Here is a 72,089-nt window from a genome sequence, read left to right as displayed (position 1 = left end):
GAAGAAGGTCATGGAGGAATTGGCAATAAGAGGAATATATGTCTTTATGATGAAGAAAACAACTGTGTGATATCTCAAGGAATGTCTTGAGCATAGGCATTTTTGCATGTTCTTCCTGACTATTATTCTTCATAGTATTTTTCTTCCAACTGCCAGATCAGTGCATGTAATCACATTTTAACTGTGACATGTTCTGCTGGGATTTCTGAGTTGTCTTCTGCCAAATGTAGCTGAGAAGCAGCCACTTTAATCTTAAAATGTGGATTGTAAAATTGCACAAGGGGGTAGTCATTGTTATTTTTCATAAAGGCTATCTGTGTATCCACAAGCAAGACAGCAAGTACAACCCCCACCCATGATGTTGTATCTTCCTCACCATCCATATTATTGCCCCAAGTCCTACATAGTATTTTAAGATAGTTTAAGTTCTAGCAGATACAAAGACACAGAGCCTCACTGAGTGATGCAGTGTTTTGGCTAAGACTTTTGGTGGAGTACTCAAAAGGTCATAGCACACAACAAACACACACAGCAGTTGTCACTGTCTAGGATGACAGTGGAGAGAAGATCACCCACTGGTCACCACGTCCATGGTGAAGGACAATGTATGGCTTTATTGGGCTTGTCCCATTGAATAAAAAGGATTTTTTCTGCAAATCCATTACACCTTGTGTGAAAAGTAACATTGACGGAATTTCCAGCTGTGATTGTTTTTACTCATAAACCTATAAAAAACATATTTTTCTTTAAAACAACACATCAAGAGGCATACACACAACATTATAATTTAAGCACAGTGCCAGGGCACTCTGTCCTGTGACTTATGATAATTGGCAGGTGCAAATGGATAATTACTGTGTGAAGTAGAGCTGGCAGCTCACCATGTGTAACAATGTTGCTACGGCATAAAATGTCTTTGGGTCATAGTGAGTCCTGGGAATGGTTCACACAGCGAGCAGATTCAGCAATGAGAATCCATTGGAAAAGCTGATCATCAAACAGTTATCATTTGGTAACCTCTCTGAGAATGTACTTGCCGAAACTGAACAGTCAGTTCACTCGAAGGGCCTATGGCACTTAAGTCTCAATATTTACATTGGAAGAACAATGAACAAAGAGCTACCACAACTAATGATGGCACAAAGCAATACTTAAACTGAACACCACATATGTTCAGAATCAATAACTTCAAAGCTGCATTGAGCGTCTCAGAAAATGCATATGATCATACTAAATAAACAACACAAAACTAAACATATACTTACCACCCAAGAGAGAAGGGTAATATGACAACAAAAAACAAACAAGGTCATTGCAATAAATTCACCTGACAAAGGGGGGGATAGGTCATGGGTACACAGAAATACAAATATGAATGCATAAGCTTTTTTGGAATTTCTGAAATGTATTATTACCATGCACAAAGGGATGACCCTACAATAGCATTCAATGGGCCTCATTACAAGGTAGGTGGTAAGGGTTTACCGGTACCGGTATTTTACCGGTACCGGTAAACCCTTACTGCCTTACTACGAGGTCCCTTTGCGGGTTGGTACATTAACGCCTGCTTTTAGGGAACCCGCAAAGGGACCGGGGTGCTGATTACGGTACCGCAATTTGCGGTACCGTAATTAGCGCCTTCCCCATTCCCATTATGCCCTATGGGGCAAAAATGGGAATGGGGAAGGACAATGGAGGAAGGAGGAATTACTGCCTTCCCAACCTTGGAATAGGGAGGTAATTCCCCTTTCCTCCAAGGCGGTACCGGTAAATTACCGGCATGAACCATGGCGCTAATAGCGCCATGGTTTACCGCCTACCGTGTAATGAGGCCCAATATCTGTAGAACAAATCATCAATTCTATTCCAAGCAATATTGCAGAACACCCTCAACAGCTGCATTATTAGCTCTCAAAGATCAACAACCTGGAGGATCTGGTCTGTGCAAACATCTCTGAAGTGCATAAATCATTGGAAGCTATATCCTGTTATGCATCTATATCCTAGCATGTCTGGAGATAGACACAGAAAGCTTTGTTCAGAACATAACACATTTCCCCAGGAAGGGTTAGAAGATAGAATGTATATCGCAAATTGCTTTCCTGGCCATGCAGGAAATCACATCATTTTTCCCCAAACGTTCAAATGAACATGGAATAGCTGTATTCCTTTAAAATTAGTTCACAAAGACAAACATCCCAATCAGGGGCAGTTAAGACCTCATGCGATTCATACTCAAATAGAAAAAACTTTTGTTTCAATGAAGGACCCTTCTAACTTTTATGTGGATGCCATCAAACAACAACATTCTTATAACAGCAATGCCAGAATTCCAATAGATAGTGACCATTCTATTGAACAATTCCACGAATCACCAAATGGCTTCCACAATTCAAGTAAGCCCACCATGGGATTCTCCAAGCAAAGCATTTGCTTACTGGATAACACGATTCCTGTTGCAAAGAATGGGCACCAGGACACAGCAATATACAAGAACCACACAAACAGGGCAGACAGCTGTAGATGAAAACGTTTTCATTTAAGTCACACACACCTTTCTTTGCAAAGTCATTGACAAGCTATGTCACATGTGTATGTCATTTAAAATGATCACAGGGATTCCCTCACACCCGGAACTAGCAGGCAAAAGATGTCACAAGTGGTGCACAATCGACACACAATCCATTGCTCAATGTTACATAATGCAAAAAGGGATCAAACCCAATAACGTCATTTTTGGTGCCTGCTGCTGGTTATGTCGCCCTTGTTGAAAGGCTAGGAAAGGGTAAACTAGATAGACAGTGGGCTAAACAAATGATAAAGAGGTGAAACACTGTAGTCACCAACATGTGAATGGTCTCTCCATAGTTTAATTATCACCTATATGCCCCACACTATTGAAGAAGAGGAAAATCCAGACAAGTCGATGTAAGCAATTTTGACACATCTTGTCACATTATCTGAAACACATTTGAGGGGCCCTGAAACTGACAAATGTTGGTGATCACTAAGAGGCATAACAACTTAGTATATATACATAGTATGTGTTCCGTATGCAGAAAGATGCAGCTTGTCACCACATGAGAAAATAACTATGAAGGAAAACTTTATGAGGATGCGTTGGAGTGCCTGAGGAGCAAAATGTAAGGATTACAAAACTAATTCAGTAGTTTCTACGTGGGTCATAAAGAAAGTGGCAAGAGGTGATAGGACAAGCTGCTGAAACCTGTTTACCATCCATTTGGGAATATAAGTAGAGATCCATATATCCCCAGTTAACTAGTTAAGAAAATCTCCCTGTTTCTTAGTCTAAGAGGCCATTACCCTGACCCCCCTTTTGGGACAGATGAGAGGGAGTAATAAAGTGATGAAACTCTCCCCATGTCCCGCCTCGCACCTGTGGTAGAAGGTTGTTAGCATTTTCTGTACTTCAAAATAAGTTGGGTGTGCTAAATCCTGCACGCACCCTGACTAGGGTGTATGCTGAACCCCATTATGCTACAGGCTACATTGAAGAGTAGTGCTAGCCATTCTCTCACTTTCCTCTTTTACTAGATAGGCAGAACACCTCCACTCACTAAGGATAGACATCCAAGTATGGAAAGCTAGCTGCTCCGGAAAAAGCGATGCACACATAGGTAAACCCACTGAATATCTCCCCTACCTCCAATCTGTTTTGTTTTCTCATTGTTACTACAAAAAGAAGGCTTCATGAGCCAGTGCTAATAATAGGCCAATTATATTCTGAACCCTGAATAAGATTTAACGATAGCAATATATAGAAAATAACAACGGTAGGTGATAGATTAGATTGATGAAACAATATTTAATGTAAACATAATGCTCGGTCAATATGCCCTTGAACCACCATGCCTAAACCACTGTATTCTGACCATACAGTCTTTTTCAAGGTATTGAATAGTATATTAACTCATGTGTTTTACATCAACAAAAATGTATCTCATTGTATACTTACACCCAGGTCTCTCCTGCACGCCCCCTTCTTAATGTAGACCCTAACCCCAACCCCCATCGATAATTTCAGTTACATTCAATGTTAAAAAGTCACAGTTAAATGTTTCAATGTTTTGGTATGATGCCCACTAAAGCACAAGTCTTGATTGCCCTGTGCTACTGTGGTGGTGACTTGGTGCAGTACAACATCTTTGTTTTTAGCATAACATAAACCTGTCACAACAAACAACTACAAAAGGCAATTTTGCAAATTCTTCAGCAACATGTGGGCATAGTAGAATGTGCATTCCTGACATACATTCACCCACATTTTGTTATTAAAAGAATTTCACAGTCTATAAGATGGCCAGATCACAATTTTGCGTGCCTTTGAGTCCATTTTGTGGCCGATTCACTTTTGCTTCAAGCCCATTTTCTCGACTTTGGTTGGCTGAGGTGCCCCTCAGTGCTGATCTATGGTCACTCTGGTGCTCAGATTATTTGGCCTGTGACCTGAAAGCTTCCTGCTCCTTAGTCCACCAAGGTAGCCTACTGTGAGAACATTTTCTGAAGAGAGCATGTTATAGACTCATGGTGACATTCAAAGCATACTTAAATATCATGAGAGAAGTTTCCAGTCTGTCACAGCATACACAAGGGAAAACATATGGACATTTCTCCCTACCTACACTGTTTGGTTGCACCTCCTCTTTTCACATAGTTTAATGAACATAGCCTGCCTAGAGGCTATAATCTTGAAACACATGTGTATAGTCACGTTATAAATGCCATATCATATCACTACATAAGGCTAGCCAACTTCCATGTAAGCCACCAAACTTTCTCCACATGAACTACATCAAATCTAGCATGACATGACATGAAGAGTCTTAATAATAACATTTTTGACATCTATCTGCTAGACCTTATTAACGTGACCACTCTATTCCCTTCCCTTCTTTTACCAACAACATTAGCTTTTATTCAGTCTTTCCGTTACTGGGCAACTCAGGCTTGGCAGTCACAAACTTGACATTCTGGAGTTTGGCTTGGGGAACAAATTGTAGAGAGGCCCAAAGAAATAGAACACCAAACTTCCAGAATTTCTGAAGCAGACTCTCAAGCATCTCATGCATCCAACATAACATCATATACCAACTTACAATTCTCCAAATCTGCCATGGAAACAGTAAATCATCATAACACTTTAGGACATTTTGGCCTCCTTCTTTTTGCAGAACCATTGTCCACCTAACAGGAATGACTTACACCCATGCTATCACAAAGCATTCTTCCGACATTGCATTCCTTCCTGCGTTCCTAGCATTCATATCCCACTTTCACATTCTCATGTCTTCCCCTCTCTCATTTACTTTGTTCCAGCAGACTAAGGTCTGGACATCACTTGCAGGGGCACAGTTCCTACCTCCTCAATGATGTCTGACTGTAGCGGGCGTGGAGTCCCTATGTAGCCACCTGGAATGTGTTAATCTGGCGGCGGGTGGGGCAGCTGAGTGGCAGGGCTTAGTCATGTGACCAGCAGCCTCTTCAATGTCTGACTGGAGTTATGCTGCTGGGAAATCTAAGAAGATATATAGTGTTTTACTAAATGTGATGGCATTGTTATTGAAATTATTGCAAAATGTAGTGACATTTTTATTGCCAGCAGTAGTACAGATTTTTTTTTTAATGTAGCCAGTATAGTATAGCCTTAGTGGCAGTATGCAAAGTACAGAATTTACAACACAGCCATGACCAACTTGAAACTGCAGAGAATGAAATGCACAAATAGAAACACTTAGTTCTGCCAGGCCAAATATTGAAGTGCACCTTTTATTGGTGATGCCTTATAAATGGAGACTACATTAATCATATAACTGACTAACTGACTAACTCAATTAACATTGATAAATACTAATTCTAACCTCCATAACATTATAACGTAGTCTCATGTGCAAAATGAGGTGAAAATACATGTTTTGGTGGCACTGCTGTAATTCGTTGTTTAAATGCACACTGGCATTTTTTTTTTCTTTCTTCTGTGTTAGCTTGTGGAGAGCAGAGGGAAAGAGGCAGCAGGAAACCAAAGAGATACAATAATTCTGTTCTGAAGCTCTCATTGTTTGGAACATGAGGGTTGATACAGTATGCATTTTTGGTAACCTGAATGTGGGAGAATTATAGGTAGACATGCCACGTAAAAAGTGGGAAGGATCCGAGTTTTGCTAATGGCAAAACTTGCGGAGAGGAATTAGTTCGGGCTGACCTGTGAAGGCTGAAGGAGTTCAAAAAGGGTCAGAGCGCTAGCTGGGAGAATTATCTCGCCGTTCTCCCCACTCAAGATTTACAGAAGCATTTTGCATGGACTGGAGCTGCCTTTGCGAGTGGAGCAAGCTTGTGCTGAGAACTTCAAAGAAGTGCTAATCTTGGTAAGATTGTGCCAAGTGAGGATCATTTGAACGTTGTATGTTTGGCTACAATTTATATAGTGTAGAAAGGTTAGAAAATCTGTGTGTTATTTTTGTCAAATTCATAATGTGAGAACATTAATCCACGTTTCATTAATCCTGCTTATTCTGTTTTACATTTTTCTGTATTCCAGAGGCTGCTGTAAAAAAGTTTGTTTTATGATGGGGTTATAGTATAAGGAAGAAAACCATGCTCACCACTAAATACCGCAAACCAAAATACCACTAAATACCCCCAATATAAGATAACAAGGTATGGTCACTAAAATAATATGAGGCCAAACCCAATCTAAATGCAAAACAAAATTTACCACCAAATTACCACCAATATTTTACAGTATGAACATACTGCAAAATCCCAAATTTACCCCAATAAGAATACGTATCTTACAGAAGGCAGAAAAGTGGTGGTGGGTGAGACAGCTGAGTGGCAAGGTCAGGTTATGCTCCCATCAGCCTCAACTAGGACTGCCTGGAGCGGGTATGGCGTCCATATGTAGCGTTAGTAATACAAAGGTTGTGATGGCTGGAAGGTTTATAATTAATCTTAAACTCTGGCAACCCTACAGACCATCGTTCTTCATCTGCCAGGCCAGTACAAAAGGGCAAAGGCCATATGCAAATGAGGCTTGGTGCCATCCCAAAAGAGGCATTCTAGCCCAAATTGCTAGGTCACATCCCTTCTGCACAAGACCACACGCAAACCCCCAGACATGTGTTGGTGATGTTGGGTCTCATCACTGAGGAGTAGCTTGGGTCTCTAGGCCTAGCAGGCATGGGACCCACATCTGGGCATAGCTGTCAACTCAGTGGGGGCCTATAACAAAACACAAGAGGTGATGGCTTAAAGGTTCTGAATTAATCATAAACTCTGGCATCACTTTGGGCAACCCTCAAGACCATCATTCTTCACCTGCCAAGTCATCACAGAATGGGAAAGAACATATGCAAATCAGGCTTTGTTCCACCTCAAAGGGGCCAGTCCAGCAGGAACTGCTAGGTCACAAGCTTTATTTGCATATGTTGATGCCCCCTATCTGTAATGGCTTGGCAGGCGATGAACAATGGTCTGGACAGTTGCCCAGAGCAATTACCAGATGTTTAAGATAAATTCTAAACCTTCCAGCTATCATCGTTTTGTTTTGCTTCATCCATATGTAGCTGTCAGGAAGCCGGGAAACTGTTGGTAGGCGGGGAAGGGTAGTGGATCTATTGCTTGTGTTTCTCCATTGTATTTGCATGAACTTTAACACCAAAATGAAGATGGTATGTTAGGGTGAGGCAATATTGGTGGAGGTGCGGCAGTGTTGAAGTGGGCCTCTCCTCACAATCTGTGGTAAAAAATATGACGTTGAGTGGCGGGGCCTGGTCACGAGGTCAGGAGCCTCCTCAATGCTAGTAGGTTTTTATCTTTATATCTTCACTTGAGACAGTTTGTTTGCATGCATGGTCAGGTATTAGGGGTCCAGTAGGTCTCGTAATAGATAAGCTACCAATAGTACTTCAAAAATAAGTGCACACCAGGCAAGAAGGAACACTGTGTGTGCGGGGCACGCACAAATCAAATAACACAGTGGAACAGAACTGAATGATGAGAGCTGACAATCTGGATCACAGTGGACTGCACTTTTATACCGCTAATATACATTGCAAATACAGTTAGTAACTGTTGCACTTCAAACTCCCCGTCTTCTGCGTTCACATGAAGCTGACTGTTTGGACTATGTCAAACCACTATAGCTAGACATATGTTAGTTAGATGGAATTGGAGAAAAAAGACCTGCCTTCTCCCGACTTATCCCCCCAGTGTGGCGCCACATTGATTCTCGTTCCACAAACAAAAAAATTGCAATTAGTAATAACATAATTGTGCTGACCACCAGATATTTATTCATCTACCATTTGTCAGCACCAGAAAGGAAGGAACATGAGACACCCTGCACTTGTGGGAAGGGAGACATTCACATGGCACCTGTCTGATGTTAACCATTGCAAACACTATTGTGGTCATTTTGTGAGTGTGTTACGTTCCAGGGAAACCAGAATGTACTGTCTGATTGACTCAGTGCAGTGGCCCTTCATTCCACATCCTCATTTCCATGCCCACTGGCCAAAGGGGATGATTTCAGTGTGCCTTAGTTCCATGCAAGCGTATCTCTGAGTTAGGTCATTTTCCTCTCAGGAATTGCAGTGGGACTGGTTCGCCAACCTTGATTGTATCGCTCACTGCTGTTCCCAATGACTGGAGTCTTCTGTAGAAGAGCAGCCCGAATTCAGCTTCCCTCTCCTTACGCCGCAGTGCATGGACCATATGTTCAGAGCTGACATAGAGGGTTAGGCCTACCTGCGGCGCCCCCATGCAGTGTTTTTTACCTGTGGTCTTGCCTCCCTCCTGTTTAGGTGTCAAGTTCCCCTGTGCCCATATTGTGTTATATACTGAGTGTCTCCCCCTTGCTCTCCTCCATGCTATGTTCCAGGGGCTGGATACAACTCCCAGCGACCCGCTCTTTCACCCTTGGGGGTGTCCCATCCCATCTCCCTTAATCCCACAATTGGTAGGTGTGCCTCACTGTCTGGCGCTGAATCAGCACCTTCATTACATTCCCCCCTTCGATCAATCTGTTGATCTATACTTTCTTCTCTCTAATTTCCTTACTCCACCCCTTGGATATCCATTTCTGTGTCACCATATCCAGGCCCCCCCTCTTACATGTATTCATGCAGTGTGTCCCCTATTATTAGGAATTCCCCTCCATCTAGAGAGCACACTTCCCAAAAAGCATCATAGTCTTCTATGTTTGGTGGGGGTGCTGCAAAACTCTCATGCACTCCATCCTCAATCCTGCCAGGCTGTCTTTCTAACCTGCTACCTTCACCACTAATTTTATTAGCAGACATTATACATTGTACTTTTCCCTTGCAACAATCACAACGCCGGATGATCCACTGTCCGACACAGAAGGTGATGAACATCACAATGAGCACGGGGACAGACATTTTGAATATCGATGCTAGCCACGCTGGTACCCAGGCAAATAGCATGTCCAGCAGACTTTCCTGGGTGGTACTGTGTGTCTCTTTTATCATTTTTTCATGTAATGTACATATCTTATCGACAGCTTCCATAAGTGTTCCATTGGCAGCATCATTGGCTCGTGCTGCTGTGAAGCAACTGTTCCCTATTTTGTGACAGACCCGTCCTCCATTGCAGTAATTAAATCAATAAATAATCTATTCTCTATGGCTACCAGGCGCAGGGCACAGAGGTCTTCCCTTACTGCATTCAGTCCTTTTTCGGTCACATTCGCCAGTTGTAGTACCTCATAGCGGGTAATCTGCAGCCATTTGATGTTTGTGGCTGCTTGTACCCCGGGAAGTAGTTGGGATGTAAAGGAAATGGATGCCTTGTTAAAAAGTCGTATGTGCTGCGTATTGCATCCAAACTCTGAGCTAATTCAGCTGAGATATAATTCTGCTCTTTTTCCTGCTTCTTCTGCCATGATGTAGTTTATTCATTGTAAGTTAACAGGTTCTCCTGGGATATGACCAATGCAGTATTGCGGAGGGACACAAGTGTGCATTCCACTCCCCATTCTGGAGGCGCTGGGCATAAGCTTTGGGCCTGCATGCCCACAAGTAGTCCATCTCTGCCACCGTCCCTTTCTACAATGCCGGGATGCTCATCATCCTCCCATAGCAAGTGTCCACCCCCAGTATGGTCATCCCTGTTGCTCCAAAACACAAGGAATGCTGTGCGATTGGCTTTATGTATACTGGTCAGTGTTTCTCATCTATCCATGTCAAAGCCTGTACATTGACATTCATTATTCCCCTGCATTCATTGTTTATTTTCTTTACCACCTCTTCTTCATACCACACTTCTTTGCGGCATTGCATCATCCCCTTTTCCCACTTTCCATCATGAAACACCAAACCCCCTATTCACATCAGAGGACTGGTGTGGCACCATGGAATATCATGCCCTGTTGAGATTTTACTATATATTCTCCTGTAGCTAATGGCCAATTGTTCCCCCCGTTGTGCCTCTCCAAACTATATTCCAATATTACATACTTTGTTGCCTCCTCCCAGGACTTGCTTTCAAGTTGTATATAATTGTCTGCATATACCTATTCCGCTTCATTTATCCATTGCACTTCCCCTGTATGCACCTGAAACAGACCCCAAGTTCTACATAAGGACAAGAGCATCAGACAACCCCCTTCCTGCTCCGCTGCTACTTCTTTTGGCAAGAATTGTTTGGTGTCCCTTTAATGTGCAGTATTATTGAACACAAATAACAACTTTCATTATCGCTTTCTCGTCGTACCATACGTTTTCAGATGCCGTGTCTCTCCACTCCCCAATGGAGTCATAGAATTTCTCAGTGTTAAATATACTTCTCTTAGTACGTGCTGCCTTTTCATTGTCGGTGGTCATACTCCTACTTTCTTTGTACGAAAGAAACCAGAAGAAGAAAAGATAAATAAGAGACCAAACAATCCTATCCCTAAAGTTATCACATTGTGTTTGTACTTTCTCCCAATCCCCACACTTGTACCATGCCCACCTCCTTCTCCCCTTGTGGGCTTTCTGTACAGTCTTAATGCTGTAAAACATGCGAATATTAATTGGGTAGCGCTTCTCATCACGTTGCTTTTCTATCTTCTCTTTCCATGATGCTAATGTGGGCCTTGCGGATGTTGGAAACATGTGTCCATGCCCTCCTTTCTTTTATCTTCACTCCTTTGGGCGCCGCATACACAACTTCGTAGGGGCTAGTGAACCTTGGTTCTTGCCACCTCTGTACGATGTAAAGGAGGAGTCCCTTCTCCACCGGATAGAGGAGCTGTGCTTGTTGGAATTCTTCATCTCTTTGTGCACTTCTTCCTTCTTCAACTTTGGTCTTTCGACATCTGGATCGTTGAACCTGGTGGGAAAGTGTTTGAGGGTATTTGTAATTTCAGTTATGTGTGTTTGCAGCTCTTTTCCAAAAACATGTGCTGTGGTTTTAGCATCTGCAAATGAATGTGCAGGAGGAACAGGTGCATGCATCCTCCTGCCAGTTATAATTTTGTGCAGATTCAAATGTCAAAGAGTGAAAAGCACCAAAGGGAGGCAATACAGTCAGTTGTTGCACAATAACATTGTTAGCTTTGCAAAGCGTTCTTTTGGCAAGCCATTTAGACTCTCAAAATTCCCTTTGCTTGTGGCTGATATACCGTGCATAACTTGTGCTTTATTCCAAAGAGGTGCATTATCTTTTGAAAAAGGTAATTGGCGAAATGTTGGCCATTATCACATCTTATCTCGTCACATACCCCCATCTTGAGAATACCTCCCGCACTAGGAATTTTGCACCCTAATTTGCATCATTTTTAGCACAGAGGGCAGACTCAACCCAACGTGAAACGGGCCAGACAATTACAAGCATGTACCTATCGGAGGTAAATCTATCTTGCATATCAACATAGTCAACATGCAAGTGCTGGAAGGGCCCGGTCATTGCAATGTCCCTCTTAAAGTCTTCAACATGTGACCAGAGAGAAACTGCTATGACACCACACAATTCCTTGTGTATTATGCCACTCACTCATGTAACTTCAAAACATACCACCCCTCACTCATTTCTGCTACTTTGTGCTCTTTGGATACATGGGCGGGAATCTGCAGCTGTTCTAACGCTAGGCTTAACAACTTCCATGACATCACTGGTTTAACTGTGCTATTTTGTCTCCATATTAGATCTTTCGGTGAAAGGCAACACCCCCTTTGTACCCCTACATCTTTTTCCCCCTGTGGAGCTTCCCCCTAAGCTCTTTTATTTGCACAATGGGTATTGTGTTAAAGCTTTCATGTCTTTCTTGTTCCTGGCCCTTCCGTACCCCTGCCACCATTATCTTTTTTTCTTTTACTCCTGGGTATAACAGGGTTGTCCTTCATGTAAGTAGGCCGCCTCTTTGGCTGCTTTGTCGGCCATATCGTTCCCCAGTGATATTAGTGATATTAAGTCCTGCTCATCAGAATGTATGGCACATTTTATTATAGCTGCCTCCACTGGCACTTTCAATGCTTCTATCTTTTTCCCAAGCAACTCAGCATGATGTACTGGGGACCCATCACTTCTCTTGAACACTCTCCTTTCCCATCACGCTAATCCTGAGTGTATCATGATCATTACATAAGCAAAGTCTGAAAATATATTAGATGCATGTCCTTCCATCATATTCAGCATAATAATCATGGCCATTAGCTCTGCTGCATCTGCTGAATAATGTGATGGTAACCTCTGCTTTGATGCAAACACATACTCCCCATTCCTATGGCACACACCTGCCGCCCAAGTGTGCCTTTCTCCAGTACGGGGAGCTGTACTTAAGGACCCATCAATGAAGACCATGGGCCTCATTACGACTCAGGCGGTAAGGGGTTTACGGCGGCGTAAACAGCGCCGACCCTTACCGCCTGATTCCGAGGTCCCTTAGCGCCATGGAGGCGCTAAACGTAGTTTACGCCATGGTGGTAAAGGTACGACCCAGGCGGTAACTTACCGCCTGGGTCGTAATGAGGCCCCATATCTGTTCCCTCTATTTCTTCCTCCTTTACTCTGAGGTTACCTTACATACTGTCCATATGGGCTGCACAATCATGCATGCAATCCTCTTCCTCGGCTATGAAGGTTGCTGGATTTACCAAACGACACCTAACTACCTCTATGGCTAGGTTTATCTGAATTATTTCATAGTCTGACGCCCTCTGTGTTGTTAGCGTACTCTTTCATTTTTTCAGAATGGCAAATAATGAGTACCTCACGTACAGAACCATTGGGCTTCCATTGGTAATTGTTTCTGTCTTTCCTATTGCAAACACTGCAGCCACAATCCCTTGTTTGCATGGGAAATGTCCCTGCACAACTGGGACTAGAACACTACTGTAGTAGGTTAATGGTTTGGGCCCCTCCCTGTGGCTTGTTTTGCCTGAGGACCGCCGTCATCACTGAGCCATCTGTATAGGAGAACAAGTAAAACTTCTCTTTGTAATTAGGGGTGGCCAACGCTGGCACATGGGCCGATGCTTCTTTTAGGGATGTATACGATTTGACCATGGCACAATTGTTCACGGCCAAATGGACAGCGGTCAATTCGACCGTGAAGACAATTTTGTTGTGGACAAATCGGGCATATGTAAACCCCCCACAACCCCCAAAATACTCTCCCACACACCCCCTACTTTCCCTTTTTCACGTCCGCTTTGTTTCTGACCCTTCAACGTCAGATCCGTCCCTCTAACGTGGGTCGAATATGATACTGCAGGGTTCGCTTTTTTTTCGTCCCCTGCCTCCAAACTTTCAGAAGCGGGGTACACCCCCACTACTCCCAAAGGCCATCACTAACCCTCGCTCCCCATGTTTGGTAGTGATTACCCAAACTGATCGTTTACAAACGGTCAAATGGTGCTGGCTGAATTTGGAAAGATTTATCATACAATCGTTTGTAAACCATCAATTTGGGTACTACCTCTTTTAGCTCTTTGAAGTTCTGTCCAGATGTCCACTTTATTTCATTTTTCTCCTTCTGTGCCTCCTTAAGGGCCTGCAGTAAGTGTTTTGTGAATGTAGAGTAATTGAAAACCCATGCCCTGCAGTAATTACATAACTCCAGGAACTTCTGCATCTCCTTTACTGTGCATGGGCATGCAGTCAGGTGAATTGCCTATACCCTTTCCTGTGTGACCTTGCGTTCTTCAATAGATATTATCTTCCCCAAGCACACAACCTCCTCCTGGCAGTATTGCAATTTTTCCTTATTCACCTTGTACCGTTTGTCTGCTAACAGTGTCAAGAAGTGCACCTAGTCGGCCCTACAGTGTTCCTCTGTCTCGCTGCAAAACAGCAAATCGTCAACATTCTATAATACTGTGCTCGACATTTGTAAGTTGGTTAGGTCCATTTGTATTACTGTGTTAAAAATGCTGGGTAATTCAGAGTACACTTGGGGAAACCTAGAGTGTTCAAATCGGGTTCCCTGAGACGTAAAGCTTGTCGAATATCGTGAGTCTGGGTGTAGTGGGATGGAGACGAATGCATTTGTCAGGTTGATGACCATGAAGTACCTTGCCTTTGTTGGAATATTGCACAGTATTGTAGCATAGTTCGGCCCCAAGGGAAACTCTGTTTCAACTACATTGTTGAGAGGATGAAATCTTGTATACATTTCCATAACCCCCCCCTTTGATTTCTTTATCGGGTAAATAGCCATGTTGCATGGTAATGGGGATGCCTGTATTATGCCCTGCTGCCATATTGCATTTAATGTTGAATATATCCCCTGAGTGCTTCTCTGGACAATGGGTGTTGTTTTGCTAATGGAAGCAGCACCCTTTCCTTTAACTTTCCCCTAACTCTGACCCCTTTTAATACTCCTACATCATGGGGTCCTTTAGTCCATAGCTTTTCTGGAACTCTTTTGAGACCTTCACCTATGTTTTTGCTTCCCCTCTTTACCAGTTGTGTAAGTAGCGGCACCAGCTGCTCTACTACCTATACTGGGCAGGGTATTTTTAATTGGAATACCATCTCTACCTTCTACTCCCTGTAGGAGAACAGCTGTTCATCCATTACTCCTGTTAATGTCAGTGTTGGGTTGATGCATAACACTATATGCCATTCCATGTTGTCATCATCTGACACGCATAAAATCACCTTGTCTTTGCATACAACTACCTCTTCAAGCTGACACACAACTGTTGTCCCTTTCATGTCTTCCTTCTGGCACTGTGGTCAGAATAAGAATTCTGATACCAATCAAAAGACACCTCCGCTCTAATCCCCCACCCATCCTAGCAGATTCTCGACCCCATACGGAAACATGCAGGGGTACATGGGTTGGCCTTCTAGTGTGCTCTGTGAGTGTGCTGCTGGGACAAGAGCAGCCAGTTGCGCGTAATAGATGCCTGGTGATGAACAAACTATCCCCTTTTCTGTGAATGATATTGTGGTTTTCAGTTTGCTGAGCAAGTCTCTCACAAGTATGTTGATATGGGTGTCTTTGGAATACAACAGGGGTGATACAATGTGCTGTGTCCCTATTGTTAGCGGTAAGTCTTTTGTTATTGGAACTGTCACAACTGCCCCAAATAAGCCATCACTTTGTTGAATAGCGGGAATCCCCCCTCCCTTGTACAAGATATGGTTGCTCCTGTATGTATGAGGAATGAAAACTCTTTTGGTGCTATTTTCACCGCTACCTCTGGTTCCTCTTCGGGGCCATCAGTTACTGCTAGGACAGGACACATTTGTGCTCTCTGCGGGCCACCCTATTGTTTTGTGCTGCTCTGCGGGAAAGAGAAAGGGTTTCCTCCAAAAACGCTGACCTACGTGTAGTGAGGTACCATGTTTTGTCCTAACACCACATTAAACAACAAGATAGGAATCCATACTGGAGACAACACAGTTTGTTTTGGTTTTTCATTTGAATTCATCTAGGAAACTTCTATGCTCAAAGACTCACAAGGAAATAAAAAAACGTAAAGAAGTGTCTAGGTACATCAACATTTTTAATAATTCAGTAGATAATAACTCCCATATACTTAGTGACAATACCTTAAACCTAAAGCCAATATTTTAGTGAACATTTTTTAAAAAAATTGGAATCCATATAAAGTATAAAAAACAATTTTTGAAAGAAAAAAGAAAAGAAGGTTAAGAACAGAAAGACACATAAACTTAAATCAGACAATCATTTATGCTCATTTATGCTCCTATACAGTAGGCTTGATACTACTTGGAAAAGAGACCAGGATACCCGTTAGTATACTCCTGAATTGTTGTTATTGTTTTTCTGTGTTTTGGAGGCACAATCAATAAACAATCTGCCTACGTGTGTGGAACTAATCTAAATAATTTTAGACAGTGCTCATACATATTTCTTTAAACAGACGAGCGCTGGTACACATTTCGGTGTGCCGGTATTCGCTGCATCTATCTATGTCGAGCCTTCCTCAGGGTGGACAAACCTCATGACCCCTGTACATTAGACAGGGGTATGTAGAATATGTGACCTCATTTCCAGACATGGAAATACCTGTGTGTCGGGTGGACTGACACTTGTTGTGGACAAGTGATTTGTCTGATGGAGGACCCAGGCATTTGCTCGTGTTTCTATGGACCCCAGATTTGTAGGATAGACATCTCTTTTCGTTTGTCACAGTACAGGATGGACAACAGATTATGGATACTCAAATCCCAGCTCTCTGCAGAGTTCAGGTTGGAATCTTTTCTGCCTTCTTAGGTCATAACCTTAGATGTGTCAGAATTTATGATGGGGGTTATAATGTGATCCCAATGCTAAAACTGCATTTTAGGGCAAAGCCTGCCACATCCATCTCCCTTGCTGCTCTCCTGCACAATGGTCGCCTATTAACATGGAGTTTGTCCTAACACCACTGCACTTCCTGCAGCTAATGTTGGCATTTCCGTCATACTGGGAGTTGCCATTCCACCATCCGTCAGACCCCCTTGGGCCTGCTGCGGCCCCTGCAAGAGGGGCGTCTGGCCCTGTGGTGGTTTGCTGGGTGAGGCTGCACCTGCAGCCACTGCAGCTGGTTGCCCCAGTTGTATCACTTGTGCCAGAGCTTGTTGCCCAAAAGGGCACGTGCATGCAAAATGTCCCATGTTCCCGCACATAAAACATGGCCCAAAACCCATATATCATAATCCCTTCTATTTTCACCTCTTCCTCATTGTGGGTACCATCTTCCCATTGGAAACAAGCCCCCTGTATATAACTCCCTTGCTGTGGTGCTCTCCATTGTGGGATATACTGTGGCAGCACATAACAACTGTTGGGCTGGTGCCACGGCAGCAGCATCAGGTACGAACATTGACCCTTCCATTGTATACCATGCCAATTTCTTTTGCACCAGCGTTTTATCTGCCTTTTCAGTGTTTTCTGATGCCTGCCTTTCACTCTCTTGCTTGTATTTACACTGGTGTACTATCTTTGCCTGTATTTCTGGCCATCCGTTCGCTTCTATTCCTACAATCTTATTTAGTTATGCCTATACGTCTGTCAGCAATCCCCAACCAGTATGTGGTAGAATAAGGGTATGCACTCATCAAAGCTCTGTCATATTTTCTGTTTTCAGAGATCCTGGACCTGTTTTATATATCTTCTGGGGTCCTCCTCAGGCTTTGTCTTATGTGTCATTACTGTCCCTAAATTGTAACTATCTGGGTACATGCTCCTCAAGACCTCCCATACGTGAGCTCTGCAATTGTTTAATGGAGACCCGCTAGGTGCATTAGTGCTTAGTTTCACTCCCTTGTACCCCACCTGCTCCCACATTTTGTCCCCTCGCTCCCATATTATGGTCGTGAATAAGCTTTTCATATCCCCTATTGCCAGTGTCAAACCTGCTGTCTTTTTCTTGAGTGCCTGTATCCATTTACTGGTCCCTGCAACAAGGGAGGGCAGGCTACACATTAGGTTGTTTTTGTATATTGTTTGCCAAGGTACGTAATGTGCGTCCTCGCTCCCCTTCTGTAACAGTGGCATCTGCTTCGCTCTGGGTCATGTCCCTCCTCCCCTTTTTGTTGCTTGGGTCGGTCCCATTTTCACCTTCCCCTTCCTACTATGGATGGAAGTTGACCAGTCCTTCCTGGGCTCCTCATATTCCTGTCATCTCCTTTGCTTTCCCCCTTCTACTTTCTTTGTTAGGGTCTATTTGTCACCCTCTCCATCACTAAAATCCTCCCCCACTTCTTCCTCATCGAAAATAGTACTACTCTTGTTCCCTCCTTCGGTCTCTTTCTCTCCCTGCTCTTTTTCCTCTTTGTCCAATCTAAATTGTATCCTTCCTGGCATCCATTCTCCTCCATCCTCATTGTCCCCCCTCTCTTTGTTCTTTCTCCGTATCTCCTGTTTGATCACACTCTCCGCTTCATTAAACAATCCCATCCACCTGTTGTCGTTTGCTATTCTCTATGTCTGCTAAATATTTCCTCACCCCTGTTTGTGTTCCTCATCCTATTGAATGTCGGTATCCTTCTTTTTCCCTGTCATCACTCTTTCCACATCTGTGCTCTCCCGCTGCGGGTTTGTATACCCAGCCGTGGGTCGTAATACCAGATAGACCTAATAGGGTGGCGGCGGAGCGTTTGTCCCACGATATTGGGATAATTTATCACACATGTGGTCAAGGGGGCTATTTCGATGGGCCATCCCCTGTCTTGTTGCTGCCCCTCCCCAATATCCTAATTTCCCTGGGCACCCCTCCTACTTCTCTTTTCTTTCCCTTTCTATACCCTCTTCCTACAATGCCCACACTCGCCCTCAGTCACTCGTCCCCCCTTTAGTTCCCCCTTTTGCTCTGGCCCTCTCCAAAGGCCAACTCATACACTCTCATTCAACACACTAGCCTTCTCCTCAGGTCCATCCACTCACTCTATATTAGTAAGGCCCTCTCCAAGGGCACACCATCCTTTATTTTAATAAATGTAGGCACTGAGTCACCTCTACTCCTCTTGCTCACGCCTACCACTACAATGCCATCCGTGCTATTATACACCAGCTACCTGTCAGTGATGACCCTTCCAGCCTGATCAACCCCACAAAAACAAATATGAACAAAACCTGCTACCATGCGCACGTCCCTAGTGCACTTCAAAACACTATTTTAACAACTTCAGGATAAAATAACACCTGTCACACCGAAATGACACAAGTATAAAATCAATGGTGCTAAGCGCAACTTCCGTCTACTGTGGAACACCTCCCACTACGCACCGCTCCTGCTGTATGCACACACATACGTCCACTCCCTATGGAGTAGTGTGTACTAAAATGTACAACTGCCACTGCTGATTGTCCTCCCACCTTGGGGATGTGTCCTAGACACCATAGAAAGCAGTCCCTCTCGACCCCCTGGGCATGCAACCATGTGACAGTGCTTTCTTGCATGTTTACACTCACGTGTCCCAGAGGGTTTATAGTCATAATGTCGACAGTCAAAATGTCGACAGTCAAAATGTCGACAGTCAAAATGTCGAAAAAAAAATGTCGAAAAATAAAATGTCGACTTTTTTTTTCAATGCATTTTTTTTTTATATGGGGGGGTTCCCCCCCCAACCCCCCTTTTTTAATTTTTTTTTTAATTTTTCCCTTTTTTTTAGCTCCCAAACCCCTAAAATAAATATATAATTAAAAAAAGAGAAAGTCGACATTTTTTTTTTCGACATTTTGACTGTCGACATTTTGACTGTCGACATTTTTTTTTCGACATTATGACTGGCCACCGTCCCAGAGATCAGCAAATCCCCTTGGCACAGAGCCTCCCGTGCAGGCTCGTTCCTCCCCCCATGTGCGGGCAGTGCTCGGGACCGGCAGACCTTCATGAACTCAGCATGCTGCAGGGCCTCCTCTGTGTTGCACTTAGAACAGGTCTGCTGTAACCGGACCCGCGCCCCCAGGGAGGGCAGCCGGAATACCCTCAATTGACCGAGAGAACTGAGGATCTTGCTTGGGCCTCCAAAAATGTATTAGGGGTCCACTAGGTCTCGAAATAGATAAGTTACTAGTAGTAGTCTGAAAAAGGAGAACACAACAGCCAGAGTTAATGCTGTTTACTACAGCCAGGCAAGTACAATCGAACAGCACAGCAGATCAGAACTGATTGATCAGAGCTGACAATCTAGCTCACGACTGTCCACACTTTAATACCGCTAATACATTGTTACGACAGTTAGTAACAGTTGCCCTTCAAACTCCCAGTCTTCTCTGTTCATATGAAGCTAACATCAAACCCCTATAGCTAGATGTATGTTAGTTAGATGGGAATGGAGCAAACAGAGCTGCCTTCTGCCGTCTCATCCCCTCCCAGTGTGGTGCCACATTGCATCTCTCTTCACCCGCAAACAATTTGTAATTACTAATAACATAAAATAGTTCTGACCACTGGCTCTTTATTTGTCTGCCATTCGTTAGAACCAGAAAGGAACAGACACAAGACACCACAAACTCGTGGGAAGGAAGACATTCACATAACACTTGTCTGATGTTAACCTTCGCAAACACTATTGTGGTCATTCTGTGAGTTTGTTCCATTCCAAGGATAGCACAACTTACTGTCTGGCTATTTGTAGAGAGCCCCTTCATTCCACATCCTCTTTCCCATGCCCACTGGCCAAAGGGGGTGATTTGAGTGTGCCTTAGTACCATGGAAGTGCATCTTTAAGTTAGGTCATTTTCCACAGCTCTCAGAAATTGCTGTGGGACTGGCTTGCAGGCCTTGATTGTATTGCTTGGTGCTGTTTGCAGCGACTGCAGTCTGCTGGAGATGAGCAGCCTGAATTCAGCTCCCCCTCCCCCCTCCAGCTGCAGTGCATGGACTGTGTGTTCAGAGCTGGCCTACCCTACAGGGTGAGGCCTACTGAGGTGCCCTCTTGGAGTGTGCTTTACCTGTGGTTTCACTTCCCTCTCATTTAGATTTCATGTCCTCCTGTGTCCCTATTGTGTTATATACTGAGCGGATTCCCCTTGATCTCCTCCATGCTAGGTTCCTGGGGCTGGCTATAGCTCCCAGAGACCCTGTGTCTCCCCCCTTGCGGGGGTCCTGGGCCAAACCCCTTATTCCTGCAGTTGCAGTCACACACTACAAGCACTTGTAGATTATGTAGTTGCTAGAGCAGGTTGCTCAGAAGGACCCACTAAGTCAAGGGAAAAGGGAACACCCACCAGATTTCTGCCTGGGACAGAGGCTGAGTCATTAATTGGCCATATAAGATTATACCCAAGTGATCAGCTTTGTTCGTGGCTATGTGGGCAAACAGACCTGCATAAGTACAACATCCTGGAGAACAAAACAGGGTAGTTGGTATCCTCTAAGATGCTTATGTTTTCTTGGTGGCACAAAAAAAGCATTTGCAACCTTGATGATGCATTTGATCTCACCCACAGATATACACTGATTCAGTGAGACTTTAGTCTGAGTTCTGACTCGTGAGCCACATACAAAAGAAGAACATGGAGTGGGATTTACACGTATTCAGTGAGACGGTATTCCATGGGGTGACACACATCAAATACAATTGTGTGCAAGGCTTAAGAATTGCCCACAGTGACATGTGATATGAACACATAATAATTGAAACAGTGCTTTCAGGTGTAGTGCTCTTCACAGTGTGAGACTCAGAATTAATGAGTGAGGATATTTTGAGACTTGCTCAAAGTAGTGTGACTGGCATTGTAGAAATAAGAAGCACACTACATTATTGATATATATCCAGCAGAAGTGAAGCTCACTCATTCATTATGACTGTGCTCTTTGGAGTGAGACTAATATGCAACAAAAGAGACTGTGCTTCAAGTTGGTAGACTGCATACCAATGAGGGAAACTGTCCTCGGAAGCCCACTATGGAAATAAAATGATTCAGACATGTCTCCTTGCATCACATGAAGGAGATGTGTCTCCCTTGTGAGAGTCTCTCCCAATGAAGAAGACTACTCTCAGATGTATGATTTACGCAAAGTGATCCAAAACATTTGCTGAGTAGTACATACTACACTTGAACTGTTTGAAAATGTGAGACACACCATTACTGTTGTGAAAGGTGTAGAATTCACAACCTATTTGTGAGAGTGGGCTCCCGGGTGTTAAGTTTACAGATACTTTTACAAGGTGTGAGATGCAGGCCCAATAAACACAGCTGTGCTTTAAAGTATGAGACTCCAACGAGTGTGATACTCAAATACAGTGATTTAGAATGTTCTCCCAAGAGTAAGACTCACACACAATGAATGGGAATGTCTTCAAGGTGTGTGATTAATCCCAATGAGTGAAACTGTACTTTTAGGTGTAAGACATACAAAGAATCATTCACATAGTTTGTCCAATAATAAGATTCACTCCCAATGGATGAGGCTTTTCTTACAGTATCATATTCACGTTGGATGAGTGAGACTGGAATGAGTTGTGAAACTCACAATGATTCAGACTGTCCAAAGCTATGGGACCTACACAAAACTAGTGGGAATGTGTGTTTGCATTTGAAACTTAAATTGATTTCTACAGCATGAGACTTTCACACAAGTGACACACTGCTAAATTTAGGCAAACTTGCATCCAATGAGACTGTCCTCCCAGGAGCCAGACTTATGTCAAATGAATGAGCCAGTTCTCCCATGTGTAAGATGGGACCGAGTTACTTTACCACAGAAATCTTTCTGGGGTAAATTATTTTTCTGCATCCAGACAAAAGGGGATCATGTTGGTGTCCCCATACAATTAATAGCACAGAAACCCCACACAGCAGCTCAGCCAATAAGTAATGGGGACAAGATTGAAGGGAAGCGTTAACTGAGGAATGCAGATTCACAAAATGATTGCCAGCGGTAAAAGGCACCATGATCCAAGTCTCCCACCTGCCCAATCACCAGCACAAGCTTTGAAGCTGTTATGTTTGATGGAGGACAGGGAAGTGGACAGTGGAGTGCAATGGTGGTGAAAGGGGAATGGAGGTGTGACACACCTTTAGAAGAAATGTTTTTGTGCAAGGACATTTTAAATGGAGATGGCACCCACAAGTAACAAGAGCCTCTTGATCCAGTCTAACATGCTTAAATAAACCTACCCCATCCTTGTAGTACTTCTAGATTGCTTGAATGTCTTTCTGGCCTGGGTGAAGCTCAACAAATCATCCTTCAATACTGACAAAATGCATCTGATGTCAGCTTCCACTTAAATTCAACCCAAATCGCTCCCCATTTAAAATAAGCCTTATCCCTGGAGTTGAATTGAACTCCCAAAGCTTGCTCTAGGGTCGAATTAACATATCAAACCTGCAAACACCACCTTCCATTGCTTAAAAATCGTCCTTCCTTCTTGCACACCTTCCACCGCGGATTTCATCCTCAGAACCGCCACCCCCTCTAGATTGGGTATGGAAACTCTCTTTATATTGGCATACCTCAATCCAAAAGCTGTATTTTCACTAGCATAATGTTATTGGGCATGTATATGGTAGTCGCCCAATCCACAATATCTGAAAATAGTAATAATGACAACGACAGAAATAGCATATATTTTACTGAATATACTTGTCATATGCATTTTTTTCCCCATCTACTTTCCTGGAAATAGACATTGTACTGTAACACATCATTGTGGAAAGGAACAGGCTTGCGAATTCCTGGCAACTTAACTCAGCCCACTCTTAAAAAATGTAAATAACGCTATGATATGAGATACCCTAACAATAAGATTGTATTATTTTAGGAGCAGTCAAACATATATCTGCTTTTAGTCTTAGCAATATTAAAAAAAAATATAATAATAAATACATAAACATGAAAGCCGCTGTCCTGCAGCTATTTTGCTAGCCTCAATGCAAATACAAGCTGAAACCCGTAATAAGGAGCACCGCCTTGTAAATGAGATGAGGTCGCGTGAACCGGAGCATCTAATGGTGAGTTGAATTCTATGTGAGACCGTAATCAGAAGAAAAAAAAACAAGGGCTGAGCGATGCACTATATGGGAGCAGGGTGCATGTTTTGAATAGCTGTATTCGGAAATCCGCATTCCTCTGCTCCATCACTTGACCTCCAATTTCGCTTTTAATTGCATACGACCTTCCACCAGAGCACGAGCTTTCCCTTTTTCCGGCTGTTTATTTGGTAATATCATGTGTCACATGTCACACAGATGTCAGAATGTTATTATTACGTTACCCAGTAGCGATGGGGCTGTGCTTCCTTCAGCTACTGCGAATAAACGCAATTTCAAGATGCATTTTTTTTTTTTTTACTTTCACTCTCTACAGGCGCTCTGTCAAGGTTATTTATGGAATAACAGGGTCTTTCTGCTGAGTTAGCAAAAACGCCAGTAGCAGCAATCAATGTTACCGCTGTAACGCGATATGAAGTCCCTCACCATAGGGAAATAACCATTTCTATAAATATTGTTATTGATCTAACGATGCAGTGCTATACAGCTGGATCCAACTCCTGTTCCTAGCCCTTTGTCCAATTACGCCCGTATTATTAACTCTAACACGCTGCACACTAAATGGAGCCGTTGCAGCAACCCGGAGTGGCAAACAGCAGAACCACATGCAACTCCAGTGTGAGCCGATGCTTTGGGGTGTAGCACACATGAATGATAAAATCATAAACAACACCATGGGGGATTATCGACACAGATGTTTCTTCAAAATAAACTGCTACTACTGAAATGTAAATCACATTTTCTAACAATGTGGTGATACCTATAGAGAAAGGCCCATGGTTCGTCGACACAATTGTGGAGTTGAGCTCTTAAACCAATCCCTTTCTGCAACGTCCCACACTATGGACTGCTACAACATACACCCAGTACAACACGCATTGACCAAGCCCATCGTGTTGACGTTTGTAGTTCGTTACAATTTACATTTATAGACAAACATTTCTGTTGGCTCCATGAAGAACCAGACCAGATCAAAGAATGTGGAAATGTGGAAGCTGAAGGGCCAGTCATCACAGGCCTTTAGGTCTGTGGGCTGTTAGCCTCAGCTGGCTGATTAAACACTTCTATAATTTTGCATTGGCAGATGAGACATAAAGCCTGCAGCTCACCCAAACTGACATGGAGACCCTTAAAATGTTTTTCATGCCATCAATGTTAAAACATCTCTTCGAGTCGTCCCTATTAGCCAGGGGCATACACAATGTCCAACAGAAAAGAGTAAACACAAAGAATATATTTAATATGGACCGAAAAACAGGCCTCTAACGCTCCAAAATAGAATTAAGACATACATGACATATGATCATGGGTAGGAATGATGTTCTGATTGTTAACTACAGTTTCTATCAGAATAAGAATATTGTGCTCTATGAAGACTCAGCCCCAGTTTATCAGCCATGCCAATAAAAGATGGCATCGACTTTCTTGTGACCAGGTCACATCTTGCATGCTTTACCATTTATCTCAGGGACAAATGAGGCAGCAGCTCTACTCATTGGTTGCCTGAAAGTTCCATGTATAATAACAGAAAGTAAGTTTCATGCACTCCTTGAACCATGCAACCAAGACAATTCTCCATTTGTAAAATCTACAAATAACGCACACAGGTCCCCAGAGGCAGGCTTGGGGAGGTTGTTTCAGCATAAAAGTGAGAAATGTGTAGATATCACATAACATTTTATAGATTCAGCTTCAATCCTTCTAGCTACATCTGGCCATGAGTGACCACGGTTTGGACCTCAGATCTTCACTCTGTTAGAGTACTTGAGACGTCTTTGTTGGCTTTGGGTGGCGGGAAACCCACCAGCGGACTTTCCTCAGTAGCCGACAACCTCGACTTTCTCTGTCGGGACAAAGGGGTCAACAGTGATGTCAATGGAGCCCTCTGTCCAATGTTCTTAGGCAAAGGTGGAGCTTTCACAGCTCTGATCGTCGAGCAGTATGGCGTTAAGCTGTCACTGCTTCTGGGCAACACAAGTCAAATGGCTTCCAGCGCTCAAAGAAATCTTTTGAACCCCAGTCGACGGCAATGGAATTTGATGGCCTCGATATCCCCGCACTTCTCTTCAAGATTCTCGGCAGAACCCTTCTCCGGTCGCCTGCCTTTCGGGATTGGCTTCCAGGGTGCCTTGATGTAGAACAGCAGTTTTGAATTATTGTTCCTCGTAGCTCCGGGAGAGGTCTCCTAGCCAGGTCGTCTCTTGGATTAGTCCTCGACAAACTCGACAACTTTTAGATTTCTTTGAAGGGAATGCAGCAGCAATTCTGATTCTTCCAGCTGGTCTTCAAGGATGAGCTTCAAGTTTCAACATCAGCTGTTGAGCAAATTGGTAAGTGAGAGGTCCCCAGATATACACATCTGTCCCTCATTCACTCTGACTGAGCAATGCTCAGTCAGCCAATCACACAGAAAGGCATTCATGCAGGCAGCCATTCAGGCTCACAGGCATCCAGGCCATTCACTTCAGCCCAGACACCCGTAACAAGGAATGTGGATTGGGCCAAGCACCCAGCCTTTCAGCACACTACACTGAATGCATGGCAGTGTCAAGCAGGGCTGTCTTATTCATGGTGTCACACACACAGAAACCAGACACCCATAACATAGAATGCATATTGGTCACAACCTCTATTCACACAGGTCCCACCTCAAGGGTGTACCCACAACATACAGTCACTGGGAAGGCTCCAGGCAGTCTGGCCTGGACCTCCCCACAATACCATATACGGTTCTTCCACCCAACAGCCAGTCTACAGCCAGTCTACGCCTCATGCTTCCTGGCGTGAAAAAATAGAAGGAAAATTGCTACAATCGATACTTGGTATCCCTAATGCAGTGCCCGCTGCAGCCCTAAGACTGGAGCTTGAACTACCATCCATTAGACCTTTATGGTCACTTCAGCGTACAAAGTTCTATCTGAAGCTCTGTTAGCTGGACACTGATAGTGACACTTTGTTAGGATTGATAGCCTTGCACCTCTCTGATGTGGCATAGAACCAGTTGGTTCGAGATTGATCTGTACAAATCTGTGTCTTCCCATTTAAAAAGATGTTCCTATCTTTAGAACTTTAGAACATGCCCTTTCTCTACCTAATGTGCATGTAGTTTAAAAAAAAAAAAGGACTGGGATCGTTGTGCAAGCCTGGCTGCTCTTCAAAGCAAGAAGAGATATGCAGAAATGTGTATTCAGGGCTTCACAAGACACACCACTAACTCCTTTTTTACGAATCTACGCTCTTCCAAGCTACAGAGATGTATTATCTATCTCCGTTTTAATATTTTCCCGACCCATGAGTCCCTTGGGAATTGGAATGGTACAGCACTTAATGGGAGACAGTGTAATCAATGTCATCTAAAAATTGGAACCAGTCATCATGTGGTGACAGTGTGCCTATTTTCTAGCTAGCCAGAAAGGCATTCTTACTGACCAGTTTTGGAGCACGATCTTTGGGGCAGATTTGGTGATTACGACTGCAGCTTAGCATGTATGGAGTTAAGCATTGGTCCTCTTTGATGCCGCACCCGAGCCAGAGCTGCTACTGTTTCATAATGTTAAGCTGGGGTAGTGGTATCATGACTGAGTGACAGTACCTTACTCTAAGCATAAAGTGCTGGATGTGACAGCTTGATTCTGTTCCAAATAACTTAAGCATTGGACATGTGTATATTGTGGAAATTCATTCTGACACACATTATTGCATTAATTGTTTATGTTTTTATTTTTTTTTATTTTGTTGATATTGATGTATTTTATGTACTTCTTTTGGGGATCTTCATTATTGAATACTTGGTATATGAATAATTGTTTATCTGTATAGTGCAAAAGGTTTGTTTTAACCAAATGCGCTTAAAAAAATCAAATGGTAGCTTTACCCAGTGAAGGAACATGAAATCCTTTAGGTGTGGCTGAGCCCCATGGGAGAAATGGAGAACCTTAAGGGGTCGCTGTGCACAATTAAAAAAACAGCTAACTGTAAAGGGCGGTTGTGCCCTCTGCCAGAGCATGATAACCTAAATGGGAGTGTATGCCCAGCGAGAGATTAAAAGAATGCTAGTGGGAGGCTGTGCCATGTGAAAAAAACCTGAGCGCCTCAAGGGTTGGCTTTACACTGTGGGAGAACCTGGTAAACATAAGCAGTATCTATGGCCTGTGAAAAGACCAGTGAACCTTAGTAGGAGAACATGAAATCCCTTGACAAGTGTGTGTTCATGATTTCGAATCCTTACTTGCACTTTAGTCAATGAAGGAGCATGTGTAAGATAGTAACTGGCTATGAACTATCAGTCGCAGTCACTACTACAGCTGTATGTTTTACAACCACACACACACCACGAAATAACTTTTACCCCCTATTCAGTTTCCGAAACGTACAGGGTAAGAAATCAGCGTCATCATTCAACCTGGTGTGTTGGCTATGGGTAGATCTCATTCCATAATCCTTCACAATGAAGTGGACTTTCAGTTTTATGAATGTACATTTTTCAACATGTGAAACTGCAAGTCTTCTCCTGCAATGCGAGACATCAGTCCTGACAACACAAACAAATCTTTCAGACTGCACTCTTGTGTCAGACTGGGCAATTTAGCAATTCAACAGTAACTCTTACAAGCACTGCTGTACCAATACTGTATAGAGTCATTACACATTCCCCCGGGTAAAGTGTAGACCCGTAGGAAGACATACACCACATTCTCCTCCCAATAGGCTACTTCAGTTATTTAGTACTGCTTGTTAATTTTCAAATCGTACATGAGCTTGACATGCCCAGTGTGCTTGGATAATATGGACTGGTTGGTGTTCTTCTTGCTGGATCTGTTCCTTCTCCAACTGATGTTTCAAGCACTGCAGCAAAGCATTCTTGCACATTTGCACAATGTTCCTCATTGTGACGTATGCTTGGAGATCTTCTCCCCTGGGCATAAGGATGAAAATGTTTTCCTTTGAAAAATGGGTCTAAAAGACACTCAATGTTACCTTTAAATCCAACTACGCATGGATCATCACTCAACGTGGGACCTAACCAGCCACATCAACTGCAAAGGGAAGTGCCATCACCACGTTGTTCAGAATGAACTCATGCAGGTACAACAGAGGGAGAACCTCATTCAGGGATCCATTGTGATGGCCAGCCCTCTGTGTGGCCTCCTCAAAAGGTTGGAGTTTAGAACAGTTATTAGATAGCAGCTGACATTGACACATTGTTAAAAGTGTCATGATCTAGAGCCCTGAATGTTTCAGTAATCTATAATGGCATTCCATTTCTCATGTAGCCTTTCAAGCATGTGCAACACTGAGTTCCAATGGGTGGCTACTGAGATCCAGGTCACACATTGGAAAATTGCGGCACTTTGCAGTTGGCATGGTAAACCCAGCTGAAATGGAGCTGTATCCACAGAGTGACTATTTATTTCATTGGGTCACAATTGCTGATAAAGCATCTGACTATGAGGTAGACATGTGCATACCGGGGAGATGTCTTGCCAATTCATAAGGCAGCAAAGCCATTCTTATCCATTGTCTGCTGCAACAAAGTGCACATGTAAACTATGAGGCATTATACATTGTGCTTCCACCTCAACTTCTCTCAAATGTCAACTCAACTGTGGATTCTGTCCTGAACCTCTTGCAGGCATAACCTTCCCTTCTGCCGAATTGCAAACAGGTTCTGCCCCATTCGATTACTCCAGGACCTATCTCAGATGTTGGAGGTAGGAAAAGCTATCCAGTGTGCTGTGCAGCCATTTAGTCAATGCTCTGAGCATGTGCTCTCATGTCCATGATTAAGTGGATTACTGCCCCACTGACTGCTGCAATACTTGACCTGCTGCAGGCATAACCTCACTGCACAATTCATCTACCGTTTTGTTAGAGTAAAAAAAACGATAGCTTGGAGCTTCCCAACATTCATCAACTTTTCCCAGAAAGTATCGAAACATATGGTTTTCCAAAAATGAGCAGCTGAAAACATCTATTCCCAAAGTGATTGCCAAACTAGCAATGAGCAAGCAATGTCTCTTCTGGAAGTTGTATTATTTGAGACCATGCCCAAGGGCTTTCATAAAACTGCTCTGACATAATCAGCGACCATTTCAAAGCCACTGAGAGACAAAGGGAAGATATTGAGTATTGCTTTTAAGCACTGACAGAGCTGACATTTTTTCAGGGATAATTATGCAAACTAGTAGAGGCATGCTGCATATCTGATGTTATGGGCAGGGATGCCATGCCCATCATTGAACTACTTCAGTGTCTTTGCATTTTTCCACTGCATTTGGAACTGCACAGATGCCGTGGCATCCAAGTTGTACTCTGCCTATTTCAGCACACTTGTTTCTGATAGAGTGTGGAAGTGACTAGAATTAGTTTCTCTTTAGTCCCTGCAAAGTACTGACACACTTGTGATTTAAGTAGTTGGATAGAAGATTGCCGGCTGGTTTCTTGTGTGTGTATGCTTTACTTTTACAAAGGAAATAACAAAAGAGGAGTCTGGCTCGCTACTAAATAGGTTACCAAGGAAGTGTCCATAAATATGACCCGTTCTGCCGGAACACATCAGAGTACAAGCTTACAGTTTGTGCTTCTCTTGGGAGGGGGTTTACATGCGCTAAAATAGAGGGGTAAAGTGCTAAACCTACAACCCACTAACACGCAATCGCAGGTGAGTTCGGAGCACCAATCACTCAAATCTATCCTGCTTAGGATTTTAAGGTCAGACATTCTGACCACACCAGGGAATGTCCTTTTCATAACCAGGTGAGGAACTTATTTCTCAATGTTTCTCTAGTCTCTCTCCCATCCAGTTTTTTGATGTTGGTAATCACAAAGTTCCTTTGGTCCATGACAAAAGATTTGGTGATCCCATTCTCGATGTTAGGTTTTTGTGATTTCCTTACAAACAGACTACCTGGGGTCACCTGCTTAATTTTGGCGTTCTCCAATGCTCTCGTTTTGGCAGGTGGTTGGCGTGATTTATGGCCCCCAGGTGGACAACCTCCCGTAATGTTTGCTCCAGCAAATGAGGAACCGGCCTGAAAGGCTTCGTTTGCACAGGTAAATCTGCAGAGGGGAGTTCTATGGGGTCTGTTTGACAAGCCTGATAGGTACCAAGAAAGACAGGATGAGTTTGGGTGGATTGTTCTATGCCTTCAAGATCTGGTTCGGTTTGAATAAACGTTTGTGCATGTGACAGAGGTGGCTTGGGCGTGAATGGCCAAAAGATGCCACCCATCCCGGGAAATCCTCCATTTTGGAACATGCCGCAAGGTCGCGCAGCATCTGTGCCTTGAGGTGTTGTCACGTGACTGATGTTTTAGGAGTCTGCCAATCCCGTGTCTGAACTTGCTACAGGGGGTACCCCTGTATGCATCCCTTTGACGTTTTGTGAAGTTAGTTAATCTTGGGTGCCCAAGGGGCTGTGATGTTCGTGGTTAACAGATTTCTTGCTTGGAGATTGAATCCCATCTCTTATTCCATGATGGTGAGGATTAACTGCCTTCAATGGTGTGGGTTTGGGCATGGTAAGGAAGGAGCAAGCAGAATTTTTTGCAAACTTCAAATCGTTCTCAGAATCGTTATTAATACTCAAACATTTAGAGGAGGACAGTTGTTCCTGCTGGAGCTTCTGTCTCCTTATAGCACTTAGTGCCAAAACGTCTGAAAACCTATTGCCACTCCTGTCAGGGGCAATAGAAGGTGATTGAAAGAGGAGTTTCTCCCTACTCGTGGCATCGGGTTGGCTAATGGATGTGTCCAGCCCCAGGAAATGGCCTCCATTGACATCCGTGGATGTGAGCGTGGGCATATTTATGCTTGTATTCTGTAAGCGATATTCAATCAACACTACAGCTAAGTCAATGCCTAGTCTGGGATGCTGAGGAAAACCCTTATTGATGTATTTTTATATCCAGTTCAGTACTCTGGATGACAACCCTTGTATAACACCCCCCTCTTAGAATCCCCCTGACCCCACTGAGCCAAGAAGTAGGTTTGTTTTGCAAATTAAAAGGTTTATTTGAAAAATTAACAAGAAATATATATCACACTATTATAAGAAATTAATAATTGATATCACACTTATGAATATAATGTTGATCAACAATGGGTAACCTAACACTAGCACACTTCTTTACAGTCAATGAGGAGTGGGTATAGGATGGATAAAGTAGAACAAATACTTTTATGGTTTCAAGGGAAAAACAATGAGGAATAAAATGCAGTACAGAAATACTTGATATGATTTTAGCAAAAGATAAGATAATCACTTTTTCTCTGGCAATTCACCCCCCCTCCCCTATGCAACGTAAGAAATGGAAGGAGATGGAAAGAGGAGCACACAGTTCTCAGGAATGCAATCAAATACAATACGAAATTCAGTTCCCCCCAGCAAGCTTAGAGGAAACAGGTAGAAGTTTGAAACACAGGCCCAAAATGCTTTGAATGTGATGACAATGAAGTGAGAAATGTGCTAAACATGCTTTTAATTCCCTCTAGAGGTTCAGGGTGGGTGATATCTAGTTTATATTAGTTCAGGCTCACTTTTGCAATGCTCTATGTGTAACCAGCAGGTTAAAACGAATTTTAGCAAAGGAAAGCAAGAAGCTGTTGATTTTTTACACGTGGCTGAAATTGTGCAAAATGTCAAATCGCGGCAAATGTACTCGCGCACGACGAGCGTAATTAGGGAGGCACTATAAGGAGTAGGAAGTCGGTTCGTTGGAAAGCCTAGAATCATAGCTTTAAGATGAAAGTTAAATCTTGTTCCTAGCACAAACGGTTCCGGAGATACGGACAATTTTGTGAAAGTAGTTTTTCGGATTTGAAATTTTAAAGCTCAAAATGACAGATGAGAGTTTTCAGTTTAAAAGATGACAGAATGACACGATTCTAGGAGGCAGTTCTAATATGCTAAAATAGTTTGGATTAGATTATTTTAAACTAAGAGATTGGTTTTGGCACAGTGAGTACTCACACTATATTTTTGAAATAAGTCGTCAAGGTCTGGTCAGGTTGGATGGGACCTCCGGTGGGTGGTTCTGAACAGCGGTCTGGTCTCTGGTTCTGCTCTCAGCACTGCACAGTTCTGGTCTCTCTGGTACTCTGGTCTCTCTGGATCTCTGGTCACTGGAGGTTGATGGATTTGAAGTCTGGAGTCTCCCGGCAAAGCATCCCGCAAGAAAGTGGAAAGTGAATTCCCTACCTGGGTTTCAGTGGCCCTTTTTATGTGTTTTGAAAATGGGTGTATGCCTGGGCCAAGCTAAGCCTGCCCCTCTCACTTATCATTGCCAAGCTTTCCTCTCTCCCTTGATTGGGGGGAAGAAATGGAGTGTCAGAGTGATGCTGTCGGTTTTATGGTCAGAGGAACCTCCCCTTGTCAAATTGCACACAATCTATTTCTGATCCAAATAAATATGTATCTATGTACCATTTTTCTCATATTATAGGTCGAGTTAACATATTTTCTGTAGCACCAAACCATCCGATTCCTGTCTTTGTACGATGTTGTGTCCACTGATGACTGAATTCTCCCCTTTTCATCCAGATAACGATCTCTAAACCTTTCCAGATTTTACGCAAATGTGCACCAGGGATAAGGGTTACAGATGATAAAGTGTCAGATTTTTAACATGCATACATTTGGAGTAACAACCTTTTTTCCGCTACTATCCCCAGGAACATACCACAGGGTCCTAACACCTCTTAAAATGTGCACAGAAAAATCACAAGAATAATGATATTATTTATATAATTTTGACAGGTCCGTACTATGAATTATCCATCTTTTTAAAATTATGCCCTGGTCAAAAAGGGGTGTGGCTTCCCACCTCACATGGTGGAATAACTGGTTTATCCACTTCCCCCAAGCTCAGCTGGCTCTCACAGGCACTGCCCCTCCCAGTTTCCCCCAAGAGGAAGCCATTTTACGAACCCCCCAATATAACATTTGCCTGAGCGAAAGAAGGCCCATTGTTCAATTCCCTGCAGTCCCCAGCTGCCACTCCCCTTTCAATCAAGCTGGCCATGTGATCTCCTTTTGGTGGGGCCAGCAGGATGCAGCCAGGCCTGGGAAGAGTTGTTGAGCCAGTTCAACTCCTGTCGGGGGTAGTTGTCAGGCAGAATTCAGCTAAATGTCACTTTAGTTCCCAGTTTTCTACATTCAAATCCAACTTACATGCAGCTATTTTTTATATATACATTAAATAATTACTTCCTTCAAGTCATTTCAGAATATAGTTTTACATTGTATCCACCTCTTAGCAAGTCTTTCCTTGGCCTGGTTTCGGTTAATTTGTTCAGTTTTACACAAAAGTCTGGTGGTTTTAAAACGCTGGCTTTCTGATAGTGGTGAGCACCGGTACTGTATCCATTTTTGTTATTAAGAAAATGAATTCCCCACAGTTCTGGGTTACTTTTGGCAATCAGCATTGTCATTCCCAATGGTTTCAGGCTACTGTATGTGTAGCCCAATGGTGGTTTTAGGCGGTGCCCTCCTGTGCTCACAGCAAAAATGAGTGGCACCCTATTCTTCATGTTTTCCCTGTGCACTCTCTGGGGAGTTCTGGCCATCATGATGTTTTCTATGCCAATACTGCACAGTTTTATGGTACGGCTTGGATGCATGAGTAAAAACATCCCACAATTCTTGCCTACCGATGTGCAGGATCTCGTAACTAGCATAGCACTTGAAACAGCCAGGGCAGGATAATTAACCCAGAAGGAGCACTGGCGTTGGTCCCCTTGCCCTCCTGTGCCACCCAAAGCCTGATATGACATTGGTTCTGGGCTAAAGAAAGCGTACTCACTCTGATACGGTAAGCACCCATCAGCCGTCGGTTCCTGAAACACTCTGATGCGCACCGTCGAGAAACCTCCAGGATCTCCGACCCCCAGGAACAACAAGGCCAATGGAGCCTGAAGGCTGGAGGGGTGAAATGCCAAGCCTAGAACTGGATGCAGCAGCCGAGCTGCAGCGCAGCAAAAGGGAAAGGCTACCCGAAATCCACGGTCATACCTGCTGCACTCGGTAGCCTCGGTAGACTCGCCACACGGCTCTCAGCTCATCCACCACTACAAAGCAAGCAATTTTAGGAAAGGACCCTACACAAGGCTACACCACATCAGGCTGTGCCACCTAACACTGCTGTTTCTGACACGGCCGCCTCCTGTTCCTGCTGATGGTGTTCTGGATGCCACCTAATAATGTGATACCATTTTGATAAGATACAGGAAAGCTGTTTCTCAAGCAGACTATTTACGTGGAGGACATGCCTCTATTACATCTCCACTGTGGTGTCATTCTCCTCTTGCTCCTAAGTATAGCTTGTTCCCATCTGGAATATGAGGTAACATAGTCTTTGACATGGTCACCACTATTACTGCCTAACCCAGTCGATGGGACCTAGGATTTTCCGTCTCCTTCTGCTGTTTAAGTATTTCATCTAATGATCCTGCATGACCTAGATAAGAATCAAACGTCCTCTGTCGCTCTTTGTGGATGTTCATTGTTTTTATGCAATACCCACACATTTTCCTGTTCTGGCACATGTATCCCAGAATAAGTCATGAAGGGGTGTTGATCTCAGATTGCAGATAGCAGATAGAAAGTGCAACAAAATGACCATTACCTATTCTTTGGGCTGGTTTGGGTGATGCAATATTGTTCCAAATGTGTCCAAATATGTCTGTTTCCCGCCATGACCAACAATGTTAAAGCTAGTGATATGAAACACAGTCAGACACATGTTGGAAAATTGTGGTCTGAAGATCAAGAAGGCTTTGTAACATTTCCAGTCATTGTATCTATAAGGCTTGATAGATTGAAATATAGCAAGCTATGTGTCAGGCTGACCTGTTCACGAGATTAGTGGGGGGACATTCATACACACATTGGCCTCGAGCTGCACGAAGCCCAGTAGGGTGGTGGGCAGAATCAGTGATGTGTTAAGCTTTTCATTTGTCAAGACTTGTGTGAAAAGTCTGGTATCAAATACCATATTGAGATTGCATTTCTCTAGACTCCATGAGGAATGGGCAGAGTCTGATGATGGTCTGTGGCACTCACAGGCCTTTGTGATGCTTGTGGATTGGGCAATCAACTATTCATTGCCTGATAGAGGCTAGTGGGGCTGCTGCTGTTTCAATCAGCTGCCAATGAAGAACCTTGGGACAATGATAGGACGAGGTTTGGATGCTGTGAGAGTTTGGAGAGTGAGAATTTTCTAGTTTTGATAGAAAATTCTGAAGCCGCAATAGGTTTTCTAAATAAATTGGCTTGATAGCTCATGAAACTGTGAGAGGAAGTGATAATGTTGCACCAAACATGCAACTCCTAGGGTCTAAGACCCATACACACATACGAGGGTGGGCATTTATAAACAAAGATCATCCAAAAGTGAATATCAGCATGCAAATATTTTTATCATTGTGGTGCATTGTTGTGCAATTGTGTACATCAGGACAAATGTCATGAGGAACGTTATATTCATACAAGGTTACATAACGTAGCCCAGTTTCACTGGAGAGCCGTGCAAAACATAAGTGCTGCCTTTTATCATTATTGATAAATGTATAATTTTAGGGCTAGGGACCAGAATGACCAACTTGTGAAATGTTGTTAATGCCACGTGAAATACGTCAGTTGTCTTCAGTGAGTGTGTTATAAAGGAGGATCCCAGTGAAAAGTGACAGGTAGCTCTTTTAAGAAGGATTAATGGAAGTGCATACCTCTCAGAATTGGGGGTGATGTGAAATGATAGGGTCTGTTAATTAGTCAATCCAACTGTCTAAGATCTGGAACGATGTGGGTCAGGCGTTACAGAATATTAAATCCTTGCATTTATCACAATGCCTTTTATAGGTCTTTAACTGAGAGCGCTATAATTCTTCTGGCTTACATGTAAGCATCACCTACCTTTTGATGAAAACGTGTGTACACCAAACTCATGTTTTTAATGAGGTACTCAAGGACCAGAAGAAGGGAAACGTGCCAGGAAGGGATGCCTGTGTGGAATAAATATATATTAAATACAAAACCCATGTGCAAAGATCACTCTGTGAAGGTATATCTGCAATAGCTTCAGTGTGTTGGGTGTACACCCCAACACTTGGAGGACAGGATATTAAGATGTAGTGGAATTATATGAGGAGTCGTTTCCAAAGAAAAGAGTGAGCCCCTTGACAGGCGCTTCTCTCCTTTGAAGGAGACATCCTACTTAATCTTATATTTTGCCTATAAATGTGGATCCTTGAGTGAGGCGACCTACACCACATTCACTTTTCACGCCTAATTGTACAACGACTCTGCACGCAAGATCAGCAGTTGAGCAGCCCGATATCTTGGGTCATTTCCTGGCACACAAACAATAATAGAATAGACTGTGGTTAGCCAGGATGGGACCTTACATTGGAATATTGCTTAGGCATAGTGGAGGGACTACGTTTTGGGTGTGCTGGAGTTGAAACGGTAGGTACCATTTGTTATGGGGACAGGATCTGAGCTGGTTATCAGTGGAACTGGGTAAGATTTACTGGGAATTAACCTTAGTAAATGGAAGGGTGGGACTCTTCAAGGGCCTTAACTTGGAGCATTTAAAAAATGATTTTCAATGTGTTATTATTTTCAACAATCCTAATGTTTATTCAGTCGCAGTCCTCTTCTTGTTCTGCATTACCACCTTTGCAGTTAGTTTGATGCAGAAGCAACAATAAACATGGTGTTACGAGATAATGGGGGTAATTCATAGAATTCAGCGCACAAGTGGCGCACGCGGCTGGCGCACAGTGTGTGCGTGCGAATCCCTGCGCCAGCCGCGTGCGCTAAAATCCATTTCCGCGCACAGCGTATTCATGGATTCCAGCCATCAAAACCAGCCGTGGCGCACAGTTGCGCAGCGACCCTGCAGCAGCGCCAGTTACGCCACCAAGAACGCCTCTCGCGCAGGGAAAAGCCATCAAAATCCCCAACCGAGCGCAAAGGGCAGCAGCAAACGCAGAGCTGGGAGCGTGTATTCCAGGGGTGTGCGGGTGTTTCCATACGCGACTGGGCTGGGTACGTGTATTTCAGGGGTGCGCGAGAAAGTCTACACGCGATTGGCCTGGGTACGTGTATTTCAGGGGTGCGCGAGAAAGACTACACGCGATTGGCCTGGGTACGTGGATTTCAGGGGTGCGCGAGAAAGTCTACACACGATTGGCCTGGGTACGTGGATTTCAGGGGTGCGCGAGAAAGACTACACGCGATTGGCCTGGGTACGCGGATTTCAGGGGTGCGCGAGAAAGTCTACACGCGATTGGCCTGGGTACGTGGATTTCAGGGGTGCGAGAGAAAGTCTACACGCGATTGGCCTGGGTACGTGGATTTCAGGGGTGCGTGAGAAAGTCTACACGCGATTGGCCTGGGTACGTGGATTTCAGGGGTGCGCGAGAAAGTCTAAACGCGATTGGCCTGGGTACGTGGATTTCAGGGGTGCGCGAGAAAGTCTACACGCGATTGGCCTGGGCACGTGGATTTCAGGGGTGCGCGCGAAAGTCTACACGCGATTGGCCTGGGTACGTGGATTTCAGGGGTGCGCGAGAAAGTCTACACGCGATTGGCCTGGGTACGTGGATTTCAGGGGTGCGCGAGAAAGTCTACACGCGATTGGCCTGGGTACGTGGATTTCAGGGGTGCGCGGGTGGTGGGTGTGCGGGAAGTTCAAGACGTGAATTGGCAGTGTGGGTCCTCCCAGGTCTCCCCTCTACCCCCTCCACGACCTCTGCAGGCATCCCACACCACAGGGGACTACCCTGCACCCCATGTCATGTCCCACAGGCAGCCCATCCACCATGGCCATGCCCCCAGCCAAGCCACATGTCCCCTTGCACCCCCACCCCCCAGCACTGTGGGGCACCTGCCAGCAGGCCCCCACCCATGTCCAACTCCTGTTCCCCACCACCCCCACCCCCCAGCACTGTGGGGCACCCTCCACCAGGCCCCCACCCATGTCTCCCAGCACCCCCACACCCCAGCCACCAGGGGCAGCCTCCACCAGGCCCCCACCCATGTCTCCCAGCACCCCCACCCCCCAGCCACCAGGGGCAGCCTCCACCAGGCCCCCACCCATGTCTCCCACCACCCCCACCCCCCAGCCACCAGGGGCAGCCTCCACCAGGCCCCCACCCATGTCTCCCACCACCCCCACCCACCAGCCACCAGGGGCAGCCTCAACCAGGCCCCCACCCATGTCCGACTCATGTCTCACAGCACCCCCACCCCCCCAGCCACCAGGGGCAGCCTCCACCAGGCCCCCACCCATGTCTCCCACCACCCCCACCCCCCAGCCACCAGGGGCAGCCTCCACCAGGCCCCACCCATGTCCGACTCATGTCTCCCAGCACCCCCACCCCCCCAGCCACCAGGGGCAGCCTGCACCAGGCCCCCACCCATGTCTCCCAGCACCCCCACCCCCCAGCCACCAGGGGCAGCCTCCACCAGGCCCCCACCCATGTCTCCCAGCACCCCCACCCCCCAGCCACCAGGGGCAGCCTCCACCAGGCCCCCACCCATGTCCGACTCATGTCTCCCAGCACCCCCACCCCCCAGCCACCAGGGGCAGCCTCCACCAGGCCCCCACCCATGTCTCCCACCACCCCCACCCCCCAGCCACCAGGGGCAGCCTCCACCAGGCCCCACCCATGTCCGACTCATGTCTCCCAGCACCCCCACCCCCCCAGCCACCAGGGGCAGCCTCCACCAGGCCCCCACCCATGTCTCCCAGCACCCCCACCCCCCAGCCACCAGGGGCAGCCTCCACCAGGCCCCCACCCATGTCTCCCAGCACCCCCACCCACCAGCCACCAGGGGCAGCCTCCACCAGGCCCCCACCCATGTCTCCCAGCACCCCCACCCCCCAGCCACCAAGGGCAGCCTCCACCAGGCCCCCACCCATGTCTCCCACCACCCCCACCCCCCAGCCACCAGGGGCAGCCTCCACCAGGCCCCCACCCATGTCTCCCAGCACCCCCACCCCCCAGCCACCAGGGGCAGCCTCCACCAGGCCCCACCCATGTCCGACTCATGTCTCCCAGCACCCCCACCCCCCCAGCCACCAGGGGCAGCCTCCACCAGGCCCCCACCCATGTCTCCCAGCACCCCCACCCCCCAGCCACCAGGGGCAGCCTCCACCAGGCCCCCACCCATGTCCGACTCATGTCTCCCAGCACCCCCACCCCCCCAGCCACCAGGGGCAGCCTCAACCAGGCCCCCACCCATGTCTCCCACCACCCCCACCCCCCAGCCACCAGGGGCAGCCTCCACCAGGCCCCCACCCATGTCTCCCACCACCCCCACCCCCCAGCCACCAGGGGCAGCCTCCACCAGGCCCCCACCCATGTCTACCAGCACCCCCACCCCCGCAGCCACCAGGGGCAGCCTCCACCAGGCCCCCACCCATGTCTCCCAGCACCCCCACCCCCCAGCCACCAGGGGCAGCCTCCACCAGGCCCCCACCCATGTCTCCCAGCACCCCCACCCACCAGCCACCAGGGGCAGCCTCCACCAGGCCCCCACCCATGTCTCCCAGCACCCCCACCCCCCAGCCACCAAGGGCAGCCTCCACCAGGCCCCCACCCATGTCTCCCACCACCCCCACCCCCCAGCCACCAGGGGCAGCCTCCACCAGGCCCCCACCCATGTCTCCCAGCACCCCCACCCCCCAGCCACCAGGGGCAGCCTCCACCAGGCCCCACCCATGTCCGACTCATGTCTCCCAGCACCCCCACCCCCCCAGCCACCAGGGGCAGCCTCCACCAGGCCCCCACCCATGTCTCCCAGCACCCCCACCCCCCAGCCACCAGGGGCAGCCTCCACCAGGCCCCCACCCATGTCCGACTCATGTCTCCCAGCACCCCCACCCCCCCAGCCACCAGGGGCAGCCTCAACCAGGCCCCCACCCATGTCTCCCACCACCCCCACCCCCCAGCCACCAGGGGCAGCCTCCACCAGGCCCCCACCCATGTCTCCCACCACCCCCACCCCCCAGCCACCAGGGGCAGCCTCCACCAGGCCCCCACCCATGTCTACCAGCACCCCCACCCCCGCAGCCACCAGGGGCAGCCTCCACCAGGCCCCCACCCATGTCTCCCAGCACCCCCACCCACCAGCCACCAGGGGCAGCCTCCACCAGGCCCCCACCCATGTCTCCCAGCACCCCCACCCCCCAGCCACCAGGGGCAGCCTCCACCAGGCCCCCACCCATGTCTCCCACCACCCCCACCCACCAGCCACCAGGGGCAGCCTCAACCAGGCCCCCACCCATGTCTCCCACCACCCCCGCCCCCCAGCCACCAGGGGCACCCTCCACCAGGCCCCCACCCATGTCCGACTCATGTCTCCCAGCACCCCCACCCCCCCAGCCACCAGGGGCACCCTCCACCAGGCCCCCACCCTTGTCCGACTCATGTCTCCCAGCACCCCCACCCCCCAGCCACCAGGGGCAGCCTCCACCAGGCCCCCACCCATGTCTCCCAGCACCCCCACCCACCAGCCACCAGGGGCAGCCTCCACCAGGCCCCCACCCATGTCTCCCACCACCCCCACCCACCAGCCACCAGGGGCAGCCTCAACCAGGCCCCCACCCATGTCTCCCAGCACCCCCACCCCCCAGCCACCAGGGGCAGCCTCCACCAGGCCCCCACCCATGTCTCCCAGCACCCCCACCCCCCCAGCCACCAGGGGCAGCCTCCACCAGGCCCCCACCCATGTCCGACTCATGTCTCCCAGCACCCCCACCCCCCCAGCCACCAGGGGCAGCCTCCACCAGGCCCCCACCCATGTCTCCCAGCACCCCCACCCCCCAGCCACCAGGGGCAGCCTCCACCAGGCCCCCACCCATGTCCGACTCATGTCTCCCAGCACCCCCACCCCCCCAGCCACCAGGGGCAGCCTCAACCAGGCCCCCACCCATGTCCAGGAACAGAGACTTCCATGCTGTCATGTGTGCAATCTGCACAGGGCTCCCCATGTCACAATCAAACACATGCAACAACCATGCGGTTCACACATTACAGGTCGCACATGCATTACCATGATGTCCCTGCACACATACATGCGTACATGGCCTATGTCACACATGCAGGCAAGTATCAGACAACCAGCACACTGCAACATGCCCTGTCTCACACAGCAATGCTTGGCCACTTACCGCTCAACTCCAGACGGGTCTCCCTCTCAAGGACCTGGCTGTGGAGCGCTGGGTGTGCGCGTTCCAGGACCCTCAACTGGATGGAACTCATGCGGCCCCGGCCCCCCTCCACAAGGCGCCGGGCCTTCATGAGGGTCCTGGACCTCAAGTCCTCCCAGCGCTTCTTGACCTTCTGGATGGTGCGGGTTGCCACCCCCTCCGCATCCTCTCCCGTCCTTCCCTGTTGGCGCGGGACGATCCGAAGAGGGCATCATACTGCCCCAGGACATGCTCCACCAGGACACCAACTTCGGTGGCAGTGAAGCTGGTGCCCCTCTGCCCCTCTGCCCCTCTGGCCGTGGGTTGCAACTGGTGTCAGATGTGGATGTGCTCGACATGGCAACCCCAGGGGCAGGAGTGGGTGACCAACTGGGTCCTGGGGCTGGGCTGTGGAGCGATGTCATTTGAGTCGGGACTCTTCTGTACCAGCAGGGGTGGACACAGCAACTGGACCCCTGCAGATGGCTGATGTGCAGGCACCAAATGGCAGGGCACGGTGGCAGCAGGCAGGCAGGCAGGCAGCAGCAGATGGCATGTGGGAGGCTGCTTGGGGCACTGGGGGCCAGTGAATTGGCCTTCTGGGCAGGAGCGTGGTCTTCCGTGTGTTTTCGCGTGGCCAGCTTCATACGGAGTGATTAGGCACGTGAAAAATCTGCACGCTGCGTGTAATGCGCGTAAGCGCGCGTGAAAAACTGCACGTCCGCGTGTAATAGGAGGAAAGGGCCCATGCATAAGCGTGCGCGCGTGAAAAACTGCACGTCCGCGTGTAATGCGCGTAATCAAACGTGAAAAAGTGCACGTCCGCATGTGACGTGACGCGCGCGTGCTTTTCCCTCAGCACGGGTTAAAGGTGAGCGGGCCCAGCTGTTCGCTGTACGTGCCTTTCGTGGAGACCGACGTGTGTTGCTGCTTCCAGTTGTTTCGCGCGCCATCTACTTCACAGCTCTCAAGGACGTATCTCTTCTTTTGGCGGGGGTATTGGCTACGCGTGTTTTTCTGCATCGCGCTAGTCAGACGGTGAGTCGCAAACGCTCCTTTTCCCACTGCGGGTGCCCCTGTGTATCGCACCCATTTTCGATGTCATCGTAGCCTGCGTGTCCCACGCGTACGCGTTATACGTGTTACTGGGTGCCACCGCGTACTGCGGGAGGTTTAATCCACGCACGTAGGCTGCAGGGTTGCGTGCACGGTTTTACTGCAGTTTTGGGGTGCCTGAGCGTTGCGTGACCCGTCAACACATCACCGGGGTCACATACAGCCTTGCAGGTGCAGGGGGGCTGTTAACATCTTGCTTCCCACCCCCTTCACCCCAATTGCCCAGGTCAATTGTGCTGTACACCTCCCATTGGCACCACTCCATCTGTGCCAGCACTATTACATCTGTGCCATGGTAGGGAGGCTACCAAAGGTGAGGGGCGCCTCAGCTGGGCGTCCTCCTCGTGGCGGGCGTGGTCGGGGACGTGGCCGTGGTGACCAGGGAGTAGGGGGACTCCAGGGTGTCCAGGGCAGCCACAGAGGGGGAAGAGGCAGGGGTGCGCCACTTGAGCACAATGTTGTGCCATGTGTTGGTGCAGCCATGCCACCACCCCCTGTGGTTCAGGGGGATGCAGCTCCTGCATCTGGCACTGGCACCCGTATGACCCGGCAGTCCGTTTCATCGACTGCCACGGGCCCAAGGGTAGCGGTAGCTGCAGGTGCAGTTGTGGACACCGCCACCCAGGCTCAGGGTCTGCCAGCGCAGGCTGCGTTGGCACTTGAAGAGCCCTTGGTAGATCTCCAACAGGCCAGGGGGGAAACCATTGGGGCAGGCCGGGCTGCTCAGACCAAGACACGTGTCCCTGGGGCAGTCATGTCATCTGCTGCCCCGAACAGCCGGGTGTTGGCAAGTGCAGGGGCAGATGCACCCAACAGCACCCCGGTTGTGAGTCTGCCAACCAGGACCGTTGCGGTCAATGACCCTGCCACAGCTGATGTTGCTGCGCAGGGTCCATTAGTGGGCACCCAGCTGCCACTGACACAAGTCAGGCCTTTGGTCATCCCTCCACCTGCCACTCCCTCGGCTCAATCCACCCAACCCACTGGCCATACTGGTCAGGGCGGCATTAGCCAGCCAGGGTCTGCGCCACAGTCCAAGAGGAGGAAGGTTGCATCTGCAGCACAGGCTGGGACCCCACACACAGCCACGACCTCCTGCACGTCGAGGAAGAAGCCTTTCTGTAAGCAGGACCTGGACTTCCTCGTGGACTACGTGCGGGGACACAGCCGTGACATGCTAGTGGGTGCCAATAGTCAGACTACGGCTGCCCAACGTGACACCCACTGGAAGCATGTGGCGGAACATGTCAGTTCATTCGGCCATGAGGTGCGCACGGCGCAGGAGTGCAAAAAGCGCTGGAATGACATCAAGCGCAGCACTAAGGCCAAGCGTGCCTCAAATTACAACTTGACTCTGGTGACTGGCGGTGGGCCTGCACCAGAGGAGGAAGAACTCACTCCGCATGAGGCTCTCGTTGCGGAGTTCATACCACCAGAATTGGTCGAAGGTGTGGGAGAGATGCTGGACTTTGATGCCCAGTCCAGTGAGTGTTGATGCGTAGTTGTTGAGGACGTGTGTGTTTCACTTGTGGGATGTGTTGTGCATGATTGCTGCTACATGTGACCTGTACATGGTTCTGATGTGTAAGTAATGCAATGCCACCGTCATGCGTGTCTCCTCTGCCTGCATGCGGGACTCCATGTGGCCATGCTCCCTTGCCCCTCCTCCGCCACTCTGCACCCCAGTTCCACCTTTGCACTGGTCTGCTACATTCTTGCCAATGTGTAGTTTCATGTTCATGTGTCCTGTGTAGATGCTAACTTCCAGCTTAGAAACTGCCAGACATATGCCGTGTGGTACAGCCTTAGTACTCGATGCAGGGCATCCCACTTGTACTGTGCATGGGTCAGATGTCCCGCAGGGACATGAGTGCCCCTTCATGCTCCATGTGCATTGCACACATGCCCCTATGTGTCCTTGACTGGATGATCACTGTAATATGAGTCCTTGGTTACATACATTGCCTGCCATATTATCGGCCTCCCCATGTCAACTGTGGCTCAGTCCTGCGTTGCACACATGTTTAGGCTCTGACAATCTGTGTGGCTCACAGGCCTCAGCCTGTTCAATGGCCAATGACTCTGTCCAACTCTTGTCGTGTCTTCTTCACACGTGGCCGGCCTCCGGATCTTCCATCATCTGTCCTGCCCACTGTCCCAGCATCATTTGCAGTGTTGTAATTGAAATCACATTAAGCTGTTGATGCCAGTCAACACTGCTTGTCAATACACAGGTGTATGGTCAGCCTTTTGATACCATGCTAGGCATCCCTGCTTTGGTACTGGGGTGGAGGGGTGCTTGCCTTCTAGACATGGTACACATTGAATACACAATGCACGTGATGTCTGATTTTGACATTGCACTGCCTTCACATTTCCTGGCACACACCATGGAGTGCTTGTACATGTAGGTAGTGAGTGGCGTACACATTTTCTGCACTGCTTAGACCCACTTCCATGCAAACTGCCACCTTTCAACAGGTCTGATCACAGAAGCTATTCTAAGTAGACCCAGCATGCATGCAAGGTCATATGTTGTGTGTCACATGTCTGCCAGATGCCTTTGCTGTCGGTGTGTGTGTGTGTGTGTTGTGTGCTTCTGACATGTGTACTGACCTTTTCCTCTCTATTTTTCAGGTGATGACGCAATGGATGCAGAGGATGGTGTTGTCATGCCAGACACAGGGTTGGTAAAACCACATCAACCCGGCACTAGTGGGGGTCGTGGGGTGGTAGGCCACGAAAACCCCCAAGTGCTGCAGTCCATCCTGTCTCTGGCTGCCTATGAGTCCAGCCTTGATGACGACTCTGAAGTCCATGTTGAGTTGGATGACCATCAGGTCCATGTGTCAGGGGTGAGTGATTCTGATGTGGACACTCCTCTGTCTGCGACCCCTGCACTGAGGGATCAGACAGTCTTGGTTCCTCCGCCCGTGGTGGATCGGGACGCAGGGTCACCCTCCACACCAGTCACTGATGTGCCTGGGACATCACGTCGACGGGGGCATGTAGTCGTGCAGCCGCAGGCGGTGCCAACACAGCGAGGACCCCCGGTCCTTGGGTCCCGCAGGGGTCAAGCCCGGCAACGCGGTCGCCGCGCGCAACCGCTGTATACTGAGTGGGAGCAAGACATGACTGCCAATTCAGAACGGCAGGGGGCAGCAATGGAGAACATCGCTGACAGCATGGAGCGTGTGGCCCGATCTGTGCTCCCCCCTGCTAGGCAGGTGCTTCTCCAGCGTGTTTACAACAAAGCAAAGTCCTGGTGTATCTAAGGTTGGCCCGTATGGGGTGTGAATAAATTAAAGTTATTCATCCGGTCCCAAAACCTTTATATCTAGTATAATTCATAGATATTGCATGCAGTCAGAAATTAAAGTCATTCCTTCAAAATGAGACATAAACATTATGGAAATTGCAAATTAAAAGCTTTATATCAAAGAAACAGAAAATGATATACAAAAGTAAGGTCTAACATGTAACAGCATGTAAAAACAATGGTTTAAATGGTACATACACGAATTAGGTGTAGAATCATTAAAAAAATTGAGAATACGTAATGAAAAAAACTTTTTTAACATAAGTTAGTTAACAGTCACAGTTGGTTGACAAATGAACTCTTAACAAGTGAAAGTATGAAATTGAAGAAAATGAAATAAAGAAACAGTAATATTCATCGTAAGCTGTAACCTTATTGAGGAAAACACGTGCCCCTTGTTGTGGGGCAATTGTGAAGAAACAAATAAGTTAATTATTATTTTTCGTATCCCAAAATCGAAAATTATTATGTATTGGGATTGGGTCTGCTTCTCCAGCAGCAGGCGGCACGGTCCACGGCCCGCTCACTCAGGCTGGGCATGGCGGCCTCAGACAGGGCACGCCAGGCTGAAATGTCGTCTCTGCATCAAGCAATTGCTGCTCACGCAGAGGCGCACATGGATGCCCTGAGGGAGGAGTATGCCTCCCTCAGATCCACTCTGGGTGTCCTTATGATGTCCCAGAGGCAGCAGGCAGAGGAGAGGTTTGCACAGCTTGAGCGCACCATCTCGGCTGAGCTACAGGCTTGCCGGGAGGTGCAGCGGTTGTCCAGCCAGGCCTTGCAGGAGGAACTCCGTGTTACACGTGCTACCTTGCAAGAGGAAGCACGTGTATCACGTGAGGTCCTGCATGCAGACCTATGTAACATCGCCACACAGAACCAGGCTCACCTGTCCGGCAGACTTGCTGCCGACGAGGGGCAAGCTGCGGCTAGGCGTGGCCAGGCTACTGTGCCACGTCCTCCTTACCAGGATGAGCCAGACTCGGACGACCATCTATCTCCCACATAGGTCGTGCTGTGAAGGCGTTGAGCCCATGGAGGTATTTTTTTTTGGCTCAGCATCATCGCATGTGGATGTTGAGCAGCACCCTGTACCTCCCCCCTCCTGGGTGCCTCCCCTCCCCCCCGGGTCGTATGTGGCCATTTTTGATTTTTTTTTTAGTTTAGTTAGTTAAGTTTCTGTTTGATAGTTAGTTTAAATAGGTAATGTAGGTTTTCCATAGTTAGTGTAATTAGTTAATAGTTGAGTTAGTTTAAAATTTGTAGTCTATTGTGCTTACATGTGACAGTGCCGTGCCTTGTGGTTTTTGAAGGCATCCACTGTCTGTTCCAGCTGGGCCCTTCATGGTTGTCTTGTGTATGTGTTTGCTGCTTGGGTTCCTTGACTCACATATGCCACTCCTGCCTCCCTTATCCATGGGCTCGCAAGGATGGTTCGGTGTAACAGATTTTTACACAAGGGCTTTGGACTGTCATATCTGTGGCATGTCTGGTGCTTTTTGACTTGTGTTGACACCCCTAGTGGGGATGATTTAGGTGTAATTGTCCACTGTTCAGCTTTTGCTAGATGGGGCGTGTCATGATTAATGTGGACATTGTTTGCTATGCATTGTGTATTATGTTTCATATCTTTCCTGTACACGTGCTTGTTGCAAATCATGCTGTAGATAGTGTTCCACACTTTGGAGGTGAAAGACGGACTGATGGTGTGATTTGTGATGTGACTCTCTGACATGGTCAAGTAATGAGATGCATGATGAGACACACACAGATCACTTTGATGCATTAATCATGTGTTTCATGCACTTTCTGCAGGGGGATGAGGCACCAGAGCACCTTTGCCAGCAGACATGGCCCATTGGACGACGTAATTCCTGACCCGTTTGTTGGTGCCCACATGCACATGTGTGCACAAGCAGAGCCACAGTGATTGCAGACCCACATCCTAGAACTGCTGACATGTTCCAAGGAACTCGAGGCAAGGTGAGCATCACAGGGGGGCCACGAGACAGCAAAGCTTGCACCAGGCGAGTTGCACGTGCAGGCTTAGTCACAGCACTGAGGGTGAGCTTAGACAAATATTGGTGTTGAAGCACACAATGCAGCTCAGATGTGTTTGTGGACTGATGGCTGTTGATAGTAGGGTTGTCTGGGACACATGCGGGGGCAGTGGCACATACCCTGCGGTACACCAAGGTTCATTGAGGCACTTGTATCAACCATGTAGCCTTCCAAGACATGGAAAGGGGCAGCTCACAGGGACATACAGCAAGGGACATACTCGGGTGCAGTGCATGTCTATTCCACGTACTTCATGATAAATGCACTGGCAACTTTGTTTTGGTCATGGTGGTATGCAACTTGCTCTGTAGTCATGGCTTGCCATATGGGTCTGTCTGCTTACCCAGGGAACATTGCATGTTGTGTGAATTGTGACACATTGGTGTTCCATTTGCCACGCACCCACCAGCGGCTGACTTACTGCATTAACCGTGAATGACCCGTCACAGGGGTGATGTTATATATGGGTACGAAGCATGGAGCACAGATTGTCTGTTTGTAGAGTTGTATGTTGTTATGGGGCATGTTTTGTGTTGTGTTTTTGTGTAATTGGCACGTACAGGTTGCTGACTGTGTCTCTCTTTGCAGCATTGCAGTGCTCCTGTAACCGGACCTGAGAGTGCGCAGGCAGGAGGCCAGCACTCAAAACCAGAGCTAAGTGTCTTGTTGTATTTTCTTACAAACTGCCCTGCATAGGCTTGCTGGGGAGTGTACTGATGCATGGATGTATGTGTGGTCCTATTTGGTATGTTTTTTACCCTAATCACCCGTGATCCTATGCAATTTCGAAACCTGTACCCTCTACCCGGTGTTCCTGCTTCCCATGCCTATCCAAGCAATGTTCCCTGACCCTCTTTCCCCACTGGGGTTGCGGATGCCTGTGTAAGCCCCGAACTTGCAGGCGCCAAAACCCTAGAGGGGGTGGTTGGTTCGTACCACTCCTGAGCCTGGACTACAGAAGGCCATGACAATGATGTCCAAGTTTGTTTGGATTGTGCATGTGTTCATGCAGGTTGTACATTTTCGTGCATTCCCTGGTTTCATGTGTCATTCCTACTCCCCTCACCTGCCACGCATTCCAGTCATCCAGTGTGTCTACACCTGTCCCGACTGCATATCCCTGAACCTCTTTCCCCACCAGGATCTCAGGGGCCTGTGTGAGTTTGACCTTGCAGGCACCCGGGACATGGTGTGGGTGGTTGTTTCATGAGACTCCAGCGCCTGTACAGGGGATCTGTGACAGTACACATCCATTCATGGTGCATCATCCTATGTCATGTACCACACATGTCTCACATCCTGTCGTGACATTGTTTTGCTGTGCTACCTTGGTTGTTGCATCATTGTGGTAGTACTTGGCCTTTGAGACGTACTGCTATGTCAAGTCATCTACTGGAGGGTGTTTGGGTTCCTTTTCATGCCTTGGATTATGTGATTTTGGAAATGAGTGTGGATTCTGAGGGTTCAGGCATCTCTTTACACACAAGGTGGGAGATGGACACGAAGGGTAAAGGTGATCCTGTGGCCAGGTGGGAATGAGGGTTGGAGGCTCCATGACCCAGGTGCAGTTGTTCAGTGGGTCATGGTCATTTGCGAGGGGGGGGGTTGTTGTTGATAGTTGTGTTGCCCTGCAGTGTGATGGGAACTCTGACATTGTAATGTTGTTGTCCTATGTACATGTTGTGTTCTGCTGATCAATGCCTGTTCATGTGTTGTGTTTTCCTTTCAGGTGCGAGGGGATAGTAGTGGTTTGACATGCTGGGGTGTACACATGGTGGATGTTCACATGTGATGTGTAGGGAACACTGATGGTCACTTGAGTGCACATGCATATGTGGAGTGCATGTCCTTGCAGAACCACACACTTGCACTCGGATGCACTCCATGTACTCCCACCCTTGCATATCCACGTGTACACTGTTTGCCTTCTGGTGCCCACTGTGTCCCGCCAGCACATGTTCTGTGACCGATTATGGTTCGAGTACAAGCCTAATTTGATTTTTGATGTAGTCTGTCACTTAGATGTGATGCTCAGGGTGTGCATCACACGCAATGGCTGTTCACTGTGCTGTGCGCTGAGCAGTGTGATGCAGGAGTAGGACATTGCACACATGAGCTGCAGTGTTCATTTTGCAATGCATCATGTGCATATAGCCAGGCATTCATTGTGATGTTACGTCTACGACTGTTGTAATGCATTTGGAATCGACTTATTTTTGGTGGGACATTTTGTTGGTCTGTCATTTCATCGGATTCCGGGTCAGGCATCATTGTCCGATGCCACTGTACATTTAGGACATGGAAATGTGTACCTTATCGTTACTGGGTCGGTGTATGGGTATTGCTTGCCATGTCATGTTGATGTTTGGGAGGGTTTTGCTGACATGACAGTGATGGCCATGGCCTGTTTTGCAGGTGTGTGTGATGCACACCTTGCATGTCCAGGTCATCCGCTTCTCAGAGCAACTAGCTGGGGGTAGGTTTCTCTCCGCAGCAGGGCCCTCCCCCTCGAACAGACTTCCTGACTTGAACTTGAGGGGAACCATCTCCAGTTCTGGAAGCACCTCAAGACCTTCCTCTTTGCTTCTGCTTACTCTCTGCCTCTCCCTTGCAGAATTGTTCACTGGAACTGCACAGGAGCTGCAACTGGGCCACTCTCACCAACCTCGGTCCCTGGCCCAGCCACTGTCCACTTGCACTGCCACCCTGGCAACCCCTGCACTGCAGTACTGTCTCTCTATCCCTACAGCCCTCCCTTCCCAGCACTCGTCTGCACTTACCTTAGCAGTTGCCACCAGGCGACCTATGTATAATGTTTTGGCCTACTTCCCCTGTACTGGACTCCCCCCCACCCTTGCACTTTTCCCTTCCCCCTACCCCTGCACTTGCACAATCACAATGACACCTGGCCTAGTAGTACCGTTCTCTGTGTTCCCTTGTTCCCCCCCCCCTGCCTCATTGTGCCTTGTAATACTTGTGTATGGCTCATGTCATGTCACATGTCATGTGTGCATTTTGGTTGCACAGGATAGCTTGTGTTTAAGTAGCTAGGGATGCAGACGATGTGGCACTTCCATGGCAACTATCTCAGGGTGGTAGGGTTGTGACAGTTGACTGTCACTTTGTCATCATCGATTGTCACCTGGTATGTGCCAGGCCTGTGTGCACTCCGCAGGGGTGGGAGTTTAGGTGAAAAATGTGGCCACAAGCTGGGTCCGGGCTACCTCGCCACCTGCCCTGTCCCCTCCCATGGGCAGCGCCTGTGCCTGTGGTTGGGGATGTGGGGGCACCACCATGTCCACCGGGACGCCCTGCCGTGTTGCAACATTGTGCAGGACACATGCTGCCACAATGATCCTGCACACAACTGCTGGTGCATAGAGTAGTTGCCCACCAGAGCGGTCAAGGGAGCGGAAACGTGACTTGAGCACTCCGAATGTGCGCTCCACTATGCCCCTGGTTGCAATATGGGCAGCGTTGTATCTTACCTGGGGTGGTGTGGTGGGGTTCCGGATTGGCGTCATCATGTGGTTGCTCAGAGGGTAGGCACTGTCCCCTGGGGAGGTGATAATTGTTCAGATTATTAGGGTTGGTATATTTGTCTGTGTGTGACTTGCATGCATGTGCAAGGGCATTTGTACTCACCTAGGAGCCATGTGTCGCCATGCTGCCCAGCTTCCAGGGCCCGGCTCAGGGCGGACATTCTGTATATGAAACTGTCATGGGTGGAGCCAGGGTAGTTTGCATACACAGAGGTGATGATTCCCTTTGCATCGCATACCACCTGTACATTGATGGAATGCCAGTGCTTGCAGTTTCGGTAGATGTGCTCAGTGGCCCTAGGTGGACGTAGGGCCACATGGGTGCAATCTATGGCACCGAGCACTTTGGGGAAGTGTGCCACCCTGAAAAAATCCAGGACAACGGCCTGCCTTTCTGCGGGTGTTCTGGGCATGTATATGTGCCTGCGGACTGAGGGGCGCGCTGTCATGATTGCCAGTACCTGGTGTAGGCAGCGTGACTGCGTGGCCTGTGAGACCCCCCCCACTATGGCAGTGGTCCGCTGAAACGACCCAGTGGCCAAGAAATGCAAGACATTGAGCAGCTTCTCCAAGGGGCTCAATGCTTGGGAGCAAAGGGTGGGGGATGTGAGGTCATCTTCCCACTCCCTGACCAGGTCTAGGATGATATGGGGTGGAAACCTATACCTGCCGTAGACCTGGTCGTCAGGCATCCCAAAAAGGCCTGTCTGTGGTGCAAAAATGCGTGCCCTGGCTATTCTCCTCCTCCTGCGGTGTCCCACAATCACTGCAGCAACAAATGGGGCATTCATGTCGCTGTATATACGCGTTTGTTGTTTGCGCGCACTTTTATGCTGTGCGCGGCCGCGGGACACCTCCGTGTGGGCGGACTCGTTGGTTTCCCTTATTCGGGTGTCATCGCGTGTGATCGGAGGGGAGCGAGCGTACACGCGATTGGCCTGGGTACGTGTGTTTCGGGGTGCGCGGGTAGTTCCACACGCGATTGGCCGGGGTACGTGTGTTTCGGGGTGCGCGGGTAGTTCCACACGCGATTGGCCGGGGTACGTGTGTTTCGGGGTGCGCGGGTAGTTCCACACGCGATTGGCCTGGGTACGTGTGTTTCGGGGTGCGCGGGTAGTTCCACACGCCATTGGCCTGGGTACGTGTGTTCCGGGGTCCCGTGAACTTTCACACGCGATTGGTTGGGATCCACGTGTGTACTGTCATCACGTGCAATGAGGGATACTCCCTCGCACGTCACGTCACAGACGCGCTCACGCGCTGAGGGCCTTTGGTCCAATGAAAATGCGTATGCGTGCAGACGCGCTTACGCGCTAAGGGCCTTTCCTCGAATTACACGCTGACGTGCAGATTTTTCACGTGCCAAATCACTCCGTATCAAGCTGGCCACGCGTAAGCACACGGAAGACCACGCTCCTGCCCAGAAGGCCGAACTACTGCCCCCCAGAGCCCCGAGCACGCTCCCACCTGCCATCTGCTGCTGCCTGACTGCCTGCTGCCCACGTGCCCTGCCATTTGCTGCCTGCACATCAGCCAGGGGTGCTGTTGGTGTGACCACCCCTGCTGGATCCAAAGACTCCCGACTGGGATTCCATCGCTCCACAGCCCAGCCCCAGGACCCAGTTGCCCACCCACTCCTGCCTCTGGGGTTGTCATGTCGGGGCAAACTCCATCTGTGACCACTGACAACCCCCGGCCAGAGAGGCAGAGGGGCACCAGCTTCAGTGCCACCGAAGTTGGTGTCCTGGTGGAGCAAGTCCTGGGGCAGTATGATGCCCTCTTCGGAAGTTGCCGCGCCGACAAGGAAGGACGGACTCGGATCTGGACTGACATCGTGACTGCCATCAACGCGGAGGGGGTGGCAGTCCGCGACTTCCAACATGTCAAGAAGCGCTAGGAGGACTTCAGGTCCAGGACCCTGACCAAGGCCCGGCGCCTCTTGAAGGCAGCGGATGCCAAGGGGCGCCGGGGCCACTTGTCGGAAGAACAGATGAGGGTCCTGGAACACATATCCCCAGCGCTCCACGTCCAGGTCCTTGAGAGGCAGACCCGTCTGGAGTCGAGCGGTGAGTGTACATGCATCCTGATTGTGAGCAGTGCGTGTGGTGATTGTTCAGTAGTGTGCAGGTTGCACATCTATTTGTATGGGGTCGAGTATGGGTGCGGGTGTACAGGGCCGTGGGGCTGACACATGCGAGGGCTGTAATGTGTGAGACATGGATGGTGCCTGTGTGTGTGGGCTTGCATGCCAAATGCAGTTGTGTGGGCACACAAGTTTCTATGAATGTGTGTGTGAGTAGACATGTCCGTGATGTCACGCATGTATGTTGTTTTCAGCTGATTGTATCAGCGCTGTGTACATGTGCATGTGTGTGTATTTGACAAGGGTGCAACAGTGATGCAACATGGATGCATGTGACAGCGGTATGTGGAAGCCTGATTGGCAGATGTGACATGGATGCCCGTCTGAACACTGCGACACTTAGCAGAGGTGTACACATGCATGCAAGTGTGGTGGTTGGTGTGTACATGTGTGGTGCACTTCCTGTGTTGCATGTGATGTCTGGCTCACCTTTGGCTGCTGATGCTGTTGTATGTGTATGGATGGTGTTGGCAGTTGCAACATGGCTGTGGTATGGCTCGTGTGTGCAAGTTGTAATGACATGTGTGTTGGGGATTGTGATGACATGTCAGAGGTTTGCCAATGCCACTCATGTACAACTGTCATGTGTGTATGTGTCCATTGTACAGTGCCCTGATGCCTGTGTTTTGTTTCTCCCTGTCTGCAGCGTCAACTGATGAAGAGGGCGGAGAAGGTGCTGTGGAGCACAGCGGCGGGGATCCCACCGCCAGCCGGAGATGCAAGGCCCGGCTCCCCTCCCAGGTTGTCATCTCGTCGGGGAGTGAGGAGTCCGGTGCCGCGTCCCAGGCCGCAGCTGCCGGGGGGAGGTCCAAGAGGCGGAGGTTGCAGTTGGACTCCTCGGCAGCAGAAGGGGCAGCTGGGACCCCACAGGGCCCAACGGGGGAAGATGGCACAGAGTCATCCAGGTTGGTGGGGGGTTTGGTGGAGGAGGAGGCCGTGCAAGCACCGGAGACGGGGTCTGGGGGTGGGGATCCCACTGGTGCTAGTGGTGCAGTGCAGGACCAGGGACAGGAGGCAGCACAGGCCGCCGCGGAGGTGCCTGTGTGCAATCCTGTCCCTGATCCTGTCCCTGCATCATCTTGCACCAGCAGGGATGCCCATGTCCAGACCAGTTTTCAGGCAGGGGATGAGCTGACGTCAACTGGCCTTCCTCTGCCTGCGGACGTGGCTATCCAGGCCCGGGTTGAGCCTGTCCTGGCTGGAGTGGCGTTGCGTCAACGGGCCATGCGAGGTGACCTGCAGTCTTTTCATGAAGAGACTGCACATCATCTCGAATGGCTCGTTGACCACGTCAGCCTGCTGGGACAGGTCACCCAGGCCGGATTCCTCCGTCTGATGGGGCTTGCCACGACCCCCTCCTCAGCTGGACCCCCTACGCGCCAGTCGTCCTCTGTGCCATCTTCCCACCCATCAGTCACCTGGGTGCCCTGTGGAGCTGCCTCTGACGGTGCGGCCAGGCTGGTGGAGGAGGCATCCCTGCCGCAGTCGGGAGTCGGACGTCCAGCAGGGGTGGCCACGTCAACGACTGCACCCCAGCCGGCGGAGGATGTGCAGGCAGCAGGAGGCAGTGCAGGGGCAGAGGCACAGTGGCAGCAGCACCATGGTGGGAGCCATGAAGGCTCGGGGCCTTCGACATCGGAGGGGCAGGCATCGGCCGGAGGGCAGGAGGACCCAGGACAAAAAGTGTCTTCCGTGTGGCAGCGGTTGGGCCACGCCATAGATGCGGAGCGGCAGCGGGCGGAAGAGGCACGGCTCTCAATGGTCAGGGCGGAGAACTCCATGCAGAGGGCCCTGAGGCGGGTCGAGTGCCTCGAGGCAATCCGCAGGGCTTTGGAGGTGGACACGTCGTCGGCCCTGCGGACCCTCAGGGCCATGGAGGAGGACCGCCTCCGGGACATTGAGGAGGAGTTCGATGATGCCCTGGCCCGGCACATCCAGAAGTGAGCCGTGGAACTAGCCCGCTGCCCTTGTACATAGTTATGTAGGTAGTGTTAAGTTTCATTTTTGTTTTTATTTCATTTGGACCTTTTGGACATTGGCCACATTTTTGTATATAGTTTTTTTTATTAGTTAGTGTAGTTAGTTAGGTTTCCTTTATTTTGTTGGGATGATGGACCCTGGCTTCTTGCATTGTACATAGTTGTGGACTTGTACATACTTTCTTTTTTAACATTATCCATGGATCAATGGCTTATAATTTTTTTTTCACATTGGATTTTGTTTGGTGGACATTGACTTTGTACTACATTACTTTGGATTTCTATATTCTTTAATTTTTTTTTATTTTGAACGGACATGCTTCTTTTCATTTTTTTCCATTCACATTTCTGTTTCTTCATTTTTGTTTCTATTCATCTTTCCTTTAATACATTATTTATTTGTTGCACTTCAATGTGTGGTGTCTCATTGTTTTCATGCATTTCATGTTATGTGTTTTGAGAATCACTGACACCCATTGGGTGTATGTGAGGGACATGTGTTTGTTTTGGAACTTGCAATTGGTGTTCTGTGATGTAATTGCAGAATATGAGTGGGTGGATGCAATACTCGGGTGGGTGTTTTGCATTTGGGGGCTGACCATAGAGACCAGGGATCTGGACTGTGATGACATGTTGGGTGGGGAACATGAGTTGGACATGGGTGGGGGCCTGCTGGAGGCTGCCCCTGGTGGCTGGGGGGTGGGGGTGGTGGGAGACATGGGTGGGGGCCTGGTGGAGGGTTCCCCTGGATGCTGGGGGGTGGGGGTGCAGGGGGACATGAGTGGGGGCCTGGTGGAGGGTGCCCTGCACAGCTGGGGGGTGGGGGTGATGGGTGACATGAGTGGGGGCCTGGTGGAGGGTGCCCCTGGATGCTGGGGGGTGGGGGTGGTGGGAGACATGAGTGGGGGCCTGGTGGAGGGTGCCCCTGGATGCTAGGGGGTGGGGGTGCAGGGGGACATGAGTGGGGGCCTGGTGGAGGGCGCCCCTGGATGCTGGGGGGTGAGGGTGCAGGGGGACATATGTGGGGGCCTGCTGGAGGGTGCCCCTGCACTGCTGGGGGGTGGGGGTGATAGGAGACATGTGTGGGGGCCTGGTGGAGGGTGCCCCTGGATGCTGGGGGGTGGGGGTGGTGGGAGACATGTGTGGGTGCCAGGTGGAGGGTGCTCCTGGATGCTAGGGGGTGGGGGTGCAGGGGGACATGAGTGGGGGCCTGGTGGAGGGTGCCCCTGGATGCTGGGGGGTGGGGGTGGTGGGAGACATGAGTGGGGGCCTGGTGGAGGGTGCCCCTGGATGCTAGGGGGTGGGGGTGCAGGGGGACATGAGTGGGGGCCTGGTGGAGGGTGCCCTGCACAGCTGGGGGGTGGGGGTGATGGGTGACATGAGTGGGGGCCTGGTGGAGGGTGCCCCTGGACGCTGGGGGGTGGGGGTGGTGGGAGACATGAGTGGGGGCCTGGTGGAGGGTGCCCCTGGATGCTAGGGGGTGGGGGTGCAGGGGGACATGAGTGGGGGCCTGGTGGAGGGTGCCCCTGGATGCCGGGGGGTGAGGGTGCAGGGGGACATATGTGGGGGCCTGCTGAAGGGTGCCCCTGCACTGCTGGGGGGTGGTGGTGATAGGAGACATGTGTGGGGGCCTGGTGGAGGGTGCCCCTGGATGCTGGGGGGTGGGGGTGGTGGGAGACATGTGTGGGTGCCAGGTGGAGGGTGCCCCTGGATGCTAGGGGGTGGGGGTGCAGGGGGACATGAGTGGGGGCCTGGTGGAGGGTGCCCCTGGATGCTGGGGGCTGGGGGTGGTGGGAGACATGAGTGGGGGCCTGGTGGAGGGTGCCCCTGGATGCTAGGGGGTGGGGGTGCAGGGGGACATGAGTGGGGGCCTGGTGGAGGGTGCCCTGCACAGCTGGGGGGTGGGGGTGATGGGTGACATGAGTGGGGGCCTGGTGGAGGGTGCCCCTGGATGCTGGGGGGTGGGGGTGGTGGGAGACATGAGTGGGGGCCTGGTGGAGGGTGCCCCTGGATGCTAGGGGGTGGGGGTGCAGGGGGACATGAGTGGGGGCCTGGTGGAGGGTGCCCCTGGATGCTGGGGGGTGAGGGTGCAGGGGGACATGTGTGGGGCCTGCTGGAGGGTGCCCCTGCACTGCTGGGGGGTGGGGGTGATAGGAGACGTGTGGGGGCCTGGTGGAGGGTGCCCCTGGATGCTGGGGGGTGGGGGTGGTGGGAGACATGAGTGGGGGCCTGGTGGAGGGTGCCCCTGGATGCTAGGGGGTGGGGGTGCAGGGGGACATGAGTGGGGGCCTGGTGGAGGGTGCCCCTGGATGCTGGGGGGTGAGGGTGCAGGGGGACATGTGTGGGGGCCTGGTGGAGGGTGCCCCTGCACTGCTGGGGGGTGGGGGTGGTGGGAGACATGTGTGGGTGCCAGGTGGAGGGTGCCCCTGGATGCTAGGGGGTGGGGGTGCAGGGGGACATGAGTGGGGGCCTGGTGGAGGGTGCCCTGCACAGCTGGGGGGTGGGGGTGATAGGAGACATGTGTGGGGCCTGGTGGAGGGTGCCCCTGGAGGCTGGGGGTGCAGGGGGACATGCGTTGGTGGGCAGTAGTGCTAGTTGATACGTGGGTTGGCTGGTGGGCATGGCCATGGTGGATGGGGTGCCTGCAGGACATGTGCTGGGTAGGCCCCTGTGGTGTGAGCCACCTGCAGGGGCCGTGGAGGGTGTAGAGGGTACACCTGGGAGGACCCACACGTGCAAATCACGTGTGCTGCTCCCCGCGCACCCCCGGAATACACGTACCCCGCTCAATCGCGTGTGGAACTTCCCGCGCACCCCTGAAATCCACGTACCCGGCCAAATCGCGTGTGTCACTTCCTGCGCACCCCCGAAATACACGTACCCCGCTCAATCGCGTGTGGAACTTCCCGCACACCCCTGAAATCCACGTACCCGGCCAACTCGCGTGTGGAACTTCCCGCGCACCCCTGAAATCCACGTACCCGGCCAAATCGCGTGTGGAACTTCCCGCGCACCCCTGGAATCCACGTGCCCGGCCAAATCGCGTGTGTCACTTCCCGCGCACCCCCGAAATACACGTACCCCGCTCAATCGCGTGTGGAACTTCCCGCGCACCCCTGAAATCCACGTACCCGGCCAAATCGCGTGTGGAACTTCCCGCGCACCCCTGGAATCCACTTGCCCGGCCAAATCGCGTGTGTCACTTCCCGCGTACCCCCGAAATACACGTACCCCGCTCAATCGCGTGTGGAACTTCCCGCGCACCCCTGAAATCCACGTACCCGGCCAACTCGCGTGTGGAACTTCCCACGCACCCCTGAAATCCACGTACCCGGCCAAATCGCGTGTGGAACTTCCCGCGCACCCCTGGAATTCACGTAACCGGCCAAATCGCGTGTGGAACTTCCCGCGCACCCCCGAAATACACGTACCCCGCTCAATCGCGTATGGAACTTCCCGCGCACCCCTGAAATCCACGTACCCGGCCAAATCGCGTGTGGAACTTCCCGCGCACCCCTGGAATCCACGTGCCCGGCCAAATCGCGTGTGTCACTTCCCGCGCACCCCCGAAATACACGTACCCCGCTCAATCGCGTGTGGAACTTCCCGCGCACCCCTGAAATCCACGTACCCGGCCAACTCGCGTGTGGAACTTCCCGCGCACCCCTGAAATCCACGTACCCGGCCAAATCGCGTGTGGAACTTCCCGCGCACCCCTGGAATCCACGTACCCGGCCAAATCGCGTGTGGAACTTCCCGCGCACCCCCGAAATACACGTACCCCGCTCAATCGCGTGTGGAACTTCCCGCGCACCCCTGGAATCCACGTACCCGGCCAAATCGCGTGTGGAACTTCCCGCGCACCCCCGAAATACACGTACCCCGCTCAATCGCGTGTGGAACTTCCCGCGCACCCCCGAAATCCACGTACCCGGCCAAATCGCGTGTGGAACTTCCCGCGCACCCCTGGAATCCACGTACACGGCCAAATCGCGTGTGGAACTTCCCGCGCACCCCTGGAATCCACGTACCCGGCCAAATCGCGTGTGGAACTTCCCGCGCACCCCTGGAATCCACGTACCCGGCCAAATCGCGTGTGGAACTTCCCGCGCACCCCCGTAATACACGTACCCCGCTCATTCGCGTGTGGAACTTCCCGCGCACCCCCGAAATACACGTACCCCGCTCAATCGCGTGTGGAACTTCCCGCGCACCCCCGAAATCCACGTACCCGGCCAAATCGCGTGTGGAACTTCCCGCGCACCCCTGGAATCCACGTACATGGCCAAATCGCGTGTGGAACTTCCCGCGCACCCCTGGAATCCACGTACCCGGCCAAATCGCGTGTGGAACTTCCCGCGCACCCCTGGAATCCACATACCCGGCCAAATCTCGTGTGGAACTTCCCGCGCACCCCCATAATACACGTAACCCGCTCATTCGCATGTGTAACTTCCCGCGCACCCCTGAAATCCACGTACCCGGCCAAATCGCGTGTGGAACTTCCCGCGCACCCCTGGAATCCACGTGCCCGGCCAAATCGCGTGTGTCACTTCCTGCGCACCCCCGAAATACACGTACCCCGCTCAATCGCGTGTGGAACTTCCCGCGCACCCCTGAAATCCACGTACCCGGCCAACTCGCGTGTGGAACTTCCCGCGCACCCCTGAAATCCACGTACCCGGCCAAATCGCGTGTGGAACTTCCCGCACACCCCTGGAATCCACGTGCCCGGCCAAATCGCGTGTGTCACTTCCCGCGCACCCCCGAAATACACGTACCCGGCTCAATCGCGTGTGGAACTTCCCGCGCACCCCTGAAATCCACGTACCCGGCCAAATCGCGTGTGGAACTTCCCGCGCACCCCTGGAATCCACTTGCCCGGCCAAATCGCGTGTGTCACTTCCCGCGTACCCCCGAAATACACGTACCCCGCTCAATCGCGTGTGGAACTTCCCGCGCACCCCTGAAATCCACGTACCCGGCCAACTCGCGTGTGGAACTTCCCACGCACCCCTGAAATCCACGTACCCGGCCAAATCGCGTGTGGAACTTCCCGCGCACCCCTGGAATTCACGTAACCGGCCAAATCGCGTGTGGAACTTCCCGCGCACCCCCGAAATACACGTACCCCGCTCAATCGCGTATGGAACTTCCCGCGCACCCCTGAAATCCACGTACCCGGCCAAATCGCGTGTGGAACTTCCCGCGCACCCCTGGAATCCACGTGCCCGGCCAAATCGCGTGTGTCACTTCCCGCGCACCCCCGAAATACACGTACCCCGCTCAATCGCGTGTGGAACTTCCCGCGCACCCCTGAAATCCACGTACCCGGCCAACTCGCGTGTGGAACTTCCCGCGCACCCCTGAAATCCACGTACTCGGCCAAATCGCGTGTGGAACTTCCCGCGCACCCCTGGAATCCACATACCCGGCCAAATCGCGTGTGGAACTTCCCGTGCACCCCCGAAATACACGTACCCCGCTCAATCGCGTGTGGAACTTCCCGCGCACCCCTGGAATCCACGTACCCGGCCAAATCGCGTGTGGAACTTCCCGCGCACCCCCGAAATACACGTACCCCGCTCAATCGCGTGTGGAACTTCCCGCGCACCCCCGAAATCCACGTACCCGGCCAAATCGCGTGTGGAACTTCCCGCGCACCCCTGGAATCCACGTACACGGCCAAATCGCGTGTGGAACTTCCCGCGCACCCCTGGAATCCACGTACCCGGCCAAATCGCGTGTGGAACTTCCCGCGCACCCCCGTAATACACGTACCCCGCTCATTCGCGTGTGGAACTTCCCGCGCACCCCCGAAATACACGTACCCCGCTCAATCGCGTGTGGAACTTCCCGCGCACCCCCGAAATCCACGTACCCGGCCAAATCGCGTGTGGAACTTCCCGCGCACCCCTGGAATCCACGTACACGGCCAAATCGCGTGTGGAACTTCCCGCGCACCCCTGGAATCCACGTACCCGGCCAAATCGCGTGTGGAACTTCCCGCGCACCCCTGGAATCCACGTACCCGGCCAAATCGCGTGTGGAACTTCCCGCGCACCCCCATAATACACGTACCCCGCTCATTCGCGTGTGTAACTTCCCGCGCACCCCTGAAATCCACGTACCCGGCCAAATCGCGTGTGGAACTTCCCGCGCACCCCTGGAATCCACGTGCCCGGCCAAATCGCGTGTGTCACTTCCCGCGCACCCCCGAAATACACGTACCCCGCTCAATCGCGTGTGGAACTTCCCGCGCACCCCTGAAATCCACGTACCCGGCCAACTCGCGTGTGGAACTTCCCGCGCACCCCTGAAATACACGTACCCGGCCAAATCGCGTGTGGAACTTCCCGCGCACCCCTGGAATCCACGTGCCCGGCCAAATCGTGTGTGTCACTTCCCGCGCACCCCCGAAATACACGTACCCCGCTCAATCGCGTGTGGAACTTCCCGCGCACCCCTGAAATCCACGTACCCGGCCAAATCGCGCGTGGAACTTCCCGGGCACCCCTGGAATCCACGTGCCCGGCCAAATCGCGTGTGTCACTTCCCGCGCACCCCCGAAATACACGTACCCCGCTCAATCGCGTGTGGAACTTCCCGCGCACCCCTGAAATCCACGTACCCGGCCAACTCGCGTGTGGAACTTCCCGCGCACCCCTGAAATACACGTACCCGGCCAAATCGCGTGTGGAACTTCCCTCGCACCCCTGGAATCCACGTAACCGGCCAAATCGCGTGTGGAACTTCCCGCGCACCCCCGAAATACACGTACCCCGCTCAATCGCGTGTGGAACTTCCCGCGCACCCCTGAAATCCACGTACCCGGCCAAATCGCGTGTGGAACTTCCCGCGCACCCCTGGAATCCACGTGCCCGGCCAAATCGCGTGTGTCACTTCCCGCGCACCCCCGAAATACACGTACCCCGCTCAATCGCGTGTGGAACTTCCCGCGCACCCCTGAAATCCACGTACCCGGCCAACTGGCGTGTGGAACTTCCCGCGCACCCCTGAAATCCACGTACCCGGCCAAATCGCGTGTGGAACTTCCCGCGCACCCCTGGAATCCACGTACCCGGCCAAATCGCGTGTGGAACTTCCCGCGCACCCCCGAAATACACGTACCCCGCTCAATCGCGTGTGGAACTTCCCGCGCACCCCCGAAATCCACGTACCCGGCCAAATCGCGTGTGGAACTTCCCGCGCACCCCTGGAATCCATGTACACGGCCAAATCGCGTGTGGAACTTCCCGCGCACCCCTGGAATCCACGTACCCGGCCAAATCGCGTGTGGAACTTCCCGCGCACCCCTGGAATCCACGTACCCGGCCAAATCGCGTGTGGAACTTCCCGCGCACCCCCGTAATACACGTACCCCGCTCATTTGCGTGTGTAACTTCCCGCGCACCCCCGGAATACACGTACCCCGCTCAATCGCGTGTGTCACTTCCCGCACACACCCGGAATACACGTACCCCGCTCAATCGCGTGTGTCACTTCCCGCGCACCCCCGGAATACACGTACCCCGCTCATTCGCGTGTGTAACTTCCCGCGCACCCCCGGAATACACGTACCCCGCTCAATCGCGTGTGTCACTTCCCGCGCACACCCGGAATACACGTACCCCGCTCAATCGCGTGTGTCACTTCCCGCGCACCCCCGGAATACACGTACCCCGCTCATTCGCGTGTGTAACTTCCCGCGCACCCCCGGAATACACGTACCCCGCTCAATCGCGTGTGTCACTTCCCGCGCACACCCGGAATACACGTACCCCGCTCAATCGCGTATTTTACTTCCCGCGGCGCCACTTTTTTGATGCGCTGGGACTCTACCGCCTGCCTTCGTGTGGCGGACGTGTTTCAGCTTGTGCGCGGCTTTGGCTGTGCGTGGGTTTGCCCTATTCCATTCCATGAATACGTGTGGTTCGTGTGCGTGTGGGCGTTACCTCTGCTTCCGTGCAGTGCATCCCCAGTTACGCTCTTATTTTCGCGTGTTGTTCCCCATTCCGCGCGTTACGCCCCATGTCCCGCCCACTTTCTGCTGTGTGCGCTGAGGTTGTGCGCTTTCACTGTGCGCGTCGCGCACCGTCGCGCACGCCTTTCGCGATGTTGCAGTGACTTGTGCGCCATGCACGGGTTTGGCGCACATCCCGCGGTGAACACGCGCAGGGACTTCCATGAATCGCACGTGTGCGCGTGCGCCTGTTTTTTTCCGCTTGCGCATGCTTGCGCATGCTTGCGCCTAGATTTTCGGAGCACGTTGGTTCCATGAATCGGCCCCAATGTGTCCTGCAAGAATTAGATATACCGAGTATGAAACCTGGACTTTACAGAATGTTGTATAACAGATTGACTGCCTGATTCATGGAATTATTTGCGTGAAAAAGGCAGATTTGCACGCCTTTCTGCCCGAAAATCCCCATTCCTCAAACAGGGATTTTCGGGCAGAAAGGCACGCAAATCTGCGTTTTTCGCGCAAATAATTCCATGATTCAGGCTGTCAATGTCTACCTCAAAGACACAGTTACACCTGACATTTTAGCTGATCACTTTAAATTCATTTTTGAACTTTCATAATCTGTCGACTTGATTTTGCAAACTTAAAGTGATCCACTAGACCTCTGCTGCATGCCTATTAAAGCCAATGGAGTTGAGGTTATGTATTTTGTATTTCACAATATATTATCTACAATGCCTTAACCTCAGATGCAAATAAAGACAAGAAAAATGAATGTGGAGACTCAAATAGGAAAAAAAAATATTACTGTATTTGATGTATACATTTGAAAAATGTTTCATATCAAATACAATAGAAAACTGGTACTTTGATTTGAAATTAGATCCTCTGTTTCCAAATCATTTACAAATAAATCCGTGTGTGAAGATGTGTTGTTCATTTTAATCCAATTCAATCCCTGTGAAATGCATGAAGGGCAACCGTTTATATTTATCTGAACACAACACATATACAATTCAAGTGTTTTTAAATATAGATATAACTACTGATTTCAGTAGCAGTGAATGTATTTTTAAAATATGTATGCGGTACAAATGAACAAAATGTTTTTTCCTCAATTTTTACAGCTCACAAAGTTAAATTACGTCCACCTGTGATTACAATGTTCTTTGTTCATTCATCCCAGAAGGCAGGTGGGAGCTATTACTTGACTATAAATTCTGCTCGGAGAAATCGCTCGTTATCATCAAATCCAAATGTATGGTTCACGTATTGTTCAGGATGTTTCATTCAACACTGAAATTTCATTCAGGGCATGTATCATTAATCATTGAGTTTCTGCATATGTACACTAAGCTGTGACATATATTCTACTGGTTGTAATATTTTAAATGTGTCCTTCGCATTATTATAGAACCAAGTGTAAAGTAAATATATTCCATAGACAGGTCCGCCATTCCACAGAAGTGCAGCCTCGCCAGTTTTTAGGAGACCCACTATGTGCAATGTGCATGGTGCATGTGGAATTGTGGATCTATCTATGGAAAATATTTACTTTGCACTTGGGCCTATAAATATGGTGACACATTCCTGATCTAATAACCCTCACTATAGCAATCTGACTCCACGATCTGAAACAATATAAGGACTGTTTTAATCTGAATATTTTTTTTTTCAGACAATGATCCAATAAATGAAAGGTGGCCCCCTAACTTAAAATGGCGGGTGTCAGTGGTCGAAGTGGGCAGGAGTGGTTGTGAGCGGTGCTCCTCTAGTTTAAAAAAGAAACGTTTTTCTGTTACTCTACTTTTATTTGAAAAAGAAACCGTTGCGGAATGGTTTCGTTTTTAAATAAAAGTGTGGAAGAAGTTGAAACGTTCACTTCGGTGTACTGCACTGAGAGTTCCCTTAAAGAGCAGGTGTATTTGTTTAGGGGATTGGATTGCGTGTGGGAGTGGGTGTGGCGATGGGGTTTGTGGGGAAGGGGCATGCCAGCAGGGAACATACTTTCCACTACTTATTTGGATACGCTTCGACCACTGCTGGGTTTGCAAAGAAAGAACTGTGTCAGTTTAAAAACAAACGTGAAAACTGCGGCCTGAGCACAGCATCTGAAAAATTCCATGTACAAGGAAATATGCAACGTCCGCAGCCCATCAAAAATAAAAGTATATGTTCAACATTATTTTTCAAAGTACAAAATGACAATTTTCCAAACAGCCTGATTCATAGAAGCGGTTTACAATGGCACCATATCATAGGCAAACGCTCTGTGAATCAGGCCTACAGAGTCCAGCAAATGTTTATTAAAATAGAGCACTGTCCAATCTGGGATGAAAAACACAACATTTCCTAGCAGAGTCAAAACCAAGAGTCCTGCTGGTGTTTGTTTTTATTTCCTTTACAAGATTAAGAATCAGTATTTTGAAATCTATAGATGCTGAACATTAGGAGCTTTGATAGGAGTTGTATTGCCAAGGAATGCATACTGTTCCACTGCTTTGTGGAAATGAAAACTCAAGGGGGAAAGAAAATGTGCTTAAGTGTTTCTTTTGTAAATGAAACCTGCTTTTGAGCCTATCAAAAATATGGTATTCTTTTTCCATCCCATAGCAACAAGCTCAGGAAGGGTGAGGAGTGACAAGCGGAAGCATATCAACTTATGACTGCATCTGTAGTGGTTTCACAGGATTCAGGCCCTGCACTAAAAACAAATGGCCACCTTTACAACTTCCACCTGTCGCTGACCTCGCAATCGATTCCTTACATATACATTGAATTAATTCTGAGCAACAGTCCGTAGTGGTCTTTTCTCAGATAATCCCATCTCAGCATCTCCCAGGCCTTCACAGGAATATGCAACTTCACACCCGGGGAGGCCTAAAGTCTGCTGCAAGAGGCCGATGCTGGAATCACTCAAGGGGGAGTTATGTTGTAAATGTCCTTGCTTGCCAAAAGTCACAGAAATTGCAATATGACAAGAGCACTCTCTGGGTCATAAGTGCCTCAGCTCTGAGAGGAACTGACACCATTTGGCTGTATAAGCCAGGAACTGTTATGCCATTTCAGATTGTGAAACCTACATACGGAATCTTATTTTGCTTGTATCTATTGAATGAAATGCCTAGAGCATTGGTCTTCAAACTGTGGGTCTGCACCCCCCTGGGGCCTGCAGGGTGTTGAGGGGGGGGGGGGGCACACCGCTCCTTTAAAATGAGTACAGTCAATGATTATAACACAAAATATATGCAGAAATGGCATGGCGTGGCAGCAGCAATAATGTTACTCAAGGTGGCTTGGCATGAAAACGTTTGAATAACATTGTCCTAGAGAGTTACATTTTTTTTAAATGCCAGCTTCTAAGGCTCTGTCAGATAGATGTAAAACAAACTTTTTTGATATATGTTAATTAGGTATATTTGGTGAATGTGAAAATCTATGAACTAAAATGGAGCACACCAGTGATTCATGTATCCCAGCATCTGTGTCTACGAACCTGTTATTTTGAAATGGAAAAACAATGTTTTCGTGTAAAAGTATTAATTAGTAAATCACCAAAATTCATTATTTATCAAACCATAAATTGTGTTGAAATGAAAATTGCATTATTTGATTCACCTAAGTGAGAATCATCTGATGAACTGTTTAATAATATGATTAAATCTGTGGAATATGCAGCTAACAAATGTTTAATGCAACATCTCCAAGATGACATTACTTCAGATGGGAGGGAAACTGCTTTAGAAATCAATCCCATTAGACTGCCCCTTCATTAATATGCCCACTGCCTATGGAAGTTTTTTTTAGAGTGATGCAACTTTTGGAACACTGTCCAATCCCATACATTGACCAATTATATTAGAGACATGATACACTCCTTTAAGGGGTTTAGTTTCTTCTCTAACATTCCCAATCTGTAGATTCTGGGGAAGACACTCTCTCGCTCACTGACTGATGGATAGGAAGAAGGAGAGAAAAGAGAACATATAACAACAGGAAAGAGATGGAATAGGTTGCTTTCCTTGTCAACCCCTTTTTTGGAGTACCATCAATTCACTGAAAGGGAGGCCTAACTGGAGTTAAAGGGGCTGATTCGTGGAATTTGTGTGCTGAAAATTGGGGATTTGTGCGCCATTCTGCCCGCAAATCCCTGTTTAACAAATGGGGATTTGCGGGCAGAATGGCGCACAAATCCCTGTTTTTCAGTGCACAAATTCCATGAATCAGCCCCAAAGTACCAGACCTTCTTTAGTGGGAAAGGCAGGAGACAGGCCCAAATACAGAAGGAAGGGAACCGGAATGTTAAGGGAAGCTGACACCATCTTTCTGACTGATGCACACCTGTCCCTGAAGGGGAGAAGTAAACAAGTCCTTAAGAAAGTGCCCACCTGTCTGTGAGACAGCCAAAATAGATTCCTGTGTAAGTATAATGCCAAGGGGAATTTAATTCTGAGGGCAAAAGGGGAAAATATGAATCCCCAGCTCCTGTCATGTGTAAGAACAGAGAGGTGGGGGTATATAAATTGACTGCACATGCTTGTATGTTAGGACATATTTCAGAAACATGTACTTATTTGGAATTATCTATTTGATAGTACTGGTCCTATGGTGAGTGTATAGTGTGAGATCACATGCTCCTTATTTGTGCAATGTACAAGCATAGAAGAATTATTTTGACAACTTAAAGGACATCTCACTGTGTGCATACCTAAAATAATAATGCAATTGAAGCCATTCCCTGATTATATCACTAAGCAGAGTTGCTTACTGGCACAGATGCACTAATGAATAGCGGGAAATGGCTATTAACTGCTCCCCATTTTCAACCTTTAAGTTGACAATTGAACATGATATATGTAGCATTGAAGGAAATTTTGCGAACATACATGTTGAACATACATTTTTCCTTTTCACAAGCGATTTACATGCGGGAAAATTAAGTAGCCAGTATTTCAAATTAGTTTATTAGAACACTGTCTGTGCATTGAGTATTTATTTTCAATAAAGGGAAAGCAGCGATAGGTATGGATGTTCAGATTTAATTAGTTTTTTAACAAATTAAAGCCTTGGGGAGCATGGCTTGATGCCAGTGAAAATGGCTGCTTAGGTGTGCAGCTCTGGCCCACCACATCTCATAACATTATGCAACATCATTCTCTCTCTTCAAACCCTCACCCTTCTCCACACCTTATCGCAGCAACAGCTGCGGGCTATTCGCTCTCTGGTTCCGGTGCATTCTGGTGCTTTTTTTAAACATTTTATCAGTCCTGTAAGCCCCTGAAGCGGTGAGCACAGACATCATCCTTCACCGTGAGGAGATCCCGGGCTGCGGCGGTGCCACAACTTCCTGAATTTGGCCCAGTTTGGCCTATCACATCCTACTCAGCACCACCCCATGGACAATATGCAATAGTACACACAACAAGGACAAATTACACTGAAAGGATAGCACACAAGAAGAACATAATGTGAAATTAATTCTAATACACCCCCCAACTTATTTCTACCATAGTTCTGAGATAACATTTTGTACCCCCTAATTCACTTCAATTGGGGTATTCCTAGCACCACCCTCCTCTTTCTGTGCCGGTGGGATTCCTCTGAGCTCATTATTTCAACACTATTTTTGAGGGTGTAATCAATCAGACTGGCCTCCAGCAAAAATAATCAGAAATTGTCAAATGCCTCTAAAGATGTGCAAACCTCCTCTGTTACACTTAAAAGGCTCAATAGTGATTTGCTGCTGCCTTCACTTTCACAAGACCCTGACACTGAGGCCATTCTATAAGAAATAAGGTCGCTCAAACCATTTATTGAAACCACCAACCAAAAATTGCAGCAGCTTGATGAAAGGTGGAACGTATTCAAAAATAGAATGAGTGAGATGGAAAATAGAATAGGTGTTGTTGAAGACATTTCACTCAGGATGTCCCAGCTTGAAAAAGTGGTGAAGGACCTTCAAAAACATAATGAAGAATTGGAAAACAGAAGCAAAACAACCTGCACATTATGGGCCTCCCCGAGGGATGTGAGGGGCATGATGAAATACTTTTTCTCCAGAATCTGTTACCAGCCCTGCTCCACATCCCAAAGAAATATCCCTCAATATTCAATGTGCACATCACTCTGGTGCATGAAGAAGCCCACAATCAGCACACCTCCCACCGCACACTTTGATATTTTGTCTACCTGAATACACCCAATTGCTGCTCATTCTTTCAAAGGCAAAAGAGTTAAATACCCTCATCTGGCATGGAAAATTATCTATATCTCTCAGGATGTGGTGAAAGAAACTGCCCAATGCAAGTAATTCCTCTGTTATCGACCTGCACTTAAACAACTCAATGTCAAATTAGGCCTTTACCACCCCTGTTCTTTTAAAGTTATGTATGATAGTCGCCCTTCAGTATTTGATGAACCGTCTCACCTCAAGACTTTCATCCATTCCTTCAAGACCCACAACATGGATATGTCTCTTCCTACCAACCCATCTTCTTCTGGGTGTTGATTTTTTTTAACGTTACTGAAGTGTTGCAGTCTCTAATTTGGCCCCAATGATGGTGGAATGGTGCTTAGTTCCCCTCTTCTTCCAGGGCATTTCTTTTTCTCTGCCCTGTTGGTGTCACCTACTCCTTTCTTCTCCCTTTTATATTCTCCATGATGTATGTGATCCTGTTTGCTCTCTCTATATACTTTATGTCTCAACTTGTCATCTCATAGTTATGCTGATTTGTTTTATCTTACTTTAATTGATCAAGTATCACCTTCCTTCACCTCCTTCATTTTAGTGTCACACTTCTATGTTCACCCTCACAGTTTTGGATGCACTGCTCATTCAGGTATGCATTTACTGATGCTACTTTTACTACTGTTTTGCCTACTGTATTTGATGAAACCTTCTTCCTTAGGTATTTTTGTATTCCTGTTTAAACCATGCTGCTTCTGTTCCATGGTTATTATATGTCTTACCTGGAACATTAAGGGCTGTAATAACGCAATTAAGAGGTACAAAATTATCTCTCATCTTAAAAAGCTAAACCCATCTGCAGGAAACACACCTCTCTCTTACAGAAGCCATGAAACTCAAAACCCTATGGGTCAATGATGTTATCGCTAGTCCAGCGGCAGGGAAGAAAAATGGTGTGGCCATACTAATTAATAAGAAGCTATCATATAAGATCCTAGGTCAAGATGTAGATACCAATAGGAGGTGGGCGTGGGTCAAACTGTTGGTTGGATCTGATATCATTCCTGTTATGTGTATTCATGGTCCCACCCTGACTGATCGCACATTTTTTATGATTCTATCAAACAAACCATACTTAATTCAAATTTCTCCACTCTAGTGTTATGTGATGATGTGAACCAAGTTCTTGAACCATTCTTAAATAGAAAATCCAAATGCTCCTTCAAGAATTCCAAGTCCCATAAAGCTTTTAGACATTGCTTAACTGAAACTGGCCTTATTGACACTTGGAGACTGGTCCATCCTGTGGAACCTATAATACACATGTCATTTACATCCCCATGATGCCCTAAAGCGCCTTGATTCCATTTTCACTACTAAATCTCTTCCGAATACTATTGCTGACTACCTCATCTATAATATTAATATATCTGATCATGCCCCAGTCATAACCACCTTTGATCTCTCTGACATTAGAAAACCATCCTCCAGATGGGAATCCAATAACTGTCTTCTACAGCACCAACAATTTCTTCAGTCATTCATGACCTTCCAGCAGAATCTTTTTTCAGAAAATCTAGCTGAAGATACCTCCATCATCACTAATTGGGAAGCCTTTAAAGCTGCCCTAAAAGGTCATATGATGGCCTTCTCCAG

This window comes from Ambystoma mexicanum, chromosome 2p, assembly GCF_040938575.1.
Source record: "Ambystoma mexicanum isolate Mex_15411 chromosome 2p, UKY_AmexF1_1, whole genome shotgun sequence".
Taxonomy (NCBI): domain Eukaryota; kingdom Metazoa; phylum Chordata; class Amphibia; order Caudata; family Ambystomatidae; genus Ambystoma; species Ambystoma mexicanum.
Note: the sequence above shows the minus strand (reverse complement) of the source record.